At 39.3% G+C, this 72,089-nt stretch overlaps 4 protein-coding genes across 7 annotated transcripts in view; 1 reads left to right on the top strand and 3 right to left on the bottom strand.

The window, feature by feature from the left end:
- The window catches only part of LOC110695442 (beta-glucuronosyltransferase GlcAT14A-like), a 5,017-nt gene extending 3,766 nt beyond the window's left edge, over nt 1–1,251 (bottom strand). Inside the window, exon 1 of the mRNA XM_021872674.1 lies at nt 28–1,251. Coding sequence (XP_021728366.1) covers nt 28–520 — 493 coding nt within the window. The 5' untranslated portion in view covers nt 521–1,251. The remainder of the gene's footprint in view (nt 1–27) is intronic.
- Nucleotides 1,252–32,441: 31,190 nt separating this feature from the next.
- On the bottom strand, nt 32,442–44,309 carry LOC110695441 (cationic amino acid transporter 3, mitochondrial-like). Its single transcript, XM_021872673.1, has 14 exons — nt 43,281–44,309; nt 41,427–41,628; nt 41,100–41,184; nt 40,398–40,538; nt 40,168–40,286; nt 39,969–40,065; nt 39,688–39,860; nt 39,498–39,564; nt 37,778–37,936; nt 36,096–36,369; nt 34,965–35,079; nt 33,900–34,012; nt 33,689–33,764; nt 32,442–32,834 (listed from the first exon to the last, which is right to left on the bottom strand). The coding sequence occupies exons 1-14, from the start codon at nt 43,417–43,419 to the stop codon at nt 32,681–32,683; spliced, it is 1,914 nt and encodes a 637-aa protein (XP_021728365.1). The 5' UTR covers nt 43,420–44,309; the 3' UTR covers nt 32,442–32,680.
- Nucleotides 44,310–45,285: 976 nt separating this feature from the next.
- LOC110695440 (transcription termination factor MTERF4, chloroplastic-like) lies at nt 45,286–51,794 on the bottom strand. 4 transcript variants are annotated; one of them, XM_021872671.1, is made up of 4 exons: nt 51,275–51,794; nt 51,161–51,185; nt 47,701–50,970; nt 45,286–45,617 (listed from the first exon to the last, which is right to left on the bottom strand). In XM_021872671.1, exon 3 carries the CDS (start codon nt 50,937–50,939, stop codon nt 49,392–49,394), a length of 1,548 nt encoding a protein of 515 aa, XP_021728363.1. In that variant the 5' UTR covers nt 50,940–50,970; nt 51,161–51,185; nt 51,275–51,794; the 3' UTR covers nt 45,286–45,617; nt 47,701–49,391. The 4 variants fall into 4 exon arrangements, with proteins under 4 accessions (XP_021728363.1, XP_021728362.1, XP_021728364.1 ...); XM_021872670.1 differs by lacking the exon at nt 51,161–51,185 and having other exon boundaries at nt 47,701–47,850; nt 49,285–50,970; XM_021872672.1 differs by lacking the exon at nt 51,161–51,185 and having other exon boundaries at nt 47,701–47,788; nt 49,285–50,970.
- A 13,462-nt stretch (nt 51,795–65,256) lies between these two features.
- Nucleotides 65,257–66,246, top strand: LOC110695428. Its single transcript, XM_021872660.1, has one exon. The coding sequence runs from the start codon at nt 65,257–65,259 to the stop codon at nt 66,244–66,246; it is 990 nt and encodes a 329-aa protein (XP_021728352.1).
- The last annotated feature ends 5,843 nt before the right edge of the window (nt 66,247–72,089 follow it).

Genomic DNA, 72,089 nt, shown 5'->3' with positions numbered 1-72,089 from the left:
AAAAAAAAAAAAGGTCACTCACCATACCATCTTGAGTAACCAAAGGATAATCAGAGGCACTGAGATTAATAAACCAATCCCATTGGCAAGTCTTTAGAAGAATGGAAATGGCATGTAATGTAGCAGAAAGCATAGTGGGACCTCTATAAGTAACTAGATTTGGTTTACCAATAATCCAAACATTTCCAACTTGAGAAAAAACTTCATTCTTTGATACAAATTCTGCAACTTCTAAATGCTGTGATTTCGGAGCTCCATAATCAAAATGGATCAAGTAGTAATTACCCGGATGATAAAGTGCAAGTAATGTGCGCTTTAACTTAAGAACGTCGTTTGTTGATGCTGAGATCAAGTATGCAAATGTGACAGGATAAGTTTTGGTAATATTGGGTTTTATGACTAATTTGAAGGAATTATTAGTGGGTATAATTGTGGGTTTTGTTAATATGGTTAAGATGTAAACAAGGAAGATTATGATTGATGATAAAATGAGGGTTAGCATTAATTTTTTGGTACCCATTATTAGAATTAATTAATGGGATTTTTTTGGGTATAATAACATAAGGGAGAATAATGAAGAAGAACAGTGGATTTATGTAGTGTAGAAAGAAAAAAGTCAGGTTTTTCTGGTAATAAAGAGATAAAGGGTATGTTTGAAATTTAGGGGAAGTTTTTTGGTTAATTATTTGAAAATTTGGAGGTGGAAGAGTGTAGATTTAGAACTTTTGGTGGGGGGATTATTCTTTGCTTGGATGTTAAGGCCTCCATCTGTCAATTCAGACATGGTTGACATATATTTATTAGCATTGTTGAATCTTGAATGTCTACTACCAACAACAACAAATCACAAATGGTTGCCTTTATTTGTTGAGGTTCGGGTGGGTGGATTTATAACTCATCATGGGTAATTGGGTGCATACCAAACTTACTTCTTTGAGATAAAATTTCTCTAATCTAATTTGGTGGGATCTAATTTTTAAATTTGACTAAGTTTTGATCTTATTTGTACACAAATTTTTTAAGATAAAAAAAATATATGCTAGTATATATTTTATCAAACGAGATATCATTAGATTGCTCTCGCTTAACAGATTAAAGGTAGCTGAGTGAATAGGAAATAAAGTGAAGTTGCAGGATCTCGAATGGATTGGCTTATTCGAAAACAGCCATGAGATGTCATTAGATTCATATTAACATGAATTTTTTTTTATTTTAGCAATTACATAGATAAAGATGTTTTAGCGATAAGTAAACACAAATAAAAAGATATGATCTGATTTAGTTTGATCTAATTTGATATGAACATTTATAATATGATATAAGTAGATTTATACTTATATATAGAGTATTAAAAAACAACTAACATTATTAAGGAAGTCAATGTGTCCACTTCACGCTCTTCATCATTCATTGTTTTTCATTTTATTTCATGTCATTAACTTACATTTATAAGATTGTAATTGACATTGTAGACTAAAAATGTCTCCCCTTTTAATTAGTACCCCATGACAAAATCCCATTTGTTAAGCCTCGAATGCAACCCAAATCTCAAAAGACCTCAAAAACCCTTTTATAGCCCATGTCAAGGCCTCATGCCAAGTCAAACCCACAATACCAAAGTCAAACTTTCAAAACTCTATCCAATCTTGCAAAAATTTGCCAACACACCTATGCAGAGCAAATTGCACTCCTCTCCTTCATAATGATGTAATCTTGTTGTTTTTCATTTTTGAATCACCTATAAAATGTTCACTTTTGTATCTGTAACTGTTCACGTGTCATTAAAAGTTCAGTCATATTGATGCAACATGGAATATTCCATTTATTATGTTTTTTATTTGTATTAGACTTTTTTTATTTTTTGTTATCATTATTAATTACTCTTATTGTTTAGGCTATGTTTGGCAACACTAATCAAAATAAGATTGAAGCTTGAGTTAACAAAAATACAAAGGGTAGTAGTTGAAATAAGGTGCTGAAACTGATAAAGGTAGCTAACTAATTTTGGTGTTTTGTAAAGTTTATTGTTGCAGGTGAAAAATTTACAATTTTTTTTATTTTTTTTTTTTTTTTTAAGAACAAATGGTAATAAAAAGATATTAAGTACTCCGTAAAATTTAAGGTTCTTAACTTGAGATGGTACTCAAACATCTCAATTCAAGTCCATTATTTCAGGGCGCTTTCCAACCACTTATAATATTTAAGATGTCTTAACATTTTAGCCCCTTATCTTTTTTTGGTGTCTAAAATGAGTTGTCAAACGAAACCTTAATTAATTTACAAAACTTTTTTTTTTTGAAATAATATATATATTGAGAGCCAACAACATATTACACAATAAATAAAATTAGATTTTTATACATAAGTAAACAAAAAGTATAATCAAAGTAAAAATAAAATGATGTCAATGCCAAACAGTTCGAGTGTTTATAAGCGAATGACTATTAATAATAACTTCTTCTTTTTTAAAGTATGTAATATTTTAAAGAAAAACTAATTTTTGGGCCCGGGCTATGCCCGAGTTATTATATGTACGTGTTTGTACATTAATAAACATTGTAATTTATGACTTAATTTTCTTGTAAGTAGGGATTTTGGCACGCGCTATGCGCGCTACAATTGGCCCTGATGAATTTGCATTGTATTTTATTATAATTAATTGCATATAGACCATAAATGTGTTAGATGTTGTAACCGTGCAATATTTTTCGAAACTTGAGTAGAGTTAATTTAGATTTAGTGAGGAAGTGACAAAAATTATCAAGTTCTAGAAAGGTAAATGTTTAGATTTAGAAATGAAAATGTTTGATATACTATCTTCTTTTTTTAAAGGCTGATGTAATACTACCTAGGATTAGCAAACATTTTTATGTAAGAAAAAAAGAGCTTCTTAAACTTATTAATAGGGGTAAGTATGTAAACAAACATTTTAAGGGGTATAAATGTCCTCACACTATTCATAAGAGCTCTCTCATACTTTTTAAAAGGTAGGGATTAAATTTGTTATTCATATTGTCATTTGCTATATATTATTATTTTGTATTCAAAAGATTGAATAAAAAATCACATAGCTTGGTGGTAAGGCACTTAGTTGTAAAATTAGAGGTTATGTGTTTAAATCTTATGCATAACTTTTTTTTTTATTTTTATTTTTATTTTTTATTATTATTATTATTATAAGTGCATGACATACAATGGAAAACAAAAGAAAGAGAGAGCCACGTGGCGTAAAGAATAGTTGAGTGGGTGACGTGACATAGTGAGAAGAGTCTATGCGACACATAGACGTTCTTAGAAACGTTTTTTAGTATAGATAGTATGGATATAGACAAATCCATACTATATGTTAAAAGGCCATCATAAGAAAGCATACCACATCATACACTAAAGCATCACATCATACCACTCAATCATATATAAATGAAAATTATTAAGGTTAATTAAAACACTTTCTATAGAGTTTGAACTCAAGTCATGACCTACAAGAATTAAGTTAAAAGTCTTACCATCATAGCCTTTTTTTTAATTATGTTTTATATTTAACTTAAATATATTTACAAAATAAGACCCTATTTTATTCACCTTATTTTTACTATACTAAAATTAATACGGAGTATTACTGAATTAACATTATTTTTTATTGAAAGTAAATTATTTTTGCTTAACTTAATTATTTTACTGATTAAAACTTTTTTTTTATTTACTGATTTCCTAGTTATATTTAAACTTTAAAGTTACTAATTAAAACTTTATTTTATTGAATTGGGCTTATTTTTGTTGCACTTAACTTATTTTTACTCTTAAATTATTTTTGCTGAATACTTTGAATAAGGTGAAAAGAATAAAGTCTAAAACTTTAATGATCTAAATTTTTATTTTGTATTTTTTTCCATTATCTCTTCACTTGTTTATTTGTTGATCTTCATTGCTTAATTTATATTTAGGAACTCAAATAATACAATATAATACGGAGTATTTAAACTAATATCTTAGGGCATTGCTTAGGTCACACGTAGTTTTACCATTAATTTTTTTACCAAAAAAAAAATCAAAGACACTAGTTAATTAATGGCACATGAGATGTTCTCGGAAAAAATTATTAAGATCACATGAGTCATACATTTAGATACATGGTTAGAGAGTGAGCAACACAAATCTTCAATGATCTCCAACAAGAGGAGTAATTTATTTACAAGGTTAATAAATTATTAATTTGTTTATATATAGAATTTTAAATAGAAATACAACACTTTAATAATCACTACTATGGACGATAATATATACTTTTAATAATTCCAAGTAAGGTTTATTATCTAATAATCCCAACTTTGATATGAGCTTGCCTCCAGTGGTCCCAATGACCGGTTACTTGCTATAAGGGTAAATATTTTTTTTTGTTTTCTAAAAGCCACGTGTCAGCCATGATTGGTCTTAATTTTTTTTTCAAAAAAATAATAAAACCAAAAATCATTCCCAGCCACCCTTCCCCCTTCCCCTACCGTGAGTCCGTGAAACCCTAGGCATATCCCAAAAAACGGCCAGCCAGCCCTCCTAACACCCTAAACTACCTAGCAAATCCACCCCCACCCTCCCTTCCTTCCCCGCCTCGCGTTAGCTGCCCGCCATAACTCATACTCCGACCTCTGCACCGCCGTTTTAGGCGCTGCCGATCAACCCATACGTCGTTCCACCTTCGTTTCGACCTGCTAGTGCTCCTCCTCCGATGCTCATTTCTCATTTTACTCCATCCCTCAAAATCCTATTATACATCAATTAAATCATGGTGTTCCACCTGGAGTGAAATATGCTGTGGTCGGCTGTTTTCGAGGGTTAGGGGAGGCGTCCGGTCATTTTCAAGGGGTTATGGGAGGTTGCCGGCATGTTTCCGGTGGACTGGGGGATATGCTTAAGGTTTCACGGTTGGGGGGGGGGGGGAGGGGGGGAAGGGGGGAGGTGGTTGTTAAGGGTTTTGTTTTTTTATTTTATTTTTATTTTTTTAATTTTGGACCAATCACGTTGACACGTGTCATGGTTACCTACTATAATAAGTCGTTGACTTAGTGTTAACCGGTTGGGACCATTGGAGGCAAACACATAGCATAGTTAGGATTATTAGATAATAAACCTTAGTTAGGATTATTAAAAGTAAATCGTCAATAGTTGGGATTATTAAAATTTATTTTTTCTTTTAAATATTACATGCTGACATGATAAAAATATATAGATTTTTATACTCATTCGGTTAACTATTCAAAATGTGATACTAATTTGTCATCAAATTTTTTTAAAAACATTACACTTATATGGTCAAAGGCGTATTATATAATATTTTTATGGTTTATTTTGAAAAATACATGAAATAAGAAGAGCATAAATAAATAATTTGTTCACAGATTTTAGACAATTTTGCATTTAGTTTTTTTTAATTAGCATAGTATTAAATTTTAAATTACCATGCTTGGAACATGACCTAACCTAATGTTGATAATATTAATATTAATGAGCAATACGCCAAATATGACTCTGGGTGAATTGGAGCAAATTGGAATATTTTGTTAGGTAGTTTTCTAAAAGGATCCAAAGTGTTATACAAATACCTCCTATGTATTTGTATAACACTCTTTTGGTGCATAACTTCGAGAATATATATATCTTTAATACCTTTTAGAGTAATTCAAAAATATTGATAATTTAAAAGTATTTATCGAGACGAGAATAACAAAAATCTTGCGATCTGCATAATTATATATTTCCTCATTAATAATTAAGATTCATAAAACATGATTTAAGATCGCGTGTGAAATTGTAATTAGTTAAAAAGCCCAATTAGTGCAAATATTAAAAGGCGGAGAAAACATAAAAGGTGTTTTGAAAGTTAATAAGAACGAAAGTCTTTGGAAATAATTTGTTATTCATGTATTGCAAAAACTAACCTACAAGCAATAATTGAGAAGGACAAATTGATTCTAGTACATGTAACGACTCCTTGTCTTTGGCTGGGAAGGGTACATTTAGCTTGCCTTTGAGCACTTTTTTTTTCAAAAACAATAGCTTGAACTCTCTAATATTATCTTACTAAAGATACTTTAGGTGGTTGTGTTGTAGGTGGCATATTTTGTAATAGTGGCATCAACATCTTTTTGGAGGTGGTGGAGACATTTTTTGTGGTAGTTGGGTTAACAACGACACTGGATGTAAGAAAGGATGTAGATTTTTTAAGGGTGATGAACACAAGATGTGAGATAGCCCACCCTAAATTGAAGGCTTATGTTAAAAAGGAAGATGGAGCAAGGACGTATGGACTAGACTACTATTATTTTAATATAAGAGCAAATTTTTAGACTTTAGGACAGAGGTCAATTAAACTAAATAAAAATACATAGAAATATTCATAAAATGGCTTAAAATTAAATGAAAATAGAGGTAAAAAAGATGAAACGAACTTAAATTATCCCAATTTATTAGGCGAATTTTGGAGCTATAACTTATAATATGTGAATGAGTCTTCAATACCTAATTTATTAGAGAAAAAAGACAGATATATTTTGTTACCAAAAACCGCATGAAAATTAATTAAAGCAAACTAAAAAAAACAAAATCTAAACAATGAAAATTAAGGCAAAGAAATAATAATTGAGAAAACTAACCTTGAGATCTACTATGGAGTGGTGGCGGCTTGGGAGTGAAACAATGTGAAATGAATTGCTTGTGGCTAGTCAGCTGTGAATTTATGATGGAATTTGGTGATAAATAAGAGCAAATTTGTCATTAAACTCATCATACCAAATTATCTCTTTACAAACGCTGCTATGAGCAACGTTTTCTAAAAATGCTTATTGAGGCAAATTATCTCTCCCAATAAGCTAACCACCCTACACTAATATTAGCTTATTTGACTAATCAATTAGCTAAAGTTGGTCAAATAACCTAATTTCACCCCAGTAAGCTGTTTATCAAACATAGTCAATATATTTTTTACTACTTAAGGGAGTTGAAAGGCAAGCTAGATTAACATTATCTCACTTTTCAATGTTCCTAATTTTTCAATTCTTTAGATTTTTATTTATTTTTTTATTTATTTTTTTTGAGATGTCCAACATCATGTACAATATTATTTTTTCACTTAATAAAAAATTCCCCAACTTAAAATATTGTGGTAAGTATCATACTCTATTCATTTTTAAGTGTTACACTTTTTTTTTTGTCGAACTATTACAATTTGAAATTATATTTTTACCCAATCAATACTATGTTTTAAAAAAAATAAATTATTTATCTTCGCTTACATCCGTAACTTTTCAAAAGTTCCTGCCTAGGGTTTGTGGTGCTTGCGATAGGGTTCGTAGTGTGCTGAGTTCTCTTTCTTTCTTTCACCAATTCTTAGCAAATTTTCTTGCTTCTTGATTATTCTGAGGCGTTGTGATCGAATAAGGAGTCTGATTTGTTGAAAGATTGGGAGAAATTATGACTTACTGAGGAGGAATCCTCGATTGTGGGCAAGGACGAGGGATGTGAATAAGAGGATACTCTTGTTGAACAACTCCGTCTTACGCTGGTAGGTAAATTATGGACTGTGAAACCGTTTAACGTTGAAGCAATGAAGAGAACCTTGACTAATATGTGGAGGTTAGATGACAATATACAATCCGAACTGTTGACACAAACCTTTTCGTGTTTCAATTCTTTGCGGAGGCCGATAAAGAGAGAATTATTGGTGGAAGCCCATGGTTCTTTGATGGAAAGTTGCTGCTTCTGAAGGAATTCCAAGGAGAACAACCTTTTGAGATCGTGTTTACGAATTCATCAAATGGATTTGTTTGTTCGATGTTTTATTGAATAAGAAGAATCCTGCAGTAGTGTATGAAATTGGGGAAGCCATGGGGGTATTTATTGAATTAGACAAATCGGACCCTTTAGGGTGGAGCGAATTCATGCGTATTAAGATCCCAGTGGATGTGAAAAAGAAGTTGAGGCGTGGAATTTTTTTGGCGGATAGATCATCTGAGTCTGGGATGAATTGGGTGGATATCAAGTATGAGCGATTAGCCGATTTTTGTTTCTTTTGTGGTATGTTAGACCACACTGATAAGGAGTGCATGCTAAAAGAGTCTAATGAAGAATCGGAGAGTGTAGTGGTGTATCAATATGGTGCTTGGCTGCGTGCATCTCTACTGAAGAACAACCAGAAATCCTATGTTATGAGGGAGAAGGAAATACAGTGGAGTGATAAATTTAGTACAATAAAGGGGGGCCAAGGTACTTCTACTTCAAGTCGTATCACAATTAGATTGGGGTCGGTTGGGGCTGCAAGGAAACTACATTTTTCATCTCCAATTTCCCTAGATCTAAGTGACAGGCGGTATTTTAGGTCGCTACTAAGACACCTCTATCAAATGATATTTGTAGTCCTAAACATGCAACTAAAAGAGTATAGAGGCAAGTTAAGGGTTGAACACAGGGAAACGATTAAGCACCGCTATTTATCTCCTAATGTTAATCTAATTCGATCAAGAAGTATGGTGGGTAAAGTAATGACTAAAGGGGATAGAATAACAATTAAAATAAGCACTAGGGGGAAGGATCAAACATGCTATGAATTCAACGAAGTTAGGCATCGGAAAATAGGTTTACATGTAACCCAAGCAACTCATACAAGACAATATCAAGAATACTCTCTAATCACCTATCGGGATTAAGAGCTTTCCTAGCTAGCATACACTCACACTATCGTCGTAAGGCATACAAGCTAAGGTCATGCAATAATCAATCACCTAATGACTATTCCTAAGTCGCACTATCGTCACGATTTAGTTCACGTCATTCAACCACAACATGCATATGGCCATAAACATGGAGTGGCTAATAAGTATAAGCACAAGGAAGATTTAATCACAAATATTCCAAATTAACCTAGCCTAGCATACATCAAACTCAAAGCATATCTTCACCAAACCCCTAGCAACAAGAAACTACTCACTAGTCATAACTACAACTACAATCATACTAAGGAACATTATAACCAATGAAATAGTAAGAAAGACAAAGTTTTTATCAACTAAACTAACAAAGGTAGAAACTTTAATCATAAAAACAAGAGAAAATAGAGAAATATACCAAAACCTTCATTGAAAACCAAATAAAGAGCCATACATCATTCAATCTCCAAGCTTGACCATACATCAATGTTGCAAAATTACTTCTTCAAAAACTAAGAGTAAAACTAATGTTGATAGACAATGAAAATTACACTAAAAACTATCAAGATTGTTCAATACAAAAGTGGCTAAAACAAAAACCTAGAAAAATTCCTTAAAAGCTCTCCTCTAAGGTTTCTATGCTAAAATAATATCCCTATGATAGAATGTTGTCCCCCTAGTTAGCCGTTTTTCCTCCCTCTTTTAACTTGGGCTGAAATCGGGATTTGAATCAGCAGCAGACAGGCGCGCCCGCGCGTTAAATGATGGTGCGGCCGCTCCTCGAAATGCGCGCCCGCTCCAAAGTGGGTATTTAATGTTGGTCCAGCTCATCAACGCGCCCGCGCTCAAGGGATGCGCGCCCGCGCTTATAGGTGGCGCGCCCGCGCCATTTGTCTGGTCTGGATTTCTTCCCGTTTTGCCCTTGTTCCTTCCATCTCCGAATCAACGGCATACACCTGCAATCATGGAACAGGAAGGCAAGGCGTAATACAACGAAAGAGGAGGGGAGTATAGACTACCTAAACCACATGAATACACATTACGCGCCACAAAGGTAGAATACTCGAAATAGGCGGATCATAGCAAAAACATGCTAAAATGGACCGAATTATTACTAAAACTACTAGAAAAGACTATCCTAAGAGCGACATAAATGTCACTCATCAAATTCCCCCAAGCTAAACCTTTGCTCGTCCTCGAGCAAAGCTAAAGGCAAAGAAGATTGAGAAACGATTATCCAAACACAAGCAAAATAGAAAAAAGGGGGGAAAAGAATTTACACTAACTCACTTTCGTAGGAATCACGGTTGTTTTTAGCATAAACAACAAGCCATTTAAACCTCAAAGTCGCCAATGAGGACGAGTATGCTCTCGTGGGGGTTTCCAAAGAGTTTAACCCACAACTCTTGGCAACATGCTCAAAACAAACCCAAACAAAGGAGCAAATAAAGAAGAAAATCAACTACAAACAAGCATAGATGGATGACAATCTTTCTAAGCACTAAGAGTAAGCACGTTTTTGGATGCCAATGGTTGATTGAAAGATAAGTTATGCTAAGCATAGAGAACTCTAACATGCTCCACTCTACTCGCATTCCATACATTCTTACCGCGTTCCCTCATCTGGATTCAAATCCACCCTTCAAGGTAACATCTCATGACTCCACGAAGGAGCCGGAACAAATGAAACAAGGGTGACCCGACATCTTACCAAGTCATGCTCTCTCCATACGCTTGAAATCTAGCTCCCTCCACCGACTAGTGACTCAACCCGAAAGTGGTTTTCATCTTGATGGAAACGATGATTGATTCTACGGTGTTGGAGAAAGTAAAAAGAATATGTGGGTGTAACACCCCCAAATCTCCCTCTACGGAAATACTAGTATAATACGTATAATTATACTGTAGAGATAGACTTAGGCGTATTATCACCGCGTGATTACGCAAGGCTACTCAAAATACTTAACTCAATAACAAACTTGCAGCGGAAAACTCAACTCTTCTTTTATTAATACTTATAAAATAGTAATAACCATTGTCACGAGTACTCAAAAATAAAAACAAAGACCAACATTCCTAACTAGGTGAAGAATATCCCAGGACTCCCAAATGTTCATTTATTATATTGAATCCACCTGAAAATAGTCAACACTGCTTACCATTAAGGTAAACAGGGTGAACCAAAACAAATAGGAAATACGCATTAGCAAAATATGCTAAATACGATAATTGCAAGATAAGTAAACTCAATTTATTTGCAAACATGCTTTTAAAACTAATCATGAAATTCCAATAATTAATTCAATAACTTAAACCTCATAATTCAAAACCAATTCTCAAAATTCTCTAAACAATTCCAAAAACTCAATAATAATTTGAATAATAATTCAAGTGATAAAAACAATTCCTTTTTAAAAATCCAATTCCTCTCCTAAGTGTGCACACCCCCCAAGCTAGTATCTTTATATTGAAAGGCTATTCTTGAGGAAAGACTAGTGTTTCAGGGTTTTTTGGAATCCCTCGGGATACTGGTCTTGAACTCGGCCGGATGGACGCGGACACCTGCAAAATAATGAATATTCCGTTTGACGGAATATTCGCCTCCAACGATCAAGTTAGTGACCGAAAACAGAATAAATGTATAGAGAGAAAGTAGAGAGAAGTTGGATCTTATAGTGCTCTTAGAATGATATGTCTTAACCCCCCTTCACATCATAAATGATTGGGGTATTTATAGGGGTGGGAAAGTGTGCCCCTCTAAGTTTAATGACCCAGAATAGTGTGCTCTAATTGGCGGCGCAATAAGGGGAAACCATGTGTCCAAAAGGGGGCGCCGTTTTGTGGCTTTCTCGGGATTTGGGCCTGATGTAAGGAGGCCCTTTTCTCTCATTTCAGGTGCTCTTTATGTTTAACACATGTCATCTTCCTATATGGACACGTGTCGCCTGTCAATTGGGCCACGTGTCACTATGGGATTTGACCACATGTTGGGGTATTTTTTACCCTAAACATTTTCCCCTCAGAGGGGGTGGCTCGTACCTTACGAGCCGCCTGCTCTGTTCTTTTACTCGTCCCAATATGTTCGATTACTTAGGTATTTTGAGCATTTATCATTAATAGGGGACTGGCAGTATCGTCCATCCATCGAAGGGATTTCTCCTTTGGGCTGGCTGCTTTGTTCGATTCGCCTGATTTTGCTAGTAGACTTTGGGTCTTAAAATCGGGCAGACGGGTTGTGCTGACTGAATTTAAGAAGGACACTTGTCATCCATTTTTTTTCTTCCGGAATGACAATTTGAATTCCGCTGACCTAGCTGTTTATATTAACGTGTTGTTAGCGTGACCGTTTGTCTTCCCGTCTTAAATGACGGAGCGATTTTTTAACAGTTCTAGCTTTTAGGTTAAACTTTTCAAAAGTTTACCGTTTGAGCTTCTAGGCGGGAAAGATAATTTTACCGTCCTACCCTCATAAGTTTTTGCCTATAAATGGGGCTTGTTTGACTTCAATTTGTTACTTTAGATTTTTGCATTTTGTGGAGAGAGGTCAGAGATTCTAGAGAGAGAAAGTATTTTTCTTCGTTAATCTTCAAGAGCTCCGCCGAGTATTTAAAGTTTTTAGTCAAGAGTTTGAGTTTTCTGGTCAACTTCATCCAAGATCTTCAAAGCTTCTAAAGTTTTCTACTCGGACAGAGGTAATTGCCTGCTTCCTCTTTCTTAAACTTTTTCTTTTCTTTTCCATACTAGTTTTATTTTTTAAACATGAATTGGCACAACACTCGGCTTCGTCCGTATGTCTTCATGAGGCTGGTCGTTCGCTTAGGACTGAGGACTCTAGAGTGGATGGGGACGAGTCCTCTTCTTTATGGAGTGGGTCCATTTATAGTGCGTACCAACTCACCCCCACCTATTCTTCTCTATCCCTGCAGTCGAACTTGGCGTGTACGAGACAAACGCACGAAAAAGATGCCCCAAGGAATCCGGACGGAAGTCTGGTGGACCCCTTAGTCCCCTACGATCCGAGTAACACGGACGGGGAGGCCACAAATACAACCATTGCTAGTGGTAGTGCATGCTCCGTAATCGAAGTGACCGCCTCTTTTGAAGAGGGCCAAAATCGGCACGGCGCTTCTTCTAGGTTGGCGTTTGGACCAAATCCGGAACAACCCCCAGCCCAATATACCAGCTCGGTCTTGATGCCGTCCGAGCTGCTTTCTTCTTAGAGGCATCCTTCTTCATCTCGGGCGGACGCTATGGCACATGTCCTAAATCTGCCACAGCCCCCTTCTCATCATGTGGTGTTTGTCCAAAATCTGCCACAACCCCATCCTCATTATACCAGGTCGGCCAGGCCTAAGATCGACATTCATAATGCTGAGCTAGCCGACCTCCCCCCCCCCCCCCCCCGTAGCGCTCTATCTGGAAATCAGGCGGAAGCTGGAGGGAAGAAGGATAAGGGCAAAGGCCCTATGGTACCAGAGGGTCTGGTGGTGACCGAGCTAGGGCAAGGCTCGATTGGTGGAAGTTCGGCCGAGGTGACTGAATCGGACAAAGTGCTGTCCACTGACTTTGGTTCGGCTAGGATTCCCCGTACCACATTCGGCCGAGCAGGGAGCTGAAAACCCTGACGCCGAAGGAACCGATAAGGGCGGCTTTGCAATTGATTACGACGACCCGTACGCCTACCCCATTGGTGATACGACCCTTGCTTTCCTTTATGATAAATTTGAGGACTTTGAGAGGTTCCTCAAGCTTGGGGAAGAGTTCCAGATCCGGCCACCCAGACATTCTAATGCGGTGGTCACTTCTAAAGATCTTGGAGCCCAACGTCGGGGCTTCAATGTTTACAAGGCCGCCTTAGTGGTCGACCTCCACTTTCCCCTCTATCCATTCGTCCAAGAGCTGTTGGATGAATATCAAATTGCCTTGTTCTAGCTGGCGTCGAACAGCTGGGCTAACATCTTTGGGTACTTGGTGACTTGCCTTAGGAAGGGCTTCACCCCCAATTTCCCAGTCTTCTGTGCAATGCACAACATGGTGCGGCTGAAGGTAGGTTAGGACGGCTGATTTGTTTTGAACACTCGTCCGGACTACTTGGTGGTCCTGCACAGGCCATCTAAGAGGCGTGACTGGAAGCATTGCTTCTACTGCCTCAAGACCAAGGACAGGAGCTTCAACCGCAAGATGAACGGGTTCAATGCCGAGTCTGTTCAGCTTAGACGGGGAGATCACCAGCCGTACAGGCCTCCTGTCCATGCGGACCATGCCCACCAACTTGACTATTTTAAAGTCAAGAAGGTATACCGAGGTGGGAAACAAGTGCCAATTATTCCCAAGTGGATTCCCCTGACCGACTGGCTTAGGGATCCACTCTTCATGTCATCGTTTGGCCTGCTCCGAAACTATGCCCCAGATGGACTTTCGTACCATGACTGTCCGAATGAATTTCAGATGAAAATATAATCTAACTCTTTGTTCTTTTTGTTGACAGAACAAGCCATGTCTCAGCTTGATCCGGAGTAGAAGGGAGATGTCAGCATGAACGACTTCAACTTGGAGCGTTATAGGATCCTAAGGGAGACCTATGAGGCGGCCAAGGGGGTACGAACTCTTTTCAATTCTTATCTTTTTTTTTCATCTTTTTTTTTTTTTTTTTGGTGTATGTCCGAGCTGCTATGCAATGGAGGACATCCTTCTCATTTCTACTCGGACGCATTGGCCTATTTCGTCTTGGTCGAGTTGATATGATGGGAAGGCCATACTTCCCACTTTTACTCGGACAGGGTGAATAGGCTGATGATTTTGCCGAGCTGGTATGTTAGGAAATTTATACTTTCCAGTTTTACTCGCTCAGCAGATCTAGCTATTTTTCCTTGTTCTTATTTTTCAGTCATCTACCCCAAAGCCAGCGAGGAAGCGGTCGACATCCGCTTCGAAGGACGAGGGGTCATCCAAAGCTCGCAAAGTATCCGCGTCCAAGACCCCCTCAGGGGCGCAGGCGGCCAGGGCAAGGTCGCGGGTTGCCAAAGAGCAACCTAAAGGATAAGAACCCTAGCTGACACCTAGTGGGGCCTCCAAGCCCTCGGAGCCACAAGCGACAAAAGTGGCCTGAGAAGAGACTGTTCGCAAGGACGAAGAGGGAAAGTCGTCCCTTAACTAAAATTCCGGTAATCACTTAACTCAGCATGTCGAGTACCTGGGGACATGGCCGAAGGGTTCCCACATAGATGAAGAGTTGCCATCTCCTCCTCGGATGGCCGAGCAGTAAACTACGCCTACTCCTACTCCGGAGAGGCGTCCACAAGCACCTCCATCTTTCTCGGAAGGTACTCATTCAACCATTTTTGGTGACTTTGGCTATTTTCATTTCAATTTTTTTCTAACTTGTGCTTTTCACGGACATTGCCGAGGAAATGGGTGTTCGGCTTCCTGGTTCTTTGCTGACGGGAGGCGAACAAAAGGCTGTCTGGGAGGCCATGCTGAGGGCCGTCCCAGATGAGACGCAAGATAAATTCCGGGGTGTTTATGATGGATACCTCGGTTTAATGATCAACAGTTGCGTCGAGGTATCTTAGCTTATTTTAGACTTTGACACTTAGCTTAGTTTCTAACTTTTTCTTTTACTAACTTACTTCAATTCGTCCACAGCTCCTCCTTAGGCTCTTTGCCTTCCAAGACCGGCGTCCGTAGGAGAGGCGCGAGATCCTGTCGGCCTGGGAGGATATCCGGAGATCCAGGATGAAAACACCGGGCTGCTGGCCCTCGAGAAGATTTGGCATGAGACTGCTCTCAATGCCATGACCGAGAAGTCGACCAAACAGACTGTAGATATCGTCATATTAGGCGATGCCCTCAAGAAGGAATGGCTGGCCAACGAGGCTCTCACAAAGGAGAGAGATGAGGCAGTCTCCCATGCGGCCGAATGGAAGGAGGCGGCTGAGGCTTCGGAGAGGCTCAAGGCCGACCTGGAGACCAGCAGGGGGGCCCTGGAGACGGCACTAAAGGTTGTGGTGGAGCGTAACCAGGAGGTCGAGCGCCTCAAGAAGGAAGTGGAGGAGCTAAAAGAGAAACTCAAGGCTCCCAAGAAGATCTCCCCGCTAGAGATGGTCCGAATAGAGCAATCGGCCATTACCCGCCTCAAGAATCGCTTTGAGGAGGCCTTCTCTATGATGGTAGACGTCAGTGAGATCGGCTACTACCTGGAGCGCTTTACCAACCGTTTGGACTACGTCACCATTAAGGGGGAATACCAAGCCATCGGGCAGCCTATTCCTCCGTTCGTCGCCACCCCCTCCCCTGTCCAAAGTGATGATGAAGAAGATGAGGAGGAGGAAGAGGAAGAAGAGCCGGCCAAGGATGAGGAGCCGGCCAAGGCAGATGAGGCGGCCACTGGCGAGTCGGCCACTAGTGATGGTGGCGAGGAGATGGCCAAGGGAGGAGCGCTCCTCTTCTTCTGCAGCTGTTGAAGCTTTATGTTTGTTTTTGTTTCTGTTGAACAATTTCTATTTCTGCCGCCTGTTTGAGCGATTTTGTAATATACTCTTTTTGTTTTGCCGCTTGTTTTGATCGGCTTTAATTTATGAAGTTTCTTTCAACTTTCATTCCTACTTAGCATTTTTCAAGCAATTTTTCATGCCTTATGCTTATTCGTACGAATGCTATGCTTTTTGCTGGGGGTATGCCCCTTTATTCGGCATTTGTTTAGTCCATATTCTAAGAGGTATGATTAACTTAGTAGATTTTATACCTCAAAGGGTATGACGACTAGAAAGTTAATCAAATCATGATAATGATTGCCCTTGGACTAGGTGAATGCCGAATCAGTCTTGGTCAGTCGACCGCTTTATTGGCTTGTGCTGAGTCGTCCTTTGCTGCTATCTCTCGGACTGACTCATGAAATTTCAAGTGTTTTTCTTACTTGATTATTTCTAAGTGTTTATTGGACTCGAACGCCTAGGTATGTCCTTGCCCTCTTGAGTAAAGATACCTTAGGCAATTTTGCGGCTACCTCATATTTCATCCGTCCGACCGATCTAGGTCGGGATTGAGTGATCAGCTTAGCTATTATGGCCGAGTTGTCTAACTAGGGGATGCCCTTGCTAGACATTCTACTCGCCCGCTTTATCATGCCCCTTCAGTGGCCGAGCTGTTGTGTTACAAGCAACTTCTTTTCCCTTTTTGGGCGGCATTACTTGTTCAGCTCTGCCCTACTCCGGGGTCGAGCTGCTATCTCCCAAGCCACCCTTGTAATTGTTTTCAATCGGCATTTCTGCTTATCAACGAGTAAACGTACGAAATAAATAACAATGTTTGACTTTTTCATCAATATTGTCAAAATTACATTGTTTGTTGCCGAATGACTTTAATTACTTTGCTCGGCCGTTTAAACCTAGTTGTATATACAACTTTTGGCTAAGTACAAAAAATCTATACATAATATTTTTTCAGATTGTCCGTATTCCACGTACGGGGAATAGTACGGCCATCCAAGGCTTCAAGGCGGTATGTACCATCTCTGACTTTTTCTCTGATTCGGTAAGGCCCTTCCCAGTTTGGGGTTAGCCTGCCATCTTCATTAGCTCGGCCTACCGCTTTCATCTTTCGTAAGACCAAGTCTCCAATCTTAAGCGGCCGCTTAGACACTTTACGATTATATGCCCTCGTAATCCTTATACGATAAATTTTGTGTCTAAGCGCCGCATTGCCCCTAGCTCGTCCGACCGAGGAAAAACAATGCGTTATGCCCTGGTTGCTTAGCCAATCCTTGAGTTGGCCGGTCTCAAATTGCGGTCCATTGTCGAACACCATTAATTGCGGCACACCAAAGCGTGTGATAATGTTCTTCCAGATGAAGGCAGATACATCTCTCCATTTGATCCCTCGGACGGCCTTATCTTTGACCCACTTTGTGAAGTAGTCAACAGCTACTAACATATACCGCCTTTGTCAGGATGCTGGAGTATATGGCCCCAAGATGTCCATGCCCCATTTTGCAAAGGGAAGTGGATTACTTATAGCCGACAAGCTGTTTGTCGGACGGTGAATGAGGGGTGCAAATCTCTGGCACTTGTCACATTTTATCACCATTTCCATGACGTCTAAATTCATACTCGGCTACTAATACCCTAGATGGGTAACTTTTTCAGCTAAGGCTCGTCCGCCTATGTGTGATCCGTGATGCCCTTCGTGGAGGTCGTCCATCACCTCCTGCCCTCTCTCGGGCATAATACATTTCAAGTAGGGCTTCACAAAGGCTTTTTTGAACAAGTTCTCCCCTTTCATCTCAAACCATGCCGCCTTTTTCTTAATCAGCCAGCTCTCTTTTAGGTCGTCCGAAAGAACTCCATCCTTTAGGTAGGAGATAATTCCGTCCATCCATGTGGAGCTTCTGTCAATGATTTGCACAAGCTCGGCATCGATATTCCTCCTTTCCTTGACTTCCTAGAACTCAGATCTTGGAGTATCACATGATGCCGAGGAAGCTAGCTTGGAGAGGGCGTCCACCTGATGATTCTCAGACTGGGGAACTTGTTGCAGCAGGAAGTGCTCTAGGCTCTTGGCCTCATCCTTCACTATCAGCCGAGAATCCGAGCTAGCATCAATTTTTGTTGCCCCGGCTGCCTTACACATTCTGCGACCGGTCATAAGGGCTTCATACTCGGCCTCGTTATTAGAGGCATGAAACTGAAATCTCAATGCATATTCAAACTTGCCTCCTTCCGGAGATTGACATATGATACCAGCGCCACATCCGGTCGCTGTTTCACTTCCATCCACAAAAACTTTCCAGATTTGATCCCCTGCCGGCTGTAAGTCTGGCCGTGTCATTTTGGCCAAGAAATCTGCAAAGGCTTGGCCCTTGATTTCTTTCCTAGGTTCGAATGTGATATCAAATCCTCTCAATTATAAGGCCCATTTAAGCATTCGGCCACTAGCCTCAAATGTTGTGAATGACTTTTTCAACTGTTGCTTTGTGTAGACCACAATCGAGTGAGCAAGAAAGTATGGCCTTAGCTTCTTTGATGTCATGACAATGCCAAGCCAAACTTTTCAATGGGTGGATACCTAAGCTTGGCATTGTGCAGAATATTGCTAATGAAATTGTAGACACCTAAAAATGTCTCCCCAAAACCAAACCCGATGATGAACAACCTTTCACCCCCATTATTGGCCGGGTCGAGTATTTAATCTCGGGAGTGCTTAAAACCCATATTCAGTCAATAAATCAGTCAAACCATTTATTCAAACTCAGTCCAACTCATATCCTAGCCCAAACCCTTTTAATTCATTTCGTGTTATTTATTAATTAAGCCCGATTAATAAATAATTTTAACCCTAGGCATGAAATTAATCCGGCATACCTGAAACGACGCATAAAATATCACGTTCTTAGTCATTAAGCAATGAATAAAATTAATCTGGACTGTTTTCCAGAAAATATGTGCACCGTGTCACGGCAGACACACCGCGTCACGCTATTTTGCGCTGTGTCGCGGTATTTTGCATCGTGTCACGGTACTTGCACCGTGTCGCGGCACACATGCTGTGACGCGACATTTTTCTAGGGTTTCTCCGCGACACCTTTTCATTTCTAGGGTTCTGTGCTTCACCCCTCACATTTTCTCTATAAATACGAGCCTGATTTCTTTAGTTTCGGGTCACCAAAAAATCATTCTCTTTCTCTTAGCACCAACAATCATTCTCTTTCTCCCTACACCAACATTCATTCTCTTCTCTCTTTAGCCTAAACACTAGTCATCCTATTCTCTCATAATACTTCCCCTAAGAACTCCAAGGAGTCCAGACTTGACCCGAAGTTCTATACTTAAACCAAGGCGTGAAAGGTAGAATTAACTAAGGGTTTGGACCAAATCAACTCTACTTTTCATTTAGTTTAGTTCAATTTGATTTATTATTTATTGAAGTTACTAACAGTCTATTCATGATGTAGCAAATCAAGGGAACGCGGAACGTGAGTAGTTAATTCACTTAATTACTCTTTTTATTATTCTTGTTGCTAGTATCATGATTAGGTTTATCATTATTTGATTTGGCTAACGATATTATGGTTAAATTGCTTCTAATGTTGATGTTGATTCTATTATATATATTGGTCACCGTATTGCATGTTTAAAGGGAATATGTAATTGAATTTCACGCCTAATAAGATAATTTGGACGACCGATTTAGGTTCCATTTTAATCTTGTTGTTTAATTGAAGTGGTCACGATATTATAGAATTATATGTGTGCATTAACATTAAACCAATTTAGCTTAATATTAGTTTGGAGCAAATTGAATCTTTGTTTGCATGCCTTTGAGATCGAAGGAATCACTTTTCACAAAAAGAATCGAGTAGAGGCCAATACGGGCGACTGTGACTCCATGACTCACTTTGTATCATCATCGCCAATCCTCCTTTCGTAGTTTCGAACCATATGGAGTTAGTAATCTCATGGATTATGAATGGGGTGTAACCTTCACGGGTCAATCGTTGTTGCCTATCGTTGTCCCTTATCGTGGTTGCCTTAAATGATCTTTAAACGGTTTACAAGTTCCTTAAAAAACTTGTTGGTGGCTCCCTACTTTCCTTGTCCCTAATCGTTGTCTCTAATCATATATGTCAATTCCCACTTCCTATGAGTGCCAAGCATATTCACCATATGCTTAAAGTAGGCGCATTTCGAATGACGCCCACAATTTGGCGACTCCACTGGGGAGGATTCTTGGTTATTTATCGATTTGAGTGATAGGTATTTAATTGAGATGAGTGGATGAGACTTGAAATATTCTTGAATCGTATTCTTGTGATTAAACCGGCATTTTTTCATATGCATTGACGTTTAACGTCGTTTTTAGATTCGTCCCATAAGAAAATTTTGAATAACCTGATTGCGAACAAAAAAACAGGGGCACAAGATTAATTTCCAGACTACCGCGCCACGGCAATCATGCCGTGTCACGGTACAGAATATCGTCACGCGGCGTTCCGTACCGTGACACGGTAAGGTCTGCCGTGTCGCGACAGTCCTAAAATTTTTCCATTGGCTTTGTAATTTTCTCGTTATTAGCCGCCTTCGATTTTTCTGAAAAAACGTGTGTGTTCTACATACTTCCTAGCCTCGGGGGATTTAAGCTCTATCAACCCAAAAACGCTCATGGCAATATGGGTTTATCCGAGTTTTTAAATCCACCCAAACCATGGAGTTGAGTTCGATTTAATCACGAACTTGCGGAGCCGCCTGTTGGCATACACCCTTAAGGGAGGCTGCCTTGCTAACGCGTCCAAACTCTCAACCATGGTGCCCTTTTGACACCAAATAAACTTGATCATAGTGGAACATAGAACTTGACCTTAGGTTGCGAACTCTTCTTTGCATCATTGTGCCTACGTGCCCTATGTGTGTATATTTGATCGTTTTGATCCTCACCTTAATGATCTTTCTTTGTCTATGGTGTTTTATTTTATGACTAACTAATGCCAATGGGCCGTACTCTCTTAGTAATTAGCGCAAACTCTAAAATTGACAAAAGAACTGGAAAAAGTGCACAAAAATAACCTGGAACTGTTTAATATGCCATGGCAGAAATGCCGCGTCACAGCAAGTAGTGCCGTGTCATGGCAACTTGTACCACACCACGGTATAATTTTGTGTGCCGCGAAAGTTGTACTGTGCCACGGTGCCCAGGTTTAAGTCCAATCAGTCCCTGTTTTAGTCTTCCGTGCTAATTTTAGTCCACGCGTCAGTCGTTTCGACACTCTTTACACGTCTAGCCATGCGATCATACCACGAGTCTTATAACATCACCTAATCACTCACGAGTCAAGTATAATCCACACACTTTTTTTTATTTTTGACTCGAGTCGTGCACCATGTCGTTTATGATCGTAGTCTAGGTTCATGCATGTGTCTCCTTTTTCCGTCACAAAAAAAGAGTGGAGTTTTTTTTTCTTACCTGTTTTCAAATGTCTATTTTTCCCTCTTCCGTCCCTATTTTGAACAGTGAGTCAAACCTTTAAGTGAATTTGGTTTATATCGCAGTACTTGGTCAAGAAGCAAGAGTAGATTAGTACGATGCGAGTCGCTGCCGCAACAACCTCATATACCTAAGAGGCGTACAAGGAAACCACCACAAGCGTCTCCACAAAGCTCATCTCCATCTCTAGTTTATTTTCAACTCATGGCCACTAAGGAAGATATTGAGGGAATCCACAAGTTCATTGAGGCTCTTACTGCCATGATGCAAAAGCTCACTACCCAAATTAGTACCATAGAGCAAATCAAGGTCCCAGTTGCTGCAGTTGATAAGATCTAAGAGCATGTGAGCAAGATTTCTGAAGAGTTCATCTACATAGAAAAACCTTCTACTGAAAGGAATGGTGTCCTTCCAACAACTGTAGTATACCGATAGAGGGTTCGGAATTATTAGACAGCTAATTCTTCAGTGAGGTCAAGTGATCGGAATGCCTAGGTGGAGGCCGCTTCCGATCAGTAATATTAATGTATAATTAATGTTACGGCATAATCGTGACTGAACCCATCGGGTCGCACCCCAATCGAATAACCAATCCAAGACGACAAATCAATCCGAAAGATTAGATGAGTCATTAGAGTTTTACGGACAAAGACGCCGGATGTCGAGCTTAGAGTGTCGAACCGAGCGTCACAAGTCTAGTCGAGTTTAGAATTCGACGAGACGGGAAATCAAGCAAGCGACAAGTTCGAGCTATGCCGTAGCCTTGCATTGGCCTAGCCATGCGAGTGCTAGGCTAACCTAAGCTTCCAAGCACATCGCAAAGCATGCCTAGCATGCATTGCGTGCTAGGCAAAGCATGCTAGCGTGGCTGGTGTTGCTGGCCGCAAGCATGCTAGCAGCTGGCGCATGCTAGCGTGCTAGTGTTCCAGGCCATGCACCCAGCCGCAAGCATGCAATGCATAGCACTCGCACAGCAGCACGCTATGCGAGCTTGTGCTATGGGTCGTGCATGTGTGCTTGCTAGCGAGCAGCATCGCAGCAGCATGCTATGCGTGCTTGCTAGCGTAGCAGCACCAAGCAGTAGCACGCACCAAGCAGCAACATCACATGCACTGGGTGGCTGTATGCTAGCTGGCTGCACATGTGCTGCGTGCTGGCTGGCTGGGCTGCCCAGCCTTGGTGCTAGGCACCGGCTGGCACACTTGGTAGCCAAGGCAGGCTGCCAGCCAGCCAAGTGGCGTGGTCAAGCTTGGTTAAGGGAAGGACCATTTGCTTGGTGTTTGGCTTGGGGAGCAAGGTGCTTTGGTCCCCCATTTGGTGGTCCTCACCAACCTTCTCCCTCCATGTGACACTTGGAGCTTGTTGATTGCCTTGGATTTTATTTTGTTTTTGATTAAAATAAAATTAAGGAAAAATGCAAATCACTTGAGTTGAACTCAACAAGGCATCTCATCATTAGTGAGAAAACCTTTAAGTTCGTACTACTCTGGTTTTTGTTTGGTCAAGTCCCGACAAACCTTCAAGATTAAGACCGTTCCGGTCGGGTCGAGGGTGCGAGCCATAGGAGGTCGTCGCACTTGCGAGGTTAAGCTTTCAAGTAAGAGCTCGGGATCGAGCGAAGCACGCGTCGAGGGTAAAATGTCTTTTCTCCTTCTCTCTCTTATGTTGTTAATTATGTGATTGCATGTTTAGTTGCTTTAATTAGTGGGCGAAACGAGGGCTGTCCAAAATCCACCCAGAAACATGTTTTTTTAGGGGTTTTTCGTTTTTATCTTTAAACCTTGATTAATTATGGCATGTTAAAGTTAGATTAAATATATGGTTGCATCGCTAATCAACTGCAATTATAAACCTTATTAAGCATGTTTATGAAGTCATAATTGGTGCTTAATTTGGTGAGTTCATTTTTCAAATAAACTTGAAATTTTTACATTTTTGCAAATAAATTGCTTCAAGTGTGAATGTTTGTGGTGAACTCGTAATTTTGAAGTCCCTAATATGTTAAAGATCCAATCTTTAATTGTTTATTTGGTTGGAACTTTGATTCCTAAATTCCATGTTGAATTAATTTTTGGATTTAATCATTTTTGAGTTGATTAAAGTCCTAAAAGTTCAAAACTTGTGATTGAAATTTAATTAATTTTCATATTGGAAGATGTAATTTTTCAATTATACACAAGTTAGTGTTAGAAATTTTTCATTAGATGAATGGGTTTATTTTTACAACCTCTTTAATTTTGTCAAATCTCATTATTGATTTATGTATGGTTAAATTAATTATGAGTATAGCCCTTCAATTTTGTAGCATCAAGATGGACCTAAATTGATTTAAAGAATGGTTCTTGAATAATTTAGGCTTGTGCACTATTAAAATTAAATTTAATTAAGTTGGACTTGTTTTATTTTCATTTTTGCTATAAATTGATTCTAAAATAAATTTGGAATTATTTTTTATCACACATAAATCGGGAATTAAATCCCGAGACAATGCACGCAAATCGAGGTAAAACCGCCCAAAACGCACACCTAGGCTAGCCGGGCTGCTTGAGTAGCCCACATGTGGCTGCCAAGGTGCGTGGTGGGGCTGCCTTACCTCGTAGATGCGCTAGTGTATGGTGTGTGTGTGAGTATGATGCACACTTGGTGCTATGGGCTGTGCGAGAGTGATGTGTGTGCTGTGTGGCTACTGGAAGGTGCCTGTAAGTGTTGCTGGGCAGCAAGGCATGCGAGCCCCAGCAAGCCCAGCCACACCAAGCATGCACGCTGCCAGCACCAGCATGCACGCAAGCATGCGTAGCATGCTGCGATGCTGCTGGTGCGAGCAAGCATAACGTGCTCTGCTAGGCAGGCATGCCAGCACGCACAGCCACGGCCCTAGGTGCCTAGCAAGCCTAGCCCCATGGCTTTGATGCTTGGCACTTTGGAATGTTGTGGGCTATTGTTTTGCGTAATTGGGCCATTTTAATTATTTATTTAATTATTTTAACGAGGCTAGGCCTCGGTTCCTCTGGCACTTGCAAAATAATTTGGCAAAATATGGGTTAACCGACTTGATTAATTGGATTATTTAAGTTGGATGCGGAGTTTAGTAGGAGCTTCGTTAATTACTTGAACTAACTGCGTCTTAATCACATAAAATGTTAAACAACTTTGACTAGTTTTAATTAGGCGCGTTAATCAGATATCAGTAAGGAGTCCTTAGATGTCGTGGAAATGGAGATAAAATGTCAAGGAAGCATTAGATGCGACGTTTTATCGAACCAAGAGTAGCTTAGAGCTATTAGGAATTGGATTGCTTACCCTAAAATATTAAGTGTTAAGACAAGCCAAATCATGCTTAATAACTTTTTGATTTTGGGATCTTGGAATCGTTTTATTCTCACCCAAAAGGGACTAATATTAATGCGTGGATAAAACGCTCAATAAAATTGAAAATATGCATGTATGCTTTAAATTTCAAGCTTATTGGTTTATGAATGGTTTTTTCACTCTTTCAATTGTAGAAACATGTCTGCAAGTAACTCAATCAACAACAACTCTATGTGCTCGGAACTCCCCGACAAGTTAGCTTTTAGCCTTAACTTAGTCAACTTCATGGATCGGAATGGGAAGAGGAACTCAGGAAAACTCTTTGGAATTGTTCCTTGGAGTATACTCTTGATACTCCCATTCCAAGCTTCTTCTCTAAGGGAATCATGAGCGATGAGGTCATAATGCATGGTCTTCCGATTGCAAGAGAGTCTCACGACTAATGGCTAATTCCATCCCGGATGACTGGAAGGAAAAGCTCTCCTTCTATTTTCCAGACATGTTCCTTAAAGCACTTGAGGACGTTGTCAATGTGAGAGTCACCAAGAGTGACAATGGCAACTATGATGGACTCGTGTTTGATGTGACTAGGTCTCTCGAACATGAAGATAAAGCCACCGGAAGTAGGTTGTCTTGCTAAGGAGAGGCGCCGGCTTTGGTCAAGGGTCTACAATACCAAATTGAGACTCGGTATGCCCCTCCGACCTCATGTGCTTGGAATGACTAGGCTCTTTAAGCACATGGAGCTTTTCGGAATCTCATTGGAGGATGAGATGGCGGGTCATATCTTGCTTGCTTCACTCCACTCGGGCTATGATGCACTTAGAGTGCATATAGCTGCGGGAAAGAAGACACGCTCTTTAAGAGAGGTGGTGCAACTGCTTCACCGAGCCACCTCCTATGGAGCAACCTAAAGGCCCTTAAGAGCAAGGAAGAGGGAGTTCAAGAACAAGGTGAATATGTGATGCTTCTATTATGGTGGGCAAGGGCACTACAAGAGGGAATGCAAGATCTTCCGAAAGGATGAGGAGGAGAGGAATGTTTCATCTACCTCAGGTGTCTTCATTAACACTTGTTTATAAAGCTATTCATATGAATTGGATACTATGTTTAACTCACTCTATGCTCCCATTTCAAGGACAAAGTGAGAGGGCTTCACAAGTGGATGTGCGCTACGAGCAGACGATAAAAATGGTCTTTCGGTCATGCTTGTAGGCACATTTTGTTTATGGCTTGTAATTAACTAATCTTTGTTTATCATGCTTTTGAACATACTTTTGATCTATGGCGTTGGACACCGGGTTACCTTGATCACAAGACTAAAACAATGGTTGTTTTTTGAATGTCTTGCATTTATGTTCTATGAAAATTGCATATTTTACATATGATTAGACAAACAAGCTTATAATGTTAACAATACCGCCAAAAGAGCTATGACCATCGAGTCGAATCAAACCTACTTGTGGCATTGTCGTCTTGGCCACATTAACATCAAACGCATCAAGAAACTTCTTCATGAAGGTATTCTTGAGTCATTAGACTTAGAGTCGTTTGAAAATTGCTAAGGATGTTTATTAGGCAAGATGATAAAGAAGCCATTCTCCATGTTGGGAGAAAGGGCTAGTGACTTATTAGGTTTAATACATACGGACGTATGTGGACCAATGAGTACACCCGTAAGGCAAGGTTATCGATATTTCATTACCTTCATCGACGACTATAGGAGATATGGCTATGTCTACCTTATGTCGAACTAACCTTGTTAGACATGGTCCGATCTATGATGGGTCTTAGTGAACTTCCTATCTCTTTCTGGGGACACGCACTTCTAACTGCGGCACTAACACTGAACCGTGCTCCGTCAAAAGCTGTCGAAAAGACTCCATATGAATTATGGACGAAGAAACCTCCACGGTTGTCTTTTCTTAAGATTTGGGGTTGCGAAGCATATGTCGAGAGATTAATTTCTGACAAACTTCACCCAAATTCTAACAAGTGTTTCTTTGTGGGATACCCAAAAGAAACGAAGGGGTATTAATTCTACAACAAATTCGAGAACAAAGTGTTTGTTGCTCGTGATGGTGTCTTTTTGGAGAAGGAACACTTTTCCAAAATGATAAGTGGGAGGAAAATCGAACTCGACGAAGTTCGAGAGGATGAGAAATAAAGTCAACCTGACAAAACAGATAATCAAAGTGCTTTAGAAGGAGCTAATGACATTGGTCAGAGACAAACTAACAATGCAAATGCTCAACCTATTACCCTGCGTAGGTCGCAACAGCCAAGATATCAACCTGACAAATACCTCGGTATTGTCTTAACCGAAGATCAAGACATCCTAGTTATGGATGGAGATGAACCAGCAACATACAAACAAGCTATGACGAGCCCCGACTCTGCAATATGGCAAGAAGCCATGAAATCTGAGATGGACTCCATGTTTGAAAATCAAGTATGGGACTTGGTTGATTTGCCCGAAGGTTACAAACCTATCGGTTGCAAATCTATCGGTTGCAAATGGATTTTCAAATTGAAAACCGACAAAGATGGAAATGTATCTATATACAAAGCTAGGTTGGTGGCAAAAGGTTACAGGAAAATTTACGGCGTTGATTATGATGAAACCTTTTCGCCAGTCGCCATGCTTAAGTCAGTCCGGATTATCCTAGCGATTGCTGCATATTATGATTATGAAATATGGCAAATGAATGTCAAAACCGCCTTCCTTAATGGGAATTTGGACGAAACCGTGTATATGACACAGCCGGAAGGTTTTGTTGATCCAAGCAATGCTAGGAAAATATGCAAGCTTAAGAAGTCCATTTATGGACTAAAGCAGGCAAACAGAAGTTGGAATCTGCGATTCGATGAAGCCATTAGTAAGTTTGGTTTTATCAAGAATCCAGATGAGTCTTGTGTTTACAAGAAGGTTAGTGGGAGTGACATCGCATTCCTAGTCTTATATGTCGATGACATATTACTCAATGGAAATAGCACTAAACTGTTAGATAGAGACCGTAAAGGGTTGGATTGGAAAATGTTTTTCAATGAAGGACTTGGGAGAGGCACAATACATATTTGGCATGAAGATCTATAGGGATTGATCTAAAAGGATGATTGGATTGAGCTAAAGTACTTATATTGATAAGGTACTGGCACGATTCAACATGGAAGGGGCCAAGAGAGAGCACCTACCTATGTCACATGGCATAACTCTCAGCAAGAAGCAGTGTCCTCAGACATCTGATGAGCGAGAGAGGATGAGTCAGATTCCATATGCTTCGCTTATTTGATCAATCATGTATGCCATGATATGTACTAGGCCGGATGTATCGTATGCCTTGAGTGCTACGAGCCGATACCAATCAGACCCAGGAGAGGCGCATTGGACTGCAACCAATAATATCCTAAAGTACCTGAAAAGGAACAAGAAAAGTTCCTGGTGTATGGTGGGAGTTATGATTTGGTTGTTGAAGGTTATATTGACGCGAGCTTCCATACTGTCAGAAACGACTCCAAGTCACAGTCAGGGTACATATTCTGCCTGAATGGAGGAGCGTTTAGTTGGAGGAGTGCTAAGCAAAGCACCACTGCAAATTCTGCAACTGAAGTCGAATACTTGGCAGCTTCGGAAGATTCTAAGGAGGCAGTTTGGATTCCTAAGTTCATGAGTGAACCTGATGTTATACCCTCCAACAAGGGTCCAATAGACCTCTATTGTGATAACAATGGAGCTATTGCTAAGGCCAGGGAGCCAAGGGAACATCAGAAGGTCAAACATGTTAAGCGGCGATTTCACATGATAAGGGAATGGAAGTCTGAGGGTTAAATCAGAATTTGTAAGATTGAAATGGACGACAATGTTGAAAGGAATGGTGTACTTCCAACAAGTGTATTATTCCGATAGAGGGTTCGAAATTATTAGAAAGCTAATTCTTCAGTGAGGTCAAGTGATCGGAATGCTTAGGTGGAGGCCGCTTCCAATCAGTAATATTTATGCATAATTAATATTACGACTTAATCTTGACTGAACCCTTCGGGTTGCACCCCAATCGAATAAGGATCCGAATTGACGAATCAATCCGAAGGTGTCAATTTTAATCCACCAAACTATTTAATCCAAAATTGACACCTTCGGATTGATTCGTCAATTCGGATCCGTTATTCGATTGGGGTGCACTAACATAGAAACTAGAATTTCAGAATCATTAATGGACCTGAATCCTAATGGTTGGCATGTATGTCAATTTTTTTTATTAATATTTTAGTTTGGTCAGATGTGATTGTGTTTGGCTATGATAGCATTCGGTTGTCAATGAGAATTTACAACACACCCAAGCATTTTTTCTTTTTTTTTTTTTTTAGATCTTGTTGCTGTACTTTTCCCTAGGTAATATAATTAGGCTTACATTCTTGAATACATGATTAATGGGATACATGAACACATGCAGGGTCCAAGAAGTTGGCAAATGTTGTATGTCTTAGATATTAACTTAGAGAAGAAACAAGGAGAGATAATTACTAGAGGTCATAAAAACTTTGAGCTTATGCTCAATCTACAATTAGGAACCAGGTACTTTTCGCCTCTTTTTGCCCCATTATAATTTTATTTATGGACTACTTTCGATATATTGCAATCATGTCATCCTGTTGATGCTCCTTATTTGGCTCTAGTAAGCTCAAACCTCAACTGTTTCAGTCTTATTGTCTGTCGTTCTTATTTGGCTCTAGTAAGCATTGAGACTAGCTCCTTGACCATAGACATGCAGATTAAGATGAATTTAGTTCAAACATTACTATATTGTGATTATTTTAAGAATGGCGATGTATTATTTTAAAAAAATCATATACAAAGTGGTAAAGGTGATTATTTTTAAATTGTGATTTATATTTATTGTGTCTTATGTGGCTTTTCAAAATTAGTATTCTCCTTCGGATTTCAATGTGGGGTGTGCTTTAGTTAGAGATTCACTCATGTTTAGCCTTAGCTTTATTTTCAATTTGACATCAGTATATCTTTAATTTACCTCATTTAATTTTTTTTTGTTAATCATTATTTGTTGTTTATCTTGCAGCTCTTTCACCAAGACCCTTGTGCTCATTCATTTGAAAATGTTGACGAAATTAGAAATCTGTGGGGCTAAATTCTCTTATACATGTAAATTATTGTTCGTATATACTTGTAAATGTAACTACTAGTAAATTCAATAATTATATAAGTTTATGTAAATTTATCTAATTGTTTGGTTCTGCAATTTTCAATTTTAGTAGAATATAATTACAAAATAATAAATATATATTGTCGAATTATTTAAAAAAAATAAAATAAAGAGACCTGTTATCTGATAAAACAGGTCTCTTTATGGCTCTCAAAGAGACCTGTTGTGTTAAATAACAGGTCCCTTCCCCTTCTTAAATGTATGATGTGTATACATGCAAAGAGACCTGTTACCTTACTTAACAGGTCTCTTATTGATTACAAAGAGACCTGTTCAGTTGAACAGGTTTCTTTAGCAAAGAGACCTGTGAGATAGAGACCTCCTCTAAACAGGTCTCTTATGCTATTTCCAACGGGTCTCTTTGGCCTTTTTTGTAGTAGTGATTGACCCCACAAAGATTGAAGTTTAAAGAGAAAAATCTATCGAGCCTCTATTATATTTTGTCTCCAAGATGCTCCATGCCTCCTTCGCCGTTGTAGCGGCCATGATCGTAGGTAGTATTGTTTCATCTATCCCACGATAAATTATGGAAAGGGCATAATGATCCCTTCTTCATTGGCATATTTAGGTTTCTCATAGTCATCTTGAATAATTTCTCAAATATCTTGGGAGATTAAGATTGATTTCATTTGCATACTCCATTGATCAAATTTCTCCCTCTTAAATATAGGCATCCAATTAACTTGAGGATTAAACATGTTTGTGTTTGTGTTTGATTTTGTGTTTGTATTTGAGATTGTGTTTGAAGAAGGGGAGGCCATTTGTATTTTTTTGGTGGAGTTAATATAATGTTAATATGAAATTTGGAAGACGGATGATAAAAGTGGAGGCTTTGAATTGAATTGGCTCTTGATACCAATTGTTAGAAATTGATGAGTGGAAGTAGTAGTAGGTTCGAAAAGTATGAGCTTTATTGCATGGATAATTGCTTACATTTGCATGGCAAGTCCTAGTATTTATAGTAGTAGTGTATGTCGGTTCTTTCTTCCACCGACAGACTACATAGCTTACTACTAGTCTACTACTACATCTTTCTACTTCTATCTAGAACATTTTAGGTGACATTTATCTAGGACTTTCTAATTTGCTTGATATTTATCCTAGATTTTTTCTTAAGCTTTTTCTAGCACATTCATACAAGATATCTATTAGATATTTCAAGAATTTTCTAAATTAACTTGTTTTTAACAGGTAACAGTAGATGGAGTTTGGAAAAGATCAAAGTATGGGTTAGATCATGCAGGAATAGGATGGAGCATCTCTCATAGAAAGAGTTTTTTGCAAGAAGGTAAGGAGAGAATTAAGGGATGTTCAACTTTACAGTGTGACATAATGGCAATTCGAAGTGGAATAATGGCGAGAAAAAACTGGTCAAACGAGATGGAGGTCAGAACGGATAGTAAATCATGCATAGTTGCACTTCGGAACCCGAAAACTGCACCAAAGGAACTGAAGAACCTAGTGGACGACATACTTGACTTATGCCATGATCTAACCTACTTTTGTTGTTGTTATGTTCCTAGAACCAAGGTTGCTAGAGCCCATACCCTTGCCACAGAGGCAAGAAAGGGGGTTTAGCCAGTCAGGATTTTAACAATGGTAGGGCAGTGTAAAAGAAAAAAAAAATAAAAAATTGAATGTTTGGATGAAAATTAGAACCTATGACTTTTGGTAGACAAGGCAGTGTTCCAACCACAAGGCTATTTGTAAGTTTTAACCCTATAATACACTTTGTATTCTATTTAGATAAATTTTTACTAACTTCTTTTTTTTTTTTTTTTGGTAGGGCCAGGACACAAAGTGGCTCCATGGCTCCGCTACTAGGTCTAGCCTCTACTTTTGTTTCCCTACTGCCAAAAAAAAAATTACTCCCTCCTGTTTTAATAAGTGTTATACTTATTAAATCCGGCCATGTTTTAATAAGTGTTACACTTCCTTTTTTGGCAAAAAGTTTCATTTATAATACGTTGTATATCTTTTTCTTTCATGGTCCCCACCCAAATCTTCTTCTTATTTTTTTATTATTTATTTACTCTTACATTCATTACTTTATAATAAACTATTAACCCTAGTATTTTTCTTTTACAATTTATACTTCGACTACCCCACGAATCTCTTATTTTATTTAAAACAATTAAATTGCTTAAAACTATGTGCCGGTCAAAGTGTAACATTTATTAAAACACAGAGGGAGTAACTTTTTTCAACAAACTAGTGCTTGCTCACAGTAACTAGTGCTAAGTCAAACAAGAAGCCTAATGCATAATAATCAAATTCAAATAATCTTGGGAAAAAAAATGTGGGACATTTCCCAAAGAATTTTAGGTTTTCCAATTACGGCCAAGAAAGCAACAAAATTTTACAAAACACTTGCAACCCAGGCAACACATGAACTTAACAGCTACAAACAAAATCATATACTAGTATATACATTGCGAACATCTACTTAGTAACAACAAACGATTAAGATTGTATAACTGCCTAGGCATGACTGCTCAAACCACGAAAGATCTTATCTGCATGCGCTGCAGGCACATAGACTGCATCCCGTAGCTCACTACGAGTCCTCCCATATAATGCATAAATAAGCACTCCAATTGTCATCCATACAAGCACTCGAACCCAAGTGGCAGCCCTGAAAATCATAAAACAAAGTTGGTATAGAGTGTACAGCATAGCCAGCCAATTGGCCAGATTGGTAAATAACCCTAGCGACAATTTGGTAAAAAAAAGAACTCCAGCAGATTATGGTAAAAATAGTTAACTCGAAGCGATAATTTGGTAAAAAAATAAATCTCAAGCGACGTTTAGGCTAAAATATCTAACTTTTTTTCTGACCAAGTCTTCAAATTTCCTAATTCAATCCGTTATTGTATTTTTTAAAACTATTTTGCCATTTTAAAATTTAAATTAATATGTCATTTTCTTTTTATTTTGCTATATCTCGATATCAAATTTATTTTCAATCCCTTTTTAAAAAAACTAATCGATAATAAGGGGTAGAGAGGTTGTTATATACACCCGGGTGTACCGTACACCCATGAGTATTTATTCTCATTTTGATGATTGTTTTTCATTTTATTATTAAATGAAGAGTAAAAACTAACCTTAGGTTAATTGGGTGCACGGTATACTCGGGTGTATATAACAAATTCTATAAGGGGTATGACACTTAAGTGAAAATTAATATTTAAACAATAATTTTTCTACAAATTGTTAATTTCGAATAAGGGGTTGGAGATTTAGGAACGAAAGCCACGAAAAACGAACTAAATTAAGCATTTGACGTACACATACCACACACAATTATGAATGGTACTCATGCTTGGGGTTGAGATGAATTATCGTGGCACTTGACGTACAATTACACGCACTCATTAGCAAGCTCAATTTATGATCTTGCACCAAATGGTCCATAGTAATGCATGTTGAATGAACTAGCAGACATTTCAGGTAGAATTAAAGGAGGTAATGTTAAAATACACTCACCCAAGATTCACCAGCAAATACATGTTGATGAGAATGGAAGCAACAGGTAGCACAGGAATCAATGGACAGATGAAACCTGAAACAATTAAAAGTACATGCCATAAGTGCACAATAAAATTCTTCAACGAGAGCTAAATCCCTGACTAGTGGTGAGTTGAGTGTTGACAGATTAAAATAAAAAATAATCCCCTCAATAGCAAGGTTATAGTACCTCCTGTGTGACCAAAGCTGTGCCTCGCGTCATCTTGATTAATACATGAGATAACTATCAAACTGGATATAAGAAGTGCAACGCCCACCACAAATAATGTGAAGCAGGGTATACTGGAGAAAAAAGCACCCAATTAAGATTACAATAACATCAATTTCATATGTATTTCAGTTAATATATTACTGGTCCAAACATTGCAATTAGCCTTTTTTTTTCCTTTTATTATAATCTTTTTAATATATCATTTTATGCAAAACAAATAGGGGCACAGCCCTAGACAATGAAGTTTTCATGTACAACTCTCATGTTCCACCATATAAGCCCTAGGCCCTTGTTATAGAAAGTACACGGGATGAATCCATTCAACAAAGCTTTAAATGAATTTTTATCACATTTGTAGCATATTCATACCAGTACCACCACTTGATATAAAAGCACTAGCTTTTGCTCAAGAATTATCTACCTTAACTACACATCTCACACATTAAGAATTTAGAGTGCCTTTAATGATCCTCTTTTCTCATTTGGGAGTGTTGGGTCCAGATGCAAACGAAGAATGAAGTGTAAGAGACTAAGAGGTGCAAGTAGATTAAGGAAAGAAGACATTTTGGCTGGTTTGTTGTTGACTTGTAAGCTGCATCCTGGATTGCACGATATTTGTTGATTTTGCTGATAATTTTTTTACAAATGGCAGCCCAAGGACATGATGGGGTTTTGCAATCTAAACCTTCCATATCAAGCATAGACATCTTGTTGATAATGTATAACTAATTTTTTTTATCAATCATGTATACAAAAGGAGGCATGTGTACAAGAAATATTTATCAAAGCAGTAGATCTAAAATCATTAACTGAAAAGCAACAATCGTAAGAGAAATTCCAAGATAATGCCATGTAAGTTAATAGAATGGCATACAGGTTACCTTATCCCTCTAATCATTATTATGAAGCCTTTAAACATTGAAGGATAAGTGAATTGCCTACATCTTTGTTATGCTACAGAGAAAGACTAATAAACCATATTCAATATGTCAAACCTCACGCCCCCAATTCCAAATTACAAACCTGGTAAGCCCCACATATGAAGCTGCAATTGTGAGGAGAAACGCCCCCAGACATGTAAGCATTATGGCCCAACCAGCAATTTTCCGCCTCTTCTCATCATGTGCATGTGAAATAGCTGCAATTACAAATGAAAATATTAGCAGCAACCATGAGATTTAATTATAAATTGATACTGCTGCCTAAATTTGTCTATACTACTTTATATTTGCTAAATATTGCAATACTTCCCTTTTTGGTAACTTTTACAGCTTTACTCATACTTGGCTGAAGCAAGAGCTAAGCTCAACTGCTTATTAATGCCATGTTAATGGCAATTATAGCAAGAATAGAAAGATAGAGAAATTGAATTCTTTTACGGATTCTTACAATGACTAAATGAGTCTTTATCCTTTTTTTTTTCTCTGGAAGATGAGTGTTTCTCCTCTATATAAACAAGTATCAGTTAAAAGACTTAAAACCAATCATAAGAACTCTTCTAACAAACAATTGCTGGAATTCAGGGACATAGACAGTCAAAACAGAATACCAAGATGTCTGTTGCTAAATTTTGGTGCTAAAAACAGTTTGGCTTCTCTGTTTAACTCCCTTACATATCTGTTATCATTGGTCCACTTATTCTTCCTCACCCCTTTCCTATCTTCCTTAAAATATATTTTTATTGTATAATCACATGGGTTAGGAGCCCAAAAACAAAACCGTGCGGACTTGACCCAAAGCGGACAATATTGTACAAGTGTGTGTATGTTTGTATGAGCAAGCATTGGCGGCCCGACAATTGGTATTAGAGCCCAGGTTTTTTTAAGGCTTTGATTGATTGATTGATTGAATCACATGGGTTAGCAACCCACTTGTTTTCTCTCTCCTATTGCGTAAACTATTGAGCCAACACATGTGTTGCAATTTTAGTGTAACGAAGGAAGTATTTAATAATTATGTTAATGTTATGAAGCTTGTTTCCATAGCCAAAGGTTTAACATGAGAATAACCTTACTACCTTCAAGAGGGGCACCAATATTGAACTGTCCTTTTCTTCTCTTTGGAATAAAATATTTGGTTATCAAAATTATTAAGGTCTTCAGTCTTACTAATTTTGAGAAAATTCTAAATTGAAGAAGGATATTCTAAGCTTACTACTGCATTCCGCTGACTGCTTCAAAATAAGAGGATGGCCAGCAGATAAGTTCCCATGGTGATGTAGCGGTTGAATTTCATAGTTGGAGGTGCCAACTTGCTTTTCTGTACTTTCCCCATCAAACTCCTCAACGATAGCACTATAATCCCATGAAGCCACACATGTTGACTCCAGAAGCGATGATGGAAGTGGCACCTCATCCGGGGGAACATATCTAACTATAAGTATAGATATGGCAACAATAGTGAAAGACAAAAGAGTACCTACACTAACCTGCATAGACGATATATATCAGGCACTCCAAATAACATAAAAAAATAACTTATTCCAGTTCTGTATGTGAACCAACAAAAAGCATCTAAAACACTTTCAGTCTCTTAAAGAGCTCGAAGGATCTCCAGTGTTATCTATAACACCACCATATTTCTTAAACAAAATTGTGTCTGACATTTATCCTTTTACTCTATTCCCTCCTCTTCCGACTTCTTATCTTCCAAAACCCCAAATAAAGGGGGTGAATAAAGAAACTCTCTCAAATTTAGTACCTAGTAACTCTAATATACTCTCACCATGGTTATTAATTTTTCATGATTACACATGCTCCACATCACAAGTCAATATTAAGCAAACGACATGATGAAGGAGAAGAATGGAAATATACTCTCTGAAAAGCTGAATTTGTCAAGATTTCTACCAAATTAAACAAGATCAAATGAAGTCTGCAAAATGATCTCAATTCATCCTCAAAACTATCCAATGTTGCACCAACTGCATGTTTTAATTAAACAAACATAATAAATTACGAGCAAAGTAGTAATCAATCTGATCATGATCTGCATTGCCACAATGCCACAGTATTTTGGTTTGGTTAGGGCAGTTGGGAAGCGGAAAAGGTGGAGTGCCCCTATTTTTCAACTGCTATGAGAGTGGGAACAGTTGTACTAAAAAAGAAAAAGGAAAACTTTTATCACCATTGAATTGAAAGCAACCGTGTGTTTGGTTTCTAAATCAGGAAATAAAGTTCTCAATATTTTATTTATTTTTTTTATAAATTTCTGCAGAAGAAATATGCATCTTTAGGCCCTACTTAGATGCCTAAACAACTCCTAATATTCAACCTCCTTATACATTTCTTTCTTTCTTTCCTTTAGGAACTCATAGCCTGAGGGAAAAGAGGAAACAGCAGTACATTATAGCGTGCACAATCTCAGAGTGGGCTGCGCTGACTATGTCAGCTTCTATAAGCCCTTCTTGGAAATATTTAGCTTTAACATCCCCTATTCCATTCATTAGAGCATATTTGCGAGTTAAGTGAACACCAAGAAACATACTTCCTTCCAAGCAAAAGGCTATAACCTTAAGAGATACTGAACATATTTGTCGCCTTATCCACTAAAAATTATCATACAAATTTGGACTGAGAACAGCAGCTATAGCAACACAAGTATCATTAAGTTTTAACATAACCAGATATGAAATACTGAAAAGTAAAGAATGAGTCTTATCATTTATCATTTCACCATCTCACTCTTGCGATAAATGAAATCCTTCAAGTTGTATAATTTTAGGAATTAAAACATCATAAAGAAAAATAACAATAAACATGTGACAAAGGGGGAAAAATTGATTGTTCTACCTAGAAACATCTGCTAAGCTGATATAGAAAGCTGTAAATTTATACCATTCCTGCCAGCTGTGAAACATCCATGAAGAATGCTAATATTGCAGCAAAAGCTCCAGTTACAATTGTACCCTTCACAGGAACTTGTGTATGTGGATTAATGTCTGAGAAAAATGAGGGTAATAAGCCATCTCTAGCCATCGCCATGAGGACTCGAGGCTTTACAAAAGAAGAATCCATATATATGTTAATATGTAAGTCAAGCGAAAAGGATATCTCCATTCACAACTAATTTTACCAAACATCTATTTTAAGAATATCAAATTTTTGAAATTTTTGCGCATATAAATTGGAGATATTTATGTTTTAAGGAGTACCTTGGGGACTATGAAAACACAGACGATGCAAATAATTAGGGACAAAAGGAGTAGCCATTTTATTGAATTTCCAGCATCTACTTACACGTGATAATTTTGAAGCGTTTTATAGTCACATCAATCATCCTAGATAAAGCAATCTAACAATTGAGCTAATCAATAATTGAATTTACCGTAATAGTTTAAGTACTTCTTGTGTTCTTTTTTGTTCTACTCACTATCCATTTTTGGCTGTTCTTTTTAGTTCTACTCACTTTATTTTTATTTATGGTATAACCCTTTTACTATCTTACCCCTTCAACCCCAAATAATTACATCTTCATACTCTCTCTCTTAACTTTATTCACCTTTTTCTTACACAAATCCACCTTTTTACATTCTCTCTCTTACTTAAATTTACTTTTTCTTACACCCACTAGCGTTCTTCAATATTTTCTAAAATTGCGTATTTATAATAACTTAGTAGAACATAAAAGAACGGAGAAAGTATTTATCTTCTGATATCACCCACAATTCTTGTTGTGGCCATTGCAGCAGGATTGACCTAAATGAGTCAAAGTAAAATATATAAACTTTTTTTACGCACTGAGCCTAATAATTCCTGTTACATTTTTCAACTACTTGTGGTAATTAGAAATAACCTGAAAGCCTCTTTATTCAAAGAGAATACGCCACATTCATACATTATCAATTAATATATTTTCTAGGAGACAACCTCAGTTATAGGGATTAGTCGAAAAACTGTAGATTTTTCAAAAAATTTGTGAAGTAACCTTGTCAACTAGTGTTCTTTTAATAAGAACCTCTCACATGTAAAATCATCCATCACTTGGATAATTTTCTATGTCTAAAATAACCTTGATGATAATGACAGTGTAATGTCAGCTATCTCTCCCTTTAGCTCTCTCTCTTTCTCTGACTTCCTCAGTTCTCTTCCTCTTTAGCATATTCCCTCTCCAAACAATCACCATTCATTATTTTTTTTTTTTTACATCCAAAAAGTAACCACATCACCTTGGTTGATCAATGATCCTAATAAATGAAAGCTATATTTAGGGTAAAAAAATGTAAATGTTCAGGGTTATCCTAGACAACATACCAATTTCCTTCTCTTTTCTAATATCTATGATGTTTTTTTTTTTTAAACTAAATATACGGGTTTATCGGAATTGAACAATTTATTTTAAACAGGTTTTTAATTGCAAAATGCAAACAAGATAAACTTTTTTTGGAGGCATGCATTATTTTTAAGCAATTGATAATCCCCCCCCCCCTCCCGAAAAGGAAAAACAGCTTAATAATTTATATTATTTTTGATGATTGGAGTAACCACAAGAGCATCATCTCTTCAGCTCGTTGAATTTGACTAAAACAATTTTCTATGATGTATCATATAACTTTACCTGTGGAAGAAATGAACCCAACAGAGACGCAAAGAGGGCTGTTGATGCTCCAATCGTGATTATATACCTGTACATACATCCACATAAAACTTATTAATGCATTCAATCCAAAGTCAACTATAATGGAACAGTGATTTCCCAAAAATTGCGTAACAAGTAAACACGCATGGAACGGGTTATGATAGCTTACGCTGCCCATTGCATCCCTTGACTAGAAAATGCAGAGGAAATAGGAGTGTCCGGGTCAAGTTCATAATACGGTATCAGACCAACAACAACGACAGAAACCAGCATGTACAATGCACAGCATATTAACAATGAAAAGGCTATACCCAACGGTAGATCTCGCTTTGGATTTTTCACCTACAAGGTGAAAGCTAAAAGTGAACAGAAATTCATCAAAATGGGAGTAGAATCAAGTCAATGATTAACTTCAAACAGAATAATTGATCAGAAATGAATAACATATACCTCCTCAGCAGCACTAGCAACAGCATCAAAACCAATATAAGAGAAGAATACTGTGGCAGAGCCAGAAAGCACTCCATTAATGCCAAAAGGAAAGTACCTAGATATAGAAGGAAATTAAACAATCAATGGACTACTAATTTACTATCACAAGGCAATTTACAATCATCCCAATATACAAACCATGGTCCAAGATCGTTACCCTTTGGGAAGCTCATAGCCAACCCATCCAGTTTTGAAACCTAAGTATCCCCCAGCAATTATAATAAAAAGCATAGCACAGACATTTGCCGATGTCACAACAGCTTGTGCAAACGCACTCTGCAACATCAAGTGCCAGTAAATTATAAAAGATATAGGGAAATCCCAACAAAGACGAATGAAAAGTACTTCATTAAAGGTAAAAGGATAATGAACAATGGAAAGCAGTACCTCTTTAATACCAAAACACAACAGCACGGTGACAATAATAATAAGAATTGCTGCACAAGGGTCAACGACAACATCAAGAGCAAGAATATATTGACGACTCAGATAAGAAGGCAGCCTATCACTGCTGCCAAGGAGCAAGACCTGATTAAAAAAAAAAGGGCAATAACCAATGAGAACAGCCATTTTAAAGTACAGAATGCATAAATAAAGCAAAGGAACTTTATTTAGCTCCCACTAATGAAGCATTGATTGTTTGAACTACCCATATAGATAAATTTCAAGCTACTATTGATCAAGGAGATCAAAGCATAATTGGGCATATCTTCAGCATATTGAGAGTGCAGAAAGTGTCGTTCTTCATTGTTATATTTTATAAAATATTAGAAAGAAACTGAAGAGAGACAGATTTCTGTTTATCCCTGTAAGCATAATTTTGAAGAGAGAGAGAGAGAAAAAAAAAAATCATTATTCCTTTCCAATACTTGCCAATCTAAACGCAAAATGTAACTTTAAACTCAAGAGCAACAGTCAAGCACCCAAAAGCATTTGAAGTAATAATGTGTGTCAGTGTGTGTTAATTGAACAAGAAGTATGGAGGAAAAAAATTGCAAAAAAAATAAAATAAAATAAATAAATTAATAAATCTGACAGCATGATCAAAGAGCTTGGTAAGCATGACAAGAAGATTTTTGAGTACTTTACCAGATTTGGAGATATGCCACGGGCGATTGCAGCTCCCCCAATTGTATACTCTAGCATCAAAGCCCAGCCAATCAACCATGCAACCCTGCAGGTTGATGAAAGTTATAGTGAATAATATGCATAAGAAGTTTATTTCTGGCACAGTATAGTAGTTAGGTTAAGACGTAAAAGATTACTAATTCAAAAAACTTTAATTTGAAATTGCTTGTAAGAGATCTACCAGCCTCCTTTGAAGTTGTATTCAAAACAAACTTAATGAAAAAACAAAAATTATTAAGTAAACACTAACTTACTGCACAAGGAGCACATAATAATAAAGAGACTTACCCTTCTCCAACACATACATAAGAGTAATGATAGGCGCTGCCAGCAGAAGGACACCGACTGGCAAGCTCTGCATAACAAAATGCAGAGAGTGCAGCAGCTATACCAGCAAATAGAAAGGATAGAGTCAGGGCCGGTCCAGTATCCTCTCTGGCGACTGTACCAATAAGTATATAAACTCCGGCTCCAATGGTTGTGCCAATTCCTGAGTATCCAACAAATTAGTTAACAGAAATAAATACACAATAAAGTGCACCCATATAACTAGTATACCATTGACATACACAAATAAATGAAGATGAGTTGGATACAAGCACAATAAACCAATTGATCAGGCAATTTAAGCTATAATATGGTGGATGGTGATAAATGATTACAATGTTAAATTTACTCAAGCTTTGAGTATCAATATAGTAACCTATATTCCGAACTCTTAATAAAATATGAGTATATGAAACTTGGACAAATAAATATTAAATAAACCTGTCAAAAATCGTCACACCACCAAGATTCGGTATTGACTATAACTTGGCAAATTAAACCCAAATGTATCCAAAGTTCTAGACCCATACATCCCAAAACTGTTTGTGATCCAAAACAATTAAATTCAATGCAATGAAGTGAAACTTATGAGAACATTTCAGCAGGAAAAAATCAAAAAATTAAATAATTCATCCTTTATTATCACTGGATTAAGCATGATTTTTATTGGACTTAAACAGTTAAACATCATTTGTAATACTATATGGTTAGATTTGGCTATAAATGACTGCTTATCATGACTTGCTATTTGGAAACAATAGAACGTCCAAAGTCTTGAACAAGCATTGCTTGACCCAAACCTTAAATCATCCGACTAAAATGACCTCGCCTGAAGTTATTCCACTCGAACCCTGACCCTAACGACCTATTTGATAAATGTACAAATTAGTATTGTAACTGAACTCAAAATCAATTGCTAAGGGTCTATTTAGCATCACCGTGGTTTGCTGCTTTTTGGTTTTTTGTTTTGTAAAAACATATAATATATGTCATATAATGAATTTAAAAATGGTCAAACTTATTAAAATCATGATAATTTTGAAAATTGACAAAAGAAAATTGAAAACACCTTTTTCTTGTTTCCTGTTTTGGTTTTTAACGATGCCAAACAAAAAAAATGAATAACGATGCCAAACAAGCCATAAGAAATTAATTTTGAGTTCAGACATAAGTAAAATAGCAAAATTCAGCCTTGAATCAAAACTCGAAATCAATCTTTGTGCCCAAATTCGAGTAACTAGGTCATGAGTTAATGGTTTAATAGATTTTTTTTTTTTTTTTGGAACAAATTAATGGTTTAATAGATACTTTCTCCATTTTATTTCAGTTGACATATTCCTTTAGAAATGGTTGTCAATGCATGATTTCAAACATAATATCTTCACTTAATCACTTAATAGACAAAATTATACGTAGTAAATTTATACATTGACACGAGTCTAACAAAGCCCCACATGACTATGATTGTTCAATTTCAAACATGTTAACTAAGTAAGAAGAAACCGAGAAAGTTTAAAGTATCCCAAAAAGGCCAAAACTAGGTTGATAAGTTAATGTTCTTATATACGAAGTATAAACTACATTTACTGCACTAAAAGAAACTTTGCTAATCTGAATCAAAACTTAAAAATAAATTAATTGGCAAAATTTGCTCTTATAATAATAACAACAATTAACACCCTGATCAACAAAATGATACTCCATCAAAAATCACAGCAAAATAAACCCAGTAAAACTAAACGCAAATGAGATTAAAATACATCCTGCAAACTCTAAATATAAATAAATAGATAAATAAATAAGAAGGAATTTTACCAATGGCGGTGATATGAGGAACAGATAAAGCTCTAGCAAGCTGTGGTTGGCCACTTGTAGAAGAAGAAGAATTGTGATGAACAGAATCAACTTGTTTTCTTCTAATCAAACATTTAAACCATTTCCCTGCATAATCCATCTTATCTATTTTATACAAAATTAATTATGCTCATACAATTATCAATCAAATTAATTAGTACCCAATATCTTTTCCAAATTTAAGGTTTAATAAATGAAGGAATTCAAGTGATAAATTGATAGTTTTGGTGTGCCGCCATTGGAGAATTCTTTAACTCGAATGCAGGTTTTTAGTAGTAAAATGCTACTTCCCTTAGAAGTATAAAAATAAATAAATACATAAAAAATAAATTATTAAAAAATAAGTTTTTTCTAAGGTATGCCCCAAAGTTATTGAATTCTAAGCTTTATCCGTGCTTTTTCAAAATTATAAGTTGTGTCCTCCACCTCACGATATTTTATCAACAATATCATTTGACAGTCATATCCGTTAACAGACGTTAAGTGGCGTTATTAATTTGACACGTGTCATGTTCTAATTGATCTAACACTTTAAAAAAAAATAAAAAAAATCAGAAAATAAAATAATTAAAACTTAATCAAGAATTAATTAGAAAAAAAAACCAACCACCCCTCCCACCACCACAACCCAACCCATCAGCCCACGTCGTCGCCGCCAGCAACCGGATGCCCACCCTCGCCCAGACAATTTCTCCCGCCGGCAAGCCCCCGCCCTTTCCCCCTCGCCCTCCTTCCTTCCTTAACACTCCACGAACACAACCACGTGACGCAACCCAGCCCAAAAAACCAACCACCCTCATTCCCCCGTTAAACCACCACGAAACAGCCAACAACCCGGCGAGTGCCGTTCAGCTGGTTTAGATGGTTAAGGTGGAGTGCCGGCCGGTTTTCGGGCGAGTTTAGGGGAGGGGTTAGGGTTTGGCGGTGGGGGAAGGTGGCTGGGGAAATTTTGTTTTTTTTTTATTTTTTTTTAAATGTTATTTATTTATTTATTTATTGTTTTTTTTTTGTTATTTTTTTGTTATTTTTTTTTTGTTATTATTTTTTTTAATTAAAAGATTTTAGTATGCCACTTACCATTCTCTAACGTCCGTTAACTATTGTGGCTGTTAAAGGTTATTGTTGATAAAATAACGTGAGGTGGAGGTCACAGCTTATAGCTTTGAAAAAGCATGGGTACAACTGAGAAATTCAATAACTTGAGGGGCATAGCTTAGAAAAACCCAATAAAAAAAACTAAATTAAAATAAGTTTGTTAGTTTGTTTGTGATGTGTTGGTGTTTATTTGAGTTTATCAGGGTATAAAAGGAAAATACAAATTTATCAACTTGAAATAAACAATTATTAGCATAAAAAAAAATTAAAATAATTTTCTCAAAACTATTCATAAAAATTAAACAAATATAATATAAAGGTAAATGTGTAAATAAATTTTTTAAGAAATATAATTGTCTCTATTCTATTCATAAGTTTTTAGCCATACTTTCAAAAAGGTATTTGAGGCTTTGAGCTATATTTTCTTTGGGTTTAGGTCTTTAAAGTTTGTAAATTAAAAAAAGGTTCTTTAGATTTAAATAATATAATAAGTTTTGAAATAAGTCGGACTTCATATTTAATTATTTTATTAAAAGACGGTTAATTTGAACGTAACTTCAACAATTTTTATAATAATATAAGGGTAACTTTCAATACTTTTAGGATAAATTTAACCCATCTTATAGTTAATAAAAGTCAACCTTATTCAAGATTTTATGTAAACAATATGTTCTTTGTACTTGAATAAACATATTCTTATGAGTCATGTTCGTTTGCTTTAATCCTCTAAGAAGGTTCATGTTCTTTAAATTTAACCTTTAAGTTATTGAGGAACGCGCGTTTTATGAATTAAAGGATGCCTGATTTACAATAGGTACAAGGTGGACAATCCAATTTTTGTCTTTTCAAAACAAAAGGATAACATACAAAATTCAAAAGAGTCAAATTTTGGATAAGAAAGCAAGATGGAATTGAGATACACGAATCTTGCCACTTGATAACAAAATCAATGTGGTCGATAACTATGCAGCTCTTGTACACAACAAGATGCGGGGAAACATATACTTGTACAAGCTACTCAAAATAACTAAAAAAAAAAATTTAAAATATACTAAAATACAATTATTAAACTACAAACCAAATAGAGAATGCTGGGAAAGATCAACAATTTAAAACCAAATGCGAGAATGCTGCCATCAGAGTATTCCGCTGATTTTTGAGCAGCAGCACCAAGTGCAGACGTGCAGTCCTTCCCTAAACAAACTGAGAGATGGAACGTCATTAGAAGAGAGAAATCAAGGAACAGTAGCGATAATTAAAACAATAATGAAAAAATAGCATTAGTTACTGCATCACGGATAAAAAGCAACCCTTGAAAAACAGATTGACGAAGGGTGTAACCAGCCACCCCTTTCCCCGAGACGATTAATCATACAGGGTATAACCACAGGAAGGTATAACTATCGAGTCAGCTACTCCAATCTCTTTTTTTTCAACTATCTAAGGGTTCTTTCCTGATACTTTGTGAAACAGAGTATAGGAATTTGATGCAGAGACATTGATCAGTCACTTATATTATAGAGTTCATGTGAAAAAACAGGACCAGAACCAGGTTACACATTATCTGAAAAGCATATTTTATCCACATGAGCAGATTCCAACTTATATCAATCCCTTCAACCCAAACACAAAACACACTCTGATAATCTAATTGAGACTGGATGATTTTCTACCTTCTCAAAAATATTTACTCATCTATCACTGTTGTCAACTCAAGAATTAACCTTTTTCTTAGGAAAACCAATTGGGGTCTTTGATTTACTCCTTCCGTCTCACAAAAAACTTCTCATATCTCTTTTATGCTCATCCCACAAAAAACTTCTTATATCTCTTTAATGCTCACCCCACTAAAAACTACTTATTTGATTTCCCCTTGAATTGGATCCACTTAATATACTACTCCGTAATGTTTAACTTTCCCTCCTATCTTTATTTATTCATATACTCTCTACTCCATTAAAGGCATTACAATCTAAGTTTTTTAGAAGTATCTTTGACTTGGGACTTCATGTGCAAGCGAATGTTTAGCTGAAATCGAAAATATATGTAAAAGTTCTGTTATCAGAGTGGCATTTATTGATAAATTACGGTCTAGGAATATAGATGTTAGTGAACCTAGCTACAGATCATCTCTTTCGTCATGGTGATTCTGCATCCACAAAATGGGACTACAAGGCTGATGCTTCGACTCCTTCCATAAAATGGATCCAAGACAAAGATTGCACCTGTTTATTCAGAAATCAGGATGGTCATGAGTGTACTACAGTTATCTTCTTCATCATAACTTTATGGAGTACATTAACAGCTAAGTAGTAGTTGGTTTTTAAAGGCTATCAACCATATTTCTTGGGTACAATGGCCATAATTTATAATTATTGAGAACCCAGTAAAAGTTTATGCTGCTACGAGATTTGTTTTCTTCAACATTAGAATCAAGGATTCACCATTCACTTGAGTTTTCATTGCAGCTAATTAGGAGCTCACAAATTAGGTTGCCCACAAATTGAGGTTGAAGTATTCTGGTTCATATAAGTGGGACACTAAGATTGGAGTAGTTATAGATATTAAGCTTTCCTTACAGGTGATTGTATAGAAGGATATCAAAGATTTGACACTACCATACACTGTCTACACTTCTGCCTGCCTATGGAGTTTAATTTGGGATAAAGAGCGGAATTGTACTCATGCCTGATTATGTAATTCTGCTATTTGGTCAAAACTCATCTGTATTGCAAAAAAATTAGAGTGGAAATCATTGTTATTAAACAGACACCATGGGTTGGTAGTTTTCAACGGTGTTGTATTAGGAAAGTACCCTGTAAATATGCTCACATAACTCATGAGTTAGCAAGCCAATACAACACACATTACACAACATTTTCCTTTTATTGATTAGAAATTTCATTCAATACCCCGATGTAATAAAAGATACTTCATGTCATTTACCAACCGCTTTTTCTAACATTTTAGTCAATTAAGGCAATCACTTGTAAAAATATTAAATCATCACCCCCCTCCCCCCCCCCCCCCAACTCCCCCGCATCTTTCAATTTCCTCCCACCCACCTAAAACTCAATTCTTGCAAGACATTTGTGTATTATAAACAGAAAACTGTCATGACAATAATGACAACCATCTATATATTGTAAAGCATTTGGATAAGAGAAACAAAGAGTAAATAGAACTCAAGCCTAAGCAATCAACTACAAGAAATAAAGTATTAAAGCATTATTAAAATGTGTAAACAGGGAAATCAAAAAGGAAGCCACAAATTAAGCTTACTAACCTGAGGTGTAATTGAGATCTTTTAGGAACATTCCATGAGCTGCCTTTTGGATTTACTTTGCACAGTAGAATGAAAGATCAGTGTTTAGCTGCTTTAACATGACAATTTGACCAAAACTCATTTCGTAAATACATTGATTGCTAATAAATTCTGCACAAAAATGAAAGCATAGGATCACCAACAATAGAACATAAATGCTTCTGGTTTTTTTTTTTTTTTTTTTTTTTTTTTGGAGAATATGTGATCACTTATTTGATACTCCTTTCATTCCAAATAATTGTCTTTTAAGGTTATGCACACAAACAAGTCAGGTAATACTGTAATAAAATTCAAAATTGACGTGTAATCTTGCATTGGTATCTTTAAACAGAGAAGTGAAATACTACCTCAGTTACATATTATGTACAAGTTTTGGGTATTATTTGTGAGATATAAAATGTTCAAAAGTTCACATAATATGTAACAGAGGTATTACATAGATATTATAAGAAACAAATATGGAATTAAAAAAGAGATGTGGACAGATAGTATTGAAAGGAGATATAAAAATACTAAAGGGTAAAGTTTAATTCAATCAAGCCAAGTTGTATGCGGTATGCCAGCACAAATCCCAATTCAGTAAACACTCGTCTGTCCCCAACAACAGTACCTCACCCTATGCTGTCTAAAGTTCCATTTCTGATTACTGAAGTTGAAAGCATAATTTAGCTTGCATGCATAAAAAAGCAGGACAGAATGGCAAAACATACAAGGACCCACACATGCATTCATCTTCGAAATTAAAACATCGCTTTATAACACGTTTTAGCTAGAATTGGATAAATAGAATGTAGTCAAATGTAGGATTAATGTTAACTTATGACAATTCCACAGGAATCCATAATCAGAATACTAAAAAGGATTAAATCAAAATTGTATGCAATAACATCATCTTCTTGCTAAGCACAGTTGAGTCCATACAAAATAAAAAGTGATGTAAAAATTCATCGATTAGCTACTACAATAATTGGCATAAGCAAGTCTATGAATCCAACAGGGTAACCTCACACTACATCAGACATTTAAAGAGGATTAAAGGGACAAAGACAAAGAGTTCTTACATAGGTTATATGTTATTGATCCCCAAAACTTAAGACATCCATTGACTCAAAGCAGGCTAAGATTACATAAGTAGAGGACTAAGAGGCAGGAGCGCAAAATAATGCAAAACAAAAGGCTGTCAATCACACTATACAGCATATGAAGTTAAAAGCACAAGGTAACGACCCTATAAAACAGCACTAAGTTCTAAATTAGAATGCTCCTACTTTTTCTGTGGGATATCCAGTACATAATGCTTAGCAATAGTTTGCCACTTTGCCTTATGATATGCATAACAATACACTATAGTATTTAAACTACCACAGTGCTGTGATGTGTGTGCTACCCAGAGTGTAAATAAATAAGCATCTTTAACACAATCAAGCAATTTGATAGGTAAACACATTGGATCTTCCCTTACAATGGGGCTTTAGCATTTTAATCAACTTGTGACTAGAAAACACCATGCTAAAAATTTAAAACAGTAATGATCAATAACTTTACCTTCAAGATAATGAATACCACTATCTATATGGACATTCCCAAATTGTTGGAGAGCAAAATAATTCACAACTCCATAGAAAAGAGAAATACAGGTTTGAATAAAGACATTACATATCTTCATCATCATAATCATCAATCTCAGAATCTGACTCATCTGTTCTAGATCCCATTAAAGATTTCATGTCAAATGTGGGCTCTGGCTCCATCTCCTCCATGTCAATTGATTCATAACTCATTCTTCGATCAAACTTCTCATCTGAACAATTCAAAAGCCATGAAAGGGAGCATTTCAATCCTTTTTTCGCAACTTGCTGATGCCTTGGCTTTATTGTGGACTCCAAACCGTACGTGAAGAAGGCGGGGAAATCAACCAAGTCATCCAAAGGCCTTGACATTTCCACTTGAAAGTAATCAAAATTCAGCTTCATTATATCCAGATTCAGTGCAAGCAACTGTGGATATCCGACAACCATCTTTTTAATCTGCTGTAAAGAGAAACCACAAAGTTTGAGAAAATCTACATGCTTCACTATTGCTGTTTTACTAAGACTTATAGCCTGTGGCATCCTCTCTATGATTTGCCCAAAGTCCTCAGAACTAAGATCAAGGATAGTATTGAATGATGTTTGTTGTGCCGAAAGCTTGGACTTGAGATCAATCCCAATAATCTCGGGATATTGAGCAATCATTACAGCAAGTGACTTTTCTCTGACATTAAATTCTAGAAGACATCCAACATTTGGTTTTACCCTCTCTTCTAAGTCGAAACCAATGATGTGAGGCCTTTTCTCAATCAATCTAGCAACAGCTAAGCTTGGAATGCCTAGACTTCCAAGATAGTCAACAAAAGGTTTGATGACACGGCCTACTCTCATTCCTAAAATCTCTGGGTATTTCGTCAAAATCCCACCAATTTCTCTTCTACCAACCCCAATCCCAACCAAATATGCAACAGATGTGCTCATGGTCCCTTCAAGCTTAAACCCTAATAGCTCTGGATATCTCTCGAGAACACGAGGAATATCAGGTTGTTTGATATCCATTCCTTGCAGATACTTAACTACAGGCTGAAGATCCACAACAACGCTAGCATGAAGTACTTGTGGGTACCGTCTTAAAAACTCAGTGACTCTAGATTTCCGAACACCTAGTTTTCCAAGGTAATCTAGCACCGGAATCATATTCTTCTTCACACTGCACCCAAGTACAAGCGGATAATTATTAATATCCTCAATCGTAAGCCCCAATTTGTGGAGGAAATCCACGCGTTCCCTCATAACATCAACCGTAACAGGCAGTTCTAAGCCATCAAGTTCATCAGGTACAACACCAATCCCTCTCAAAAACTCGTAAACCTGGGCACGATTCTCCATTCTCTGCTGCTTCATATCACTTAAACTAGGACGTAAATACAACGACGATGCACCCTCTTCTTTCTTCTTCACCCGGCCCGAGTATGGTTTCGCAGCTCGGGAGCTAGAATAAGATCTTTCAGCAACCGAGTGCTGAAATCTAACCTTAAACCCAGGTTTATTGGTTGATGAATTACATGGTAATGGAAGGAAATGTACTTTTCCAAGCCTCAAAGTTGGCAAATCCAATTGTATTAGTAAGAAACTAGGTTTGGCAATACCAGTACAACCTCTAATATTCATGTTTTTGTACAACACACAAATTCAGTTTAATCTGCAAATATAACAAGAATTCAAATTCTTCCCTAAAATGCATAGATAATATACATTTGAAACAATTCCCATTTTATGAAATAAATTCGCCATTGTTGTATTAAATTTAATTCATGCTTGCCAATGTAAATATGAATGAATGAATTAAAAAGAGATAAGAATTGAAAGAATAAAAGATAAAGATTATATACCTAGGAGAGTGATTCAATTCAATTTCTGAAATAAAATTGAGATTGACCCAAAATTATTTCCTCGTAATTTAATTGTCAAAACCTGGAAAATAGTGAGAAAGGAGGGTGGATTACCTTAGCGCTTTCTCGTTTAGCTGGTTGTTCTACGGAGTAACGGAGTAGTGGGAAATGGTAGTGGCAACTGGCAAGTGGGAGTACACTCTCAACTTAGATGGAGGAAGTCTTATATTGGGGTGATTCGGACTAAAAGTAAATCGAATAAGTAATTTGGTTTGGATTAGATCGGTTAGGAAAAATCTAAAAATATGGATTATGGTTTGGATTCGGTTTGGGGTTTATAAAAATTGAAAACTGAATTACAAATCGAAATTTCAATCCATTATATTAAATCCATTTTCTTTTACAAAGTGTCCCAACTCCTTTCCCCTTTCTTATATGAACCAAAATAAAAAGAAAATATATAAATAAATAAAATAATAATAATTATAAAAAAAATCCTAATTCCCAACTCTCCTTTCTTAGTTTCTCACTCTCTCACAGAAAATGTCTTTAACAAGAAAAGGTTGATTGAAGGAATTTTCTAGGTGAAGTTTAGGTTTCGGATTTGAATGTATAGTGATAGACCCTCCATTCCTCGTGGATCGACTTGGACTTGCCCCTATACTAAGAGTAGGTTTGGTTTATGAATTTTGTTGACTTGGGAAGGCTAGCCTGACGACTCTAGTTTCACTCTTTTGTCAAATGGGGTCGTTGCCGGGGAATGACGTAGTTGTTTGCTATAGTGTTGAGTCTATTTCATCTTATTTGAAAAACACAAAAAGATTTTCCTCTTTTAGCTACACTTGTAGCCGTGCTACTAATATTTTCATTGAGGTTATTGCATGCATAGTACTCGTGCTCGCTCACTTGTTCCTCTAGATCCAAAAATCGAAAGAACAATCTCTAGACTATGAGTTGTTTTCAAGATCTTTGAGCCCCAATTCATTAAGAGAAGAAGAGCAACAAGAAGAAGAACAAGCAAGCATGGGTGACAATCCAAGAGTTGCCTTGAAAGAGTTAGGTATTCCCGGTGCTTATAGGTTTCAAAGCGGCATTGCACCACCTACAACTCCCGCCAATGACTTTGAGATCCGACCGGCCACGATAATGTTGATTGAACGAAGACAATTTAGTGGAGCTAAACATGAGAGCCCCCTAAATCATCTTAAGGAGCTTGAGAAGCATTGTAACACAATCAAGGTCAATGGTGTGAATCAAGAGTTCATTCGCCTAAAGCTCTTCCCCTTCTCACTAATAGGGAGGGCTTTAGAATGGTTGGACAAGGAGGTGAAGCCAAATTCGTTGAGAACTTGGAATGAGGTCACTAAGGAATTCCTATCTAGATTCTACTCCCAAAAGAAGACGGCGGAAGCTAGGGCTCTTATTCAAAGCTTCAAGCAAAAGCCCAATGAGAGTCTCTATGAAGCTTGGGAGAGGTACAAGGAGTACAAAGAGAGTGCCCTCATCATGGGATCCCAACTTATCAAGTGATTCAAATCTTCTATGGAGGCTTGAGCCCTCAAGGCAAGTCTTGTCTCGATGCGGTCGCCGGAGGCCCTATTATGAATCGAACAGGAGGAAGAAGTTGTTGATATCATTGAAGATGTAGTGAGGCACTACATGGATTGGCAAGATGGTGAGAGGGAGTCAACAAGTAAGAGTAGCTCCTCGGTCTACTCCGCCGATCATCTAAATGCCATCAACAATTTGTCTTCACAAATATCAAGCATAGGGAAAGAGATGTCTTCTATCAAAGCTAAGTTGGAGAGTTCTGATTAGGAGCCTGCCACGTGTCAAGCAATGATCCGTCCACTATGGACCAATTACGACACGACACGTGTCCTTCCCATGACACCTGGGATAACCGGTCACCTAGGCCCAACTTCCGAGGGAAGCCCAATCAGCCCAAGGTTAACCTAAACCTAGATTGACACGTTTCCCGAGGTTATAAATACCTCCCTTAATCCTCATTAAGGGAGATTACGCTAAAAACGCAGATTACACACATTAAACACTCTCACCTAGAGAGACCCAATCACTTTAATTTCCGCATTAATTACTCCTTAATCAAGTACTAACTTGACCGTCGGAGGCGGATCTCCAATCATCCGGAGCATCCGTTTGTTTTGCAGGTACAGGCGTCCGGTTCCAGTCTCGGAATTGTAACCCCAACTGAGACATTGTAGAATAAGCTAAACTTATCTTCCCGCAGGACATCAGAAAACCCCGAAACATCTTGGCGCCGTCTGTGGAGAGAGTACTTCTGAGATGGCATTCACGACCCTCTAGTTCAGTCGGACCACGATACTGAGAATGAATTTGAAGTTGCAGCTCACACAGCTTCAGATGGGACCCTAAGGGCCCGACGTACCCGTCATACCGAAAGGAGGGAACGGGAACATCTTCAAACTGGAAGCGAGCCAGCAGGCGCACCGCCTGTTCGGCAGCAGCCGACTGATGGGTCTGCTCCCATCACAAGGAACGAACTCATGACCTTCATGAGGGACTTCAAGGGAGAAATTCAAGAGTTGATCAACAAGAAGCCGCCTGCTCTGGACAAGGAGCAGTCGGCTAAGAAACCCTCCACTTCACGGAAGAGGAAACCAGTTCAAGGGCGAGAGGCGACCCCTCATCCTAAATCTAGGAAGTGGGAGCCACCTGCCCTTGATTTTCACAAAATACCGTTTTCCTACTCCAGGAAATAGGAAACCTGTTCGTCATATTCAGGCGGACGGGTCGAGGAAAACATACACAGACGCTCGGCTACTGCTAGAGCAGAAGAAGAGTGACCGATTGTCAAAGTCGGCCTCTACTTCAAACTTCCAAGACAGTCTGCGAAATACCTCGATGAGGCATACTCAGTCGTATCATGAGAGTCAGTCAGGCGACACCTCCCGTCAGTCCGGCTTTCATAGCGACCAGGCGGTACCAAAATTACCGTTTGTACCGCAACAACAGTATTTTTTACAGCCACCTCCGTTTGGTGGACATGCAGCAAAAAATGTCCAACCTATGGACTGACAGCTACGGTTGCTTAGACTTGGTGAACAGCCTTCGGCCTTCTCCAAGGAAATTACTGAAGCCGCTCAGCCGGCCAAAGTGAAAAATGTATTAGTGGGCGCCTATGACGGCACTACTAACCCAGAAGACCATCTGATGGCATTCACCAACCTGATGTACCTTCAAGGGTTGGATGATCCCACTTGGTGCAAGTGTTTCCCAGCGACTCTCAAAGGAATCGCACAACAATGGTTCGGCAACCTGCCGACTGGTTGTGTAAATAACTTCAAGACGCTTGCTTACTTATTCACCTCCAACTTCGCCATGAACATCCCTGCGAAGAAGACGACCCTTGATTTAGGAACAATTCAGCAGGGCGAGAAGGAGGGGCTTCGTTCTTACATCAGGCGGTTTAACCTGATGAGAATACAGATTCAAGGGTTACCGGATGAAGTAGCCTATACTGACTTTTTCAGAGGTCTCAAAGACGGGTCGACCTTCAAATTTGATTTGGTCCGAAAGAGGGTGGCGACTCTTCAAGAGGCCTTGATTGAAGCGGAAGCCTATATACAGGCGACTGATCTTTGTAGTACGGTAAAACAGTTAGACGGGAAAAGGTCCGACAAAAGAGAAGGACGACAGAAGCAGTCGTCAAACAAAGACGAGAAGAGAAAAGAGGTCTGGGCAACTGATTCCTCTAAACAGTCGTCCCAGAAGAAGAAAAAAGAATTCAAACCATACTCCCCAAAGTATGTGTTTAACAAGGATAGCCAATTTATCCTAAAGGAAATCAAGGGACGGATCTCAATTGAGAAGCCGGTCCCCATGCAGGGTTCTGCAAACAATCGGAACCAAGAAAAATTTTGTGATTATCATGAAGATGTTGGTCATCACACCAATGAATGCATCAGTCTCATGCGGTATCTGGACCGCCTGGCTGAGCAAGGTGATCTTGACACTTATGTCAAGAAATCTACGGGGAACACTTCCTCAAAAAAGCAGTCGACCAAAAAGAATCAACAGGCCGACAGCTCCGATACAGATGATGCAGTCGTCTACACCATTGCAGGCGGCTTCTCAGGAGGCGGCCCCACTATTAGGGGCAACAAAGACAATATCAGACGGCTAGATGTAAATTCCGTTCACCAAGAACGGACCTCCAAATATTCATTTCCTGAGATTGTCATTACTGAAGAAGATCTAGGAGGGGTAAGAGGGCCGCATGACGACCCTATCGTTATTGAATGTAAAGTGGCCAACCAGAGAGTTGGCCGAATCCTCATAGATACCGGAAGCTCCTCAGATCTCATCAGTAGCAAATGTCTGTCGAAACTAAAATATCAGACTGATTGCATACATCCGGCATCCCACCCTTTAGTAGGGTTTGGAGGAGGATTCGTCCACCCAGTGGGACGAGTGGATTTACCCATCCGCCTGGGCGAAAAAGGGGAAGGACGACACATGATAGTCCGGTTCCTGGTAGTAGAAGAACTCTCGGCCTACAACATGATTCTGGGACGACCAACCCTGAATAATTCCAAGGCTGTTATAATCCCATCTCTTATGTTGCTCAAGTTTGAGAGGGATAATGGAACAGTCGGGTCCCTAAGGGGAGATCAGAGGATGGCCCGAGAGTGCTATCTCTCGGATGTCAAGCCACTGTTATGGCCACTGGGTCGAGTGGTGGAAAAATAGACCTTGACAATGTCAAGGAGAGTGCGCCTGTTCAAGAAGCAGGCGGCAAGAAGAGAAAGGCATCCCAGACAGGGGCCGCAAGAAAAGACATAAAATAGCAATCATTAGCAGAGGAGCGGTCGGATGAATTCCGCCCTCAGCCAGCTGGTGAGCATACGGACCTGATGTTAGATGACTCGCGTCCTGACAGAACAATCAAGGTTGGGACGACTTCTCTAAGGGACCTAGGTGACGACTTTCACAAACTATTGAAAGAATACAAGGACATCTTTGCATTCGAAGTCCATGAAATGCCAGGCATTAGTCCTGATCTGGCGGTACATAAACTGGCCGTGGATCCGAAAAAGAAGCCGGTACGGCAGAAGAAGCGGAACCATGGCGAAGAAAGAAGTCAGGCGGCAGCCGCCGAAGTTAAAAAATTACTTGATGCAGGGTTCATTCGGCAATGTTACTTCCCAGACTGGGTTGCAAATGTGGTGCTTGTTAAAAAGCCGAATGGCACCTGGCGAATGTGTGTAGACTACACAGACTTAAACAAGGCGTGCCCCAAAGACAGTTACCCTCTGCCTAAAATTGATAACCTGGTCGACTCAACAGCCGGCCATGCTTTGATGAGCTTTATGGACGCCTACTCTGGTTTCCATCAAATTCCTTTATGGAAGAAAGATCAGGAGAAGACGACCTTCGTCACTGATCAGGGGTTATACTGTTACACGGTCATGCCGTTTGGTCTTAAGAATGCCCCGGCCACTTTCCAGCGAATGATAAACACTGTGTTCTTTGATCAAATTGGGAGAAATGTCGAGGCATATATTGATGATATGATTGTCAAGTCTAAACTTCAGAAAGATCATCTGTCGGACCTCCGAGAAACTTTCGCCACACTCAGGCGGCACCATGTCATGCTCAATCCCAAGAAATGTGTCTTTGGAGTTGAGTCTGGGAAATTTCTCGGATTCCTTATCAATTAGAGAGGAATAGAGGCGAACCCTGAGAAGGTGCAGGCGGTCATTGACATGCAGTCGCCTCGTACCATCCGAGAGGTTCAGAAGTTAACAGGTTGTCTGGCGGCCTTGGGAAGATTTCTAAGCCGATCAGGCGACAAATGCCTATACTTTTTCCAGGCAATTAAGAAAAAGGCAAGGTTTGAATAGGGGCCGGATGCTGAGGCGGCCTTCTAGAAATTGAAAGTTCACTTGCATTCCTTGCCGAGGCTGGTCAGCCCTTTGCCCAAAGAAGTACTCTACATGTACCTGACCGTCTCTGATCATGTGTTAAGCGCTGTTCTCCTTGCTGAAAGAGACGGCTGTCAGCTCCCGGTCTACTTTGTCAGTCATGTACTGAAAAATGACGATTTGAGGTATCCCTTAGTGGAGAAATTTGGTCTTGCACTCTTCATGGCTGTTAAAAAATTGAAGCCCTACTTTTTGGCACATGCAGTCGTCGTGTATACAGACCAACCTATCAAGCGGCCACTGACCATCATGGAGTCGTCAGGCCGAATGATCAAATGGGCCATAGAAATACAGAGCCTCGAAGTTACTTTCGAGCCTAGAAAAGCAGTGAAGGGGCAAGCCTTTGCTGACTTTATTGTTGAGATGACTCGTCCTCCGGACTCTCAAGTTACAGACCAAGTCTGGAAGGTATATGTGGATGGAAGCTCTACTTCAAATGGTTGTGGAGCAGGAGTCATATGTCAGTCGCCAGAGGGCGACAGGTACGAGTATGCTTTACGCTTCAGTTTTCAGGCCTCAAACAATGAGGCAAAATATGAAGCTTTACTAGCCGGAATCCGCATGTGCAAGGCGGCAGGAGCAAGAAAAATAGACGCCTGTTCCGATTCACAATTGATAGTGAGTCAGTACAATGGCGAATACGAAGCAACCCATCCGGCCATGATCAAGTATTTACAGGCGGTCCGACAAGCAGTCGGCTCCCTTGAGGATTTCCATCTGACCCAAGTGCCGAGATCAGAAAACAACCAAGCGGATGCACTTTCAAAATTGGCATCATCCGCCTCCTGTGATACTCCTCGAACTGTTTTTTGGGAATTAATGGAGAGGAGAAGCATTGAGGAAGAACCTATTGGAATCTTAGACAGAAGCTCAACCTGGATGGATCCAATCAGGGCATATCTGACAAATGGTACCCTGCCGGATGATCATCAACAGGCGGCAGCACTGAAAAAACGAGCAACCAGTTTTGAAATAATAAAGGGAGAACTTCACAAAAGAGGGTACCTTCAACCCTTCTTAAAGTGTGTTACTCCAGAAAAGGGGCGAGAGATACTGGACGATCTTCACTCTGGTTACTGTGCTTCCCATATAGGCGGTAGGACGCTTGCTCAACGGGCAAGGCGGCAGGGCTACTTTTGGCCTACTTTAGAAGCAGATGCGATGGTGATGGTGAAAAAATGTGACAAGTGCCAAAGGTTTGGCAAACTAATTCACCGTCCGGCTACTGACCTCACTAACATTCATAGCCCACTACCGTTTGCTAAGTGGGGCATGGATATTCTGGGTCCATATACGCCTGCTACAGGCGGAAGGAGGTACATACTTGTTGCCGTCGACTACTTCACTAAATGGGTAGAGGCGGAGGCTGTAAAGGGAATCAAGACGAAGGATGTAATTTCATTCATTTGGAAAAATGTCATCACTCGGTTCGGGGTTCCCATGTCTATGGTTTTTGATAATGGTCCCCAATTTGAGACGTCTGTTCTCAAAAGCTGGTTGGGTGACCAAGGAATTGCACACTACTTTGCATCTGTCGGCCGTCCACAAGCAAACGGCCAGGTAGAAGCCTTTAATAAAATCATCTCAGACGGTCTCAAGAAAAAGATTGAACGAGCAGGCGGCCTATGGGCGGATGAATTACCACATGTTCTCTGGGCCATTAGGACGACTGAAAAAGGGGCGACTGGAGAAACTCCATTCCTCCTAACTTATGGTGCGGAAGCTGTTCTTCCAATAGAACACTACGAGCCGACTCTTCGAGTAATGCTATATGACGAAGAGGCAAACTGGGAAGCCATGCGCCTGACATTAGACTCACTTCCTGAAAGGAGGGGCAATGCTGTCTTGCGCCATGAAATTTACCGCCTGAGAATGACTAGATCATACAACAAAAAAGTACACAGGCGTCCACTCAAAGTGGGGGACTTTGTACTTAGAAAAATGAAAGCAGTTGGTAGGGCTAATGAGTCTGGCAAACTAACTCCCAACTGGGAAGGACCCTACCGAATCTGTGAAGAGGTCAGGGACGGTACCTACCGTCTGGGAACACCAGACGGACAACCGTTGCCTCGAACTTGGAATGTAGATAATCTTAAGAAATATTTCTTTTGAATGATGTAAATAGTCAAGGGCTACTTAATAAAAGTTTGCATACTTAATATTCAATTTTGAACTAAGAGGGGAACGCCTACTAACAAACAGTCGGCTACTCTCCATACTCAGTTTTTATTCTTACTTAAGAGGGGCATGCCTGCTGACAAACAGTCGGCTACTCTCCATGTTTAATTTTTATTCTTACTTAAGAGGGGCAGGCCGCCTATACATTTACAGTCGGCTACTCTCCATTGAGTATTTTACTCTATCTTCAGAGGGGCATGCCGTCTGTACCTTTACAGTCGGCTACTCTCCATTGAGTATTTTACTCTATCTTCAGAGGGGCATGCCGCCTGTACCTTTACAGTCGGCTACTCTCCATTGAATATTTTACTCTATCACCATAGGGGCATGCCGTCTGGACATATAGTCGGCTACTCTCCATAGAAGAGGGCCGACTGGTTCCAAACACACAGCCACCCCCCTTATACTTAACTAAAAATGATCAGGGCCTGGCCGACCCTGTGCCTAAACAGGCGGCTACCCTCCTTTTACTTAGCACCTACGTTCACCAAGAACTAACCAAGGCCACAGGCCGAATGATCAGACCAGGCGCCAAGCCAACTGATCCAATCTTCAAAACTAATACGACCTGTCCCAACATCATAGCAGGCGTCCGGCGGCATCCCTCCGGATGAAATTCGTCGCAGAGAGCAGCTCCCTTTTGGGTGGAACATTGCTCTATAAACTAATTACACGGCACCTATACGACTGTCCCCAAGGGCAACCACGTAGCCGTTTTTGAGACAAGGATAACTCTATCACTAACCAAACCAGTGGTAGCAGTTGACATCTGAGTCAGATGACCGCCTGTATTAATTGGGATAAATGCAGGGGGTACCTCTTGAGTTAATAGCCAAAAAACATTGGCGAATCAAAAGGTTCAGCCGGCCTCCGCCGCCTGGTACCTTTACTACTCAAGCAGGAGTGACGGCGACTGAGTAACACCAAAGTTAACTCATAGTCACTCTCTCAAACTTAGTATGGAGCCTAAAAGGTATGAGTTGTCCGCCTGTTTTTAGCAAACAGGGGCTCTCAACCACTACTCTTGCTAGGTTAACAACCTATGAGTTAAAAGCCAACAAACATTGGCGAATAAAGGGGAACAACCGGTACCCACCGCTTGATACCTCTACTACTCAGTTACTTGGCGACTAGGTAACAATCATGTTTACTTGGTCACTCCTTAAAAATTTAGTATGAAACTAAAAAGGTGTTCATACAGCACCGGCTCACACTACATTAAATATGGCGGGGAACAGTCGGCCTAGACGGCCTAAAGTCTCTAGCCTAAAAACATGACAAGTAGGAAACCACTTTCCTACTTGGTTAATTTTATATGACAGAACCGCCTGCCTAAAGGGGATCCAGTCTTTAAAATGGTTCGAATACCGATTGGATAAATGGCCGACTGATCGTCTAGCCTGGAAACAGACGACCAGTCGTCCAGGGGCATAGGCGGCGTGACTAACTATCTGTACCTGTCTGCAACTATCGGCCATGTAAAACAGTCGGTATAGTGTACAATTGGATATCAGAATATTCAATACTTGAACAAGTTTGAAGCAAAACAAAAATATTCATTAAAAGGAAGCCGGTCATTAAAGACCGGCAAAATATTCAGAGCCCCGGCCCCCTGGCCGGGTAAATACAAACAAACGGCACGCAGGCCGTGGGAAGAAGACATAAAGCTTAAGAAGGGGGCAGATCTTCAATATCAGCAGCTGCCGCCTGGTCAGCACTCTTCTTGCTGGACTCGGCTTCAGCTGCATCCTTCTTTGATGCATTACCCCCAAGCGGCACAAGCGCCACTACCGGCTGCTCCTCCTCCTCCAACGCCTCTTCCTCAGCAGCCGCCAGGATCTCTTGATTATATCTATCAGAACACTGGCGGTACGTTTTTTTCCCATGAGGCAAAGTCGGCATTGGGGAAGAGGCGGCCCCAAGTCATGCGCTGGATTTGAGCAGAGTCTTCCATCATCTCCCGGACCAACTCTTTCTTTTCTTGCTCGGCCTTTTCCGAGAGCTCCTGAGTAAGACTCTTCTCCTGGGTCACCAGGCGTTCCTTTACGCTCGCCAAGGATTTCTCCAAGGTTTCGTATGAGGACATCTTTTGGCGAAGAGGTCTCAGCTCGGCCTTGAGGTTGTTGATGGTCGCCTCCAGCTCGCTATTCCTCTTCTGGGCCGCCTCTAACTGAGCCCGGATAGCGGCGTTAGCCTGCGCCTGATAATAAAGAATATCAATGGTCAGAACTTCATTTTGGGCAATTTGAAACATTGCCTTATCACAGTCAGAGGCGGCCATAGGTTTTGCAGCCTTTACCTCTTTGTTCTTCCGGTCAAGCGGCTTGCGAAGGCCGTTCACTCGGAGCAGGGCCTAAGTAAAAAGGGGAACAGGCGTCAGTTTCCAAACAAAAAGAAAACAGGCGTCCTGGAATTCAAATACTCAAAAATATGCTAAGTATACCTCAGCAAGGACCCCTGCAATCCCGTCTAGGTCAAGGGTGCCGACACCCCTGACTGCCTCCCTTTCAGCTGGAGGAACGGCCTTGATCATAGACTTGGCCACCTCGACCAAGTCAGGCTCCTGAGGGCCGGCTGCATCAAGCATAAACAAACGGATTAGACCTAGTAAAGAAGGGAGCAAGTCTAAAATTTACAAGGACAATTTCATACTTCTAGGTGGCCCAGCTGGAGTTTTAGAAGAAGTGGCTGGCTGTTTCTCAGCCGCCGCATGTTTCCTGGCAGAACCAGGAGAGCTCGCAACATTCGTCCTCCGGGCCTTGGGGTCCGGCTGTTGGGAAGAAGAAGCTCTTGGAGCGCCCGTCTAAAAAAGAAGAAAAGAGTCAGTATATGCATAAACACAACTCCAAAAAGAGGGTGAAAGGTTCGAAGCCCACCAAGGGTGCCCCCTTGTTGGGGGAGTCGGTTGAAGACTGTTGCATGATGGAGGCCCGCAACATGGCCGCCGCAGTCTTGGAGGCGGTAATTTTGCTCATGGCGTCCGCTGCAAAAACAAATAGCAAAGTTAATAAAAGTCATAACAAGAAATGCACGGAACAGCAGAGTATTCGACAGGCCGGCTACCTCTTGAGCACCGACTGCTGAGGCCACAGGCGGCCAAAAAGTACTCGTCGTAGAGCCATTTGAAGCTCGGGACGCAGTGCAGGGGTACTTGCTCTCGTACCCCTGAAGTAGAGTTCACCTTCGACTCTACTTTGAAGAGTCCTTTATCTAGGATCTCTTTCTTAGCCTTGGGGGGAACAGGCGGCATGCTGCGGCCACCTGCAAGAAGGGGCGGATTCCTGTTCCACCTGTTGAAGCGCTTGTTCAGCTCTGTGTCTGAACTCTCAATGATGAGGAAGGTGCTCCGCCAGTCCTTCCATTTGTTTGCTTTACCTCTCGTCATGAGGTAGCCCCTGTGGCTCGTCAATTGATACCAGCCGGTACCGCCTGCCTTAGGGGTCCGGCTGAGGTAGTTCATGTGGGCGAAAGCCTCGAAGCTCGGCTCCACCCCGTGCAGTTCGCACCCGGCCACATAGCCGAGTACGTTGACCCAGGAGTTCGGGGCTAACTGCCATAACCCCAACTCATACCCATCCAAGATCCGCTGAACAGCTGGATGTAGTGGGAAGCGCAGCCCAGCCTTGATGGCCGCCTCGTAGCAGCCAAAGCAGGCGCCATCATAACTGGTACCAGCCGGCCATACGACTGTGTCTTCTGGATCCGGCACGAACACTAAAAAGCCGGGGCCCATTGTGTGGTTTGCGATAAAGCTCTCCACTTTCTCTTGCATGGCCGTGATCCGGCCCCAAGGTACCGTGCAGTTGTAGGGGGTATTTTGCTCTCGGTGAGGGGCGGATGGCTCCGCCCAATCGTCCCCCTTCTCAACTGCGTGAGAAAGCCTCGCCTCTTGTAGGCGACTGTTTTTCTCTTCTGTGTCCAGGGAAGCATGGCCAGAAGAGCTAGACTCGGAATCGTCCTCTGACGAGTCCGAAGAGGACGACTCTTCCCCTCTCCCGGAGGGGCCCGCCTCCTCTCCTTTAAAAGGAGCAGGAGAGAATGTAGAATTCTCAACTGTAAAATGGGAAGGGGTCACTTTGACTCCTCCCTCAGAACTGCCGGCTTTCAAGCCGCTTTGTTTCACTTCCACATCTGGCGCCTGGTCAGATGTTTCACTAATCGGCACCCTGTGGGAGGAGCCGTCTGAGTTTGAGATCCTGGCAGTCTTTTTTGTTCTGGCCATCATGCTCTGCATAGACACAGATACAGTCGGACTTTGTATAAAGGGCAAAGATGGGTCCAGAAAAGGGCAGGCGGCACTCCTAGTCCTAGATTCAGCCGTCCCCGGTGACCGACTGATCACTAACCTAGGTCGTGTCGTGTGCTTCCGTGGTGCCATTTCAAAAAAGAATAAAGTAAAGAGAAAATTAAGAGTAAGAGAACCGACGGTTACCTGAACGAGTGACGATTGATGAAGTTCTGAAAATCCTTTGCAGTCGGCTTGTCAGAGCAGGCGGTAGGCAGAAAGGGTCCAAAATGTCAGAGCAAGTTCAGGGGTCCGAATGTTCTCTCACAAAGTTTTCAAGTGTGAAAATGACCGAAGTCAACACTCCTTTATATAGGCGAAGTGAGAAGGCAAAGGGTCACTTCCAGAATTCAAAATTTTGGCGGGAGAATCTCTCGGCCTCTTGCCGAGTGACACCTGTAGCAGGCCGTCGCCTGTTACAGGGCGATACCTGTCACAGGTAACACGTGACCAGTCACGTGCCACCTGTGAGGGGCAAATGATTAGGGGATTTTTCCCCACCAATCACCATCTGACAAGTGGACCAATCAGGTTCCGCCATGTCTCCGTCACATGGGCCAATAGGAGCCTGCCACGTGTCAAGCAATGATCCGTCCACTATGGACCAATTACGACACGACACGCGTCCTTCCCATGACACCTGGGATAACCGGTCACCTAGGCCCAACTTCCGAGGGAAGCCCAATCAGCCCAAGGTTAACCTAAACCTAGATTGACACGTTTCCCGAGGTTATAAATACCTCCCTTAATCCTCATTAAGGGAGATTACGCAAAAAACGCAGATTACACACATTAAACACTCTCACCTAGAGAGACCCAATCACTTTAATTTCCGCATTAATTACTCCTTAATCAAGTACTAACTTGACCGTCGGAGGCGGATCTCCAATCATCCGGAGCATCCGTTTGTTTTGCAGGTACAGGCGTCCGGTTCCAGTCTCGGAATTGTAACTCTCCCGCAGGACATCAGAAAACCCCGAAACAAGTTCTACCTCCCAAGCACCAAATCTTCCCTCCCAATTTAAGGGGAGAGGTACATCTTCTAACCCCACTCCTCCTTCTTCCTCTAATAATATGCCTAGTGGATGCTTGTTTTGTGATATGTGTGGTTCTTATGAGCATGATTCATCTATGTGCCCTCATTCATTTGTGGATACATGTGATGATTTTGATAGTAATGAGAATGAGCATGTGAACTATGTGTCTAACAATAATGGATCAAGGTTTGATAATCAAAGAGGCCAAGAGAATAGGAATTATCACAACCAAGGGAATTTTGAAAACTATAACCAAGGTGGTGGTTATAGAAACAAAGGAAACCAAGGTTTCCGAGGTAACTATAATAACCAAGGTTATAGTGGCCAAAATCAAAACCAAAGCTTTGGTAATCATAACCAAAATTTTGGAAATCAAAACCAAGGTTATGGTAACCAAAACCAAGGTTATGGTAACCAAAAACAAGGTTACGGAAATCAAAATCAAGCTAGAGGTAATTGGAACAACCAAAATAGGGGCAATTTTCAAAACAATTCACAAAGAGGCCCTCCTCTGATTTTGTTCCAAAGACCCAAGCTCAAGGTGATTATTCCTACGCACCACCCTCTTCTTCTATGTCTAATTTGGAAGAGATCATTGAAAATCAAACCAAGTTGTTGAACACTTACATGGCGGTTAGCGACAAAAAGTTCAATGAGATGATGACCCATAGCAAGATGCTTGAGACCCAAATCACTCAACAAGCCAACGCTTTGAAAGAAAGTGCAAGCCCTTCTCCTCTACCCTCCCAAGGTCTTGACCCTAAGAAATCGGCTTACTCTATCACCACTAGAAGTGGCAAGATACTAGAGGAGAGAATGTCTAAGAGTAGTCAAGAGAAGGAGAAGGTGAGTGATTCATTTGATGATGATGAGCATGATGTGTCTAGCAAGAAGAGTGAGAGTTCTAACGAGAAAGCCAAGGAGAAAGATAGAATGCAAGATGAGGTTATCAAACCCAAACTTTCGTACCCCCAAATATTTTTGAGGCATAGCATGGATGAGCAATTTGGGAGGTTCATCGAGATGCTTAAGCAACTTCATCTCTCTATTCCTTTCACCTATGCTTTGCAACAAATGCCAAATAATTCCAAGTTCCTTAAGGACATTTTGAGTGGCAAGAGGGAGTGCAATGTGGTTGATTTGGTGAATGTTGGGGAGTGCTATAGTGCTCTTATCCATAATGACCTACCCCCAAAGATGAAAGATCCGGGGAATTTCTCCATCCCTTGCAATATCAATGGCAAATTGTTCCAAAATGCTCTTTGTGATTTAGGTGCTTGTGTTAGTATCATGCCATACTCCGTTTTCAAGAAGCTTAAGCTAGGAGAGCTACTTCTTACCAACATGACCCTACAATTGGCTGATCGTTCCATTAATATTCCCAAGGGTAGGATTGAGGATATCCCCTTCAAGATAGGAGAGTTTACCATTCCCGTTGATTTCATTGTGCTTAAAATTGCGGAAGATGACAATATTCCCATCATCTTAGGGAGACCATTCTTAGCCACGTCGGGTGCCTTGATTGATGTGAAAGGCTACATCATTACTTTGTGTGTTGGTAATAGTAAGGCTAGTTTCAAGCTTAAGTCAATGCATGAGTCTCTATCTTACGTGTAAGGAATCATGTGCATAAATTCACTTCCTTTGAGTGACAATGCTTGCATGTTTGTGTCTTCTACTAACGACATTCTTGAAGCTTGTGATGATGTTCCTATAAGTGTTGAAAGCAAGTTGGTTAGTAATAATGTCAAAGAGCCTTCAAAGCTTCAAGATGAGGACGAGCTTGAAATACCCTTATGGTTTGAGCTTTCGTTGAAGGATGATGAGCATGGTTCTTCAAGTTTTGATGATGTGAAGGCCCTCACCCCAAGGAAGAAGAAATCAAGAAAAAAGAAAAGAAGTTCAAAGAAGAAAAGAAGAAATTGAAGATCAATATCCTTGATTCGACTCTATTATCTCACCATGATGAATCTTGTGATGAGTTTTTGCCTAAGCTTGGAAATGATTTTTTTCTCCACCACTTTGGATAATATGGTCTTCTTTGACCCTATGTGACTTGGAGGAAATGTCAAGCTATTGACGTTAAACAAGCGCTTCCCGAGAGGCAACCCGATTCTCTAACCCTTTTTCTCTTTCTTATTTTTCTTTCTTATGCATTTTTGGTTTATTTCCTTAATTTTCTTTATTTTCTTAATTTTAGGTACAATTGGATTTATTGGATTTCGATTTCCAGCAATTTTAGTGTCATTTGAAGGTTTGGAGTGCTTGCAATTTGAGTTAGAAGTTGGGAATTGATGGTTAAGCAGGGACGCTCTCATGGTTGCCCTCTCATTGATTTTTATAATGAACAAGCGAATTTTGTGAATTTTGGGCTGCCTTGCTCGTGGGCATCACGTGAGCCCAACAGTCGAGAGTGCCGTTGAGCATGACCGCATCACTCGGCCACCGCGCAACACTATCGCAGCCCACCCCTGCAAGCACGCACCAGCCAGCAGATTTAGCCCGCCGCCGCGCGCACATAGGGGGGTCTGCACGCACACACAACAGGCTGGGTGTGTGTTGCGTGCTGCTGCTAAGCCGCCCCTTTCCCCCCTTTTCCCCTCATTTTTCCTTTCTCTCTCCCCGATCTCACTCTCTCTATCCCCTCTCTTTTTCCCCCATTTTCTTTCTACTCATTTCTTCTTCTTTTCTTGCTTTAATCCACACAAATCTCCACAATTTGCATCATTATAACATAAAAGTTTCACCATTTTCGAATTTCAAGAACAAATTTTCGGATTTTTGAACCAAATGTTTGAAAATTTTCACTTGTTCTTGAAATTTGGGTATTTTGAATTTGGCATAGGAGCTTGAATTTGGCTGTTTTATTTGCTTTAGTTCCATTAGTTCATCCATTTTCAAGGGTTTTTATTTTCTATTGAGGTATGATTTCTACTCTCTTGTTCATCTTCTTCCTCATTTGAGAACTTGAAACCCTAGGTTGGGCGGCTTTAATGGTAGATTCCCATTGTTAGTTCTTTTTGCTCATATTTTGTGTTCTAAGATGCTATTTGATGTTGATTTGAAGCTTTTTCATCTTGAAATTGATTATTTTCTTGAACATTTGACACCACCATTGTTGGACACCTTTCTTTTTCATGGGTATTGTTCTTAGTAGCATTACTTCTTTGTGTTTCATCATCTTTGTCATTTTGACTATGATGTTCATAAATTTGTGCTTGTTTGTTGTTAACTTTTGCCATTGATTTTTGTATTAGATGCTTCTTAGTTCTTATTGCAACTTTCTTTGTTGCTACTACACTAGTCATGACATGAGTTCATTAAGCCAATTCTTGTTCATCTATATTTGGGTCATTCTTGTGCTTGAATTTCTTATGTTATTCATGATGATACTATGGTGCTTACTTTATTTCAAATACATTGATTGAGCTTATTTCCTATTCATGATGATTTGCTTATGCTTGCCCTAATTTCTTGTAGATGGCTCCTATACGCCGCAATAAGAGGGCTTGCACCTCTAGTAATTCACCCCCAACCCGGCAAATAGTTCCATCTCCTCCCGCGGTGGTTGAGACCTATGGTATTGAATTCACAAAGAAGGACCATTGGGATCGGGTTCTAATATCGAAAAGGAAGCTTAAGTCCACAAGATTTTATGATCAATTCAGAAACAACAACAAAGTTAGGAATCGACAAAGATGTTCGGCTCCTCGCCAAGAACTTGGGGCTACTTGAATTTTTGAGCCTCAACGCTCCAACATATGCAATATTGACGTATAAATTCCTCTCTTCTCTTGAAATTGCGAGGGTTAGGGAAGGTGATTCCACTACAAGATACTTGTCCGCCCAACTCTTCAACAAGGATCATTGTATCCCGGAGTCTCAACTTGGTGCTTACTTTCGGTTCCCTTGCCCTTCGGAGGAGGATGATATTGTGGCCCATACAAAGATGCATGACGACCATGGTTATTGGGAGCTAAGATGGTGGAGACATATCTCCATTGAAGATGAGTATGAGCCTTAATCCTCTAAGGCCGCCGCCATAATTCTCCAGCCTTGCGGTATTTCAACCGCATACTCACATATGCTCTTTTCTCCAAGGATTCTTTGGGTGCTATTTCTCGTAAGGAGTTATGTTGGCTTTGGATGGAAAACCATGAAGAAGGAGAGCTTGAGATCATAAACTTCACATCACACTTGATTGGTCGCTTTCTTGAAGTAAGAAATGGTTTTAACTTTTGGGTAGCATCCAAATTGGTGGCATGATCACTATTCTTGCTCTTTGCATCGATGACTCATACAAGACCTTGCTCAGTGAGCTTCAACCTATTGGTGATCCTCGTGAGAAAACACCTTCCCATTTCCTTAATAAGTATGCCCTTATTAACCAAAAGTTTTTGGAGTGCACCAAAAGGCCGGGCCTCTACATTTGGAAGGTCTCATGCATTCGTGATTGGTTTTTGATACCAAGTAGGGAAACCACCGATCGAATGATTGAAAACAACGCCCTTCCTTGGAGAATCCCACGATGGAATATCGATCCTAATCTTCGGCGAAAAAAGGCCAATTACCGCATCAACCTTGATGATCCACCCCGAGAAGGTTTTCAAGACTTGCCCCCAGAAGAGCGAGGAGGTACTTCTAACCCTCTTCTACCCCTTGATTCCGTTGCTAATGTGTTGTCTTTTTCTTCTTTGGGACATGATTTTATTCTTGGCTATGACTATCATGCTCGTCACGTTTATGATTTTCACGTTAAGAGAGGCGATATTGAGCCCTATTTGCACTACCCCTACCTTTCGGTCCAACAAGGGCCCATTCCTCAATGGGTACCTTATGATCCCAATCATGGACCATCTCTTTGCTATCCTTATTGGGAGGGACCTTATGTACCTCCTCATGCTATTCTTGGGACCACCTCGGCCACCTATGACTACAAGCGGCCAGGGGGATGCGGTTTTTCTTATGACCCGTCCAACCCTAAGCCTTTTCCCGACCCCGAGACCTTTGGGAGGTGGGGACTTTCGGCTGAGCCTATTTTGGATGATTGGTCACATTTCTTTACGGAGGATAAGGCTAGGAGAGAGGGTAGATTGAAGGGCAAGACACCTTTGGAGGTGGGTGATATTATGAGCTCTAGTCGTGTGTTTTCGGAGACTGGTGAGAGGAGTACCCATTCTACCCCTTACCCTAGTGTCGAGGGATTCCTTCCTAGCTATCCCCCTTTTCACTTTCTTGTTTTACTTTGGTATTGCTTCTTATGCCTACTTGATGTTAGGATTTAAGCTTTGGGGGTGGCTTATATAAGGCTTGGGGGATTACTTTCTTGATTTTGATGTGCTTCATTTCCTTTCCCCTTGATTTTGTGGTTCGCTTCGGCTATTTTTATGAGCTTTTGTTGGTTGGTGATTGCTTCTTGTCTCATGGCTTCTCTGTTCTTCTAGTTGGTTGATATTTGCTTCTTGATGATTGGTTGGTTGGTGATATTGTTTCTTGATATTGTTGATTGTCCTCTTGGTTGTTGAGATCTTACTATGTCTGTTTCTTGTTTGATTATGCTTCTATCCAATTGATTCCATTAATCCAATTTCCCTTGAATCCAAATTATATTAGTTTAGCATAGTGTTTTTCTTTTATTCCTTATCTTTATTTTTCATGAAGTTACTAACTTTATTTTTTGTAGAGTTTTCTCTTTTTCCTCTTCTTGTCTCACGTTCTAGGTCCTTTGTTGGAGCATATGACGGATGGAGATTGGTGAAAGCTATATTGTTGTCACATTTGTTCTTCTAGCTCGGGATCGCTTACTGAGACCTTTCTATTTTCTTCTCTCTCTTCTCCTTTTATTTTCTTGTGTGCATAGTTTAGGTTTTAGCTTAGGTTCGAGGATGTATGCTTTTAACACCTAGTGTGTTTGGGATCGTTGACATTGTGGTCGAACGATCATTGTTTGTTGATTGGGATTTCATTTTTTATGCTTAATTCCTTTTAGCTTTTCACTCCTTCTTTGTTTCTCCTTTTTCTTTTAAGCAACCTCATTTAAGGCAATTTTTGCAAAATGTGTTTTTCTCTCCCTTTTTAGTTGGACAATTCAACTTGGTCTTGTGTTTTTGAATGACTTCCTTCTTAGTGGTATATGTGTGCATGATTTGAGAGTGTTGGTGGTTGATTCTAGGATGTTACATGCTAAGGTAGCCGGTTTAAGAACTTTAGGGTCCATGAAGCCTTAGTTCATTAAAAGTGGTAAGATGGTATTGCTTTTCATAGTGGATTTGATACCTTTGAGTTAGTATTTGCTATACAAATCTCGTGTGAGGTATATTTGTAATTCCCCGTACTTTTATACGTATTTTGATTTAAATCATTATTTTATGATGTATTTAAATAATTTAAAATGAATTATTTATGGTATTTTATTAATTTAAAAAGGTTTATTTTTATTAAAGGTCCATTTTTAATTATTTAATCGTTTGGAAATATTTTTATTTTTATTATTTAGAAACTTTGGGGTATTTTATTTTATAAAAGGAAGTTTTAAAGTCAATGGAGTTTTAAAGAAAGTCAATGACTACCTTGAATAGGAGTAGGAATCATTAACGGTAGAAAAGGAATTTAAGTTTGGAGGGTTTTGAGAGAGAGTATAAATACCCATCATATGAGCAAATTAAACTTGGCCCAAGGTGGAGAATACCCAAAGGTAAAATCTCTCTCTCTCCTCTTATTTTTCTTTCCCCTTAATTTTTCCCCATCCCCTTTTATTTTCTCATCTCCACGCCACACACCACACACGCCACCCACGCGTGGCCGGCCACCACCACAGCCACCCACTGGACGGCCACCGCCCCCAATGAGCGCCGGCAGCAGTAGCACCGGCGGGCGCGCGGCAGCAGCTTTGCCGTGGTGTGTGCGTGCGCAACTCTAACAAAAAAAAACTTCTTTGTTTTAATTTAATCTAGCCTTGATTTAATTATTGATTTTGGGTTGTGTGATGATTTTATGATGTTTTAATTATGATTAATATGCATATAATTTTCAGATTTAGTTTTTGAATTAAAAAGCCCCAAATTGAAAACCTTAGGTTTCTAAATTATTGTTTATTGATGGAATTTGATTGTAGTTGATCAAAACTATTGAAATTGATGTTTTAATCACAATTACAACACGTTTATAAGTTTTTATAATGTTGGAATTTTTATTTAAAGGTTAGAATTATGTTTCTTGAAAGTAGGTGGTTTAAATTAATTTTCAGCATGTTTTAGAGTGATTTAAAGAGTGTATATATTGCTGGAAATTAATTATGAATAGGTATTAATGTCTCTTTGTAATTTTGGGTTGTAGGAGACTTCCAAGTGAGTGATTTCGTGTAGTTGTGGCGATTTTGAGATCATATTCGAGGTACGTTCGCGTACTCGGTAATTATTTCAGTGTGTAGAAGCATGTTAGGCTTTGTTTAATTAATTCCA

The sequence above is a fragment of the Chenopodium quinoa genome, unplaced genomic scaffold (assembly GCF_001683475.1).
Source record: "Chenopodium quinoa cultivar QQ74 unplaced genomic scaffold, ASM168347v1, whole genome shotgun sequence".
Classification (NCBI taxonomy): Eukaryota; Viridiplantae; Streptophyta; class Magnoliopsida; order Caryophyllales; family Amaranthaceae; genus Chenopodium; species Chenopodium quinoa.
The sequence above is the reverse complement of the archived record's forward strand: the minus strand, read 5'-3'. Positions and strand labels throughout refer to the sequence as shown.

Excerpts from the sequence above, each read along its gene's own strand:
- LOC110695440 (XM_021872671.1), bottom strand. The coding sequence starts at position 50,939 with ATGAATATTAGAGGTTGTACTGGTATTGCCAAACCTAGTTTCTTACTA.
- LOC110695428 (XM_021872660.1), top strand. The coding sequence starts at position 65,257 with ATGGCGGTTAGCGACAAAAAGTTCAATGAGATGATGACCCATAGCAAG.
- LOC110695441 (XM_021872673.1), bottom strand. The coding sequence starts at position 43,419 with ATGGATTATGCAGGGAAATGGTTTAAATGTTTGATTAGAAGAAAACAA. Across the intron at positions 37,937-39,497 it reads TGGGTTCATTTCTTCCACAG|CCTCGAGTCCTCATGGCGAT; the intron begins GTAAAGTTATAT and ends TCTTTTGTAAAG. Across the intron at positions 33,765-33,899 it reads CAGCTTTGGTCACACAGGAG|GTTTCATCTGTCCATTGATT; the intron begins GTACTATAACCT and ends TAATTGTTTCAG.